Source organism: Sphaerodactylus townsendi, linkage group LG08 (genome assembly GCF_021028975.2).
Source record: "Sphaerodactylus townsendi isolate TG3544 linkage group LG08, MPM_Stown_v2.3, whole genome shotgun sequence".
Taxonomy (NCBI): Eukaryota; Metazoa; Chordata; class Lepidosauria; order Squamata; family Sphaerodactylidae; genus Sphaerodactylus; species Sphaerodactylus townsendi.
Window position 1 is genome coordinate 88,680,885 of NC_059432.1, and position 72,089 is coordinate 88,752,973.

At 42.2% G+C, this 72,089-nt stretch overlaps 1 protein-coding gene across 1 annotated transcript; it reads right to left on the bottom strand.

Moving 5' to 3' along the window:
- Positions 1-13,318: 13,318 nt before the first annotated feature.
- GPR149 (G protein-coupled receptor 149) lies at positions 13,319-57,303 on the bottom strand. Its single transcript, XM_048506848.1, has 4 exons — positions 55,874-57,303; positions 51,229-51,421; positions 44,048-44,502; positions 13,319-14,189 (listed from the first exon to the last, which is right to left on the bottom strand). The coding sequence occupies exons 1-4, from the start codon at positions 56,840-56,842 to the stop codon at positions 13,617-13,619; spliced, it is 2,190 nt and encodes a 729-aa protein (XP_048362805.1). The 5' UTR covers positions 56,843-57,303; the 3' UTR covers positions 13,319-13,616.
- Positions 57,304-72,089: the final 14,786 nt, after the last annotated feature.

Below are 72,089 nucleotides of genomic sequence, written 5' to 3' on the forward strand. Positions count from 1 at the left end.
ACACACGCCGGCTGGGTGACCTTGGGCTAGTCACAGCTTCTCGGAGCTCTCTCAGCCCCACCTATTTATTTATTTTATTTTATTTTATTAAACTTATAGGCCGCCTATCCCCGAAGGGCTCAAGCAAACACCTCACAGGGTGTTTGTTGTGAGGGGGGAAGGGCAAAGAGATTGTAAGCCCCTTTGAGTCTCCTGCAGGAGAGAAAGGGGGGATATAAATCCAAACTCTTCTTCTTCTTCTTCTTCTTCTTCTTCTTTAATACAGTTCCTCATGTTGTGGTGACCCCCAACCCTAACATTTATCCATTTTACAGATGGAGAACACTGATGTAGAGAGTCTTAGGCGACCCCTGTGAAAGGGTCATTTGACCCCCAAAGGAGTCCTGACCCACAGGTTGAGGACCACTGTTTTAAAGGTAAAATGAGTCAAAAAATGTTCCTTTGTTTTTAAATACACACCTGTAGAACTGAGTTTGAGGCGTGGCTGGGGAGCTCCCATCCCACACAGCATTTTGTTCCAGCTCTGCAATTTAGTAATTTATAGTTTTCTTGTGCGGAGATGCTCAAACACTTCGCCAGAAGTGATCAGGTAGTCAATAATGAATAGGTTGTCTGGCTAATTGCAACTTGTTAACATACAGTAACACATGAAGCTGTGTTATTCTGAATTGGACAGTCAGTCCATCACGGTCAGTATTGCAGTGCTCATACTGGCAGCAGCTCCCCAGGGTCTCAGGCTGAGGTCTCTCACATCATCAGCTGCCTGGTCTTTTTAACTGGAGATGTTGGGGGTTGAACCTGGAGCCTTCTGCATATCAAGCAGAGTCTCTTCCAATGAGCCACAGCACTTCTCATCTGTTCACAGGAACTGGCTATTTGCAGCCATCAGATACAGACTTCTTCTGAGCTTGCTCCATATCCAGCAAGGGTGGGTGGGGAACCAACTCCCAGCTGAGCTGATCAATTGGAAGTTGCTTTCTTCCAATTTCTCATCCTGGAATTGTGCTGGATGCCAGACTAGCTGAGATGTAGCAAATGTCGCTGGAGCGGGTTAGCAGAAACCCATCTGATTTCTCCCCACTGCAAGCTGTCAGCTTTGGCTGTCGAAAAAAGATTTTCCTGTTCTGTGCAGCACAAGCTCTCAATTTTGGGTGGAGAGAAACATGGCAAAGTGGCAAAGCTCCTTGGTGAACTTTGAAGCAATACTGAAAGAGTTAAATTGGGGGGGAGGGAAAGGTTTTCTGTGGTGGATTATAGAACAAGTTGGCCTGGACAATTCTGTAACAAGGAGCCACAAGAATAGTAAGCACGCAGCAATAATATGCAACTCTAAAAATGTCCCAAGTACTTGTACAAGTTATGCAACATATTCCACTCAAGAAGGAAGAAATAGAGAGTGAAAGAAGGGCAGTGGGAATCTAAAGCAGGGAATTTTAGTTATCTGTTCAATCCAGGTTCCGAGGTAAATTCCATACAGCTTAATAGCAAAATTATCCAGAAAGTAATTCAGGCAAAAAGAGAACTGGAGAAATCATGCATCCAGAGTGGCTACCTCCATACCTACATAAATGAAAGTCATGAAGGCAGGAAAGATGAGATCTCTGAATAAGGTGGACGTATATTGGCAAAGTGTCTTGCAGTGCAATCCGTCTGCAGAGTTATTCCAGTGTGAATCCATTGCTGTAACTTTGCAATAGGATTGCACTCTTAGTTACCCCATTAACCTGAGTTTTTGGCAGGAAATTCCAATAGCCTTAATTACATGGGTTGCCTGACCTATTGGTAAAGAACGCAAATGCCAGTAGGAATGTTAATATGGCTAAATATACCTTGATTAATTGCTTGAGAGGTCCTGATTAATGATCTGGTTGCCTGATACCAAAATTTTTGCACCCTTGGTCAAAGCAGAAGTCTTTGAGGGTTATCCATATGAACACCTTGTAGGAATGAATAGTTACTGTTTCATCACTAATTTTCTCTGCAATCATGTTGTGAAATCCAACAGCATAATTCTAAACAGAGTATCATCCTTCCACACCCACTGCATTTCATCTACCTGTAAAAGCTATGCTGAGGACGATTGTACATGGACAAAAACGATATAAGATAAGTACTGTAATAAGAACAGGAATTGCAGGAGATGGAGTGAAAAAGCTGGATAGATCCATCACATTGATCCAACCCTTCTCCTGCCTGGCAGAAGTGTTCTAACCATGTACTTCAGTCCTTACTATCGACCTCTTCTAGATGCTGAAGATTCAGAGAAGGAGAAAAGGATAAAGAGTCACATGCAGCTTGAGCTTCCAGTGTTAAATTTAAAGCCACCTTATGAATGGTGTATTGCTCTATCCCTGGGGCTCAGTGATAGAAGCCTTATAAGATTGGAATCACATGTGCTTTGTAAAGCAGTGAGACATAAAAATGTGATTGCAATCCAGTCTTCCTCATGGCCCTCTGTTAATTTAGAAATTTAATAAAAGTTTACTGAGACGGTATATATTTTATATTTTTCATAGCACTAGGAGAAGGCTAGAAAGGCTTTAAGGGCTATGCCTTGTCATGGGAACAAATGTAGTAACCAATTCAATTTAACATCCGAAGTCGATGAGTTCTGTGATTTTCCTCCTGCATTCTCTGGACACTTGTGGGTACCAGGATGTGATTGGAATGAGGCTACTAGGGCATTTAGGGAAAAATCTTAAGCAGGTCTGCTCAAAATCTTCCTCAGGTCTATTCAGTGGGCTTACTCCCAGGAAAATGCTGTTAGGATGGTACAGGTAGCCTGGCATCCCATGGGCTGGGATTTAGGGAGAAGTGCACAGAACTGGCTAGCATGGAGAATATATTTTGTCTCTTTCTTACACTGTTTCCTTCCAAGTCTGGTTCTCTGCACATTAAATTACTGTAAAACAAAGTGGTTCTCTTGCTGCCTAGGTAACCATAACATCTTATCTGCCTAGTTCAGAGTTATTTATGTCACCACTTCTGCTTATGTAAATTGAAGATACTCTCAGCAAATTATCACAAATAACGATCAAAATTACAGTGTCCTTTTCTCAAGATAATTCCCATAAATCCTCCCCCCTTTCCCTTTACTCTCAAAAAGCCATAAAAGCTTTGTTTGAACCTCAAACACTGAATTCAGTTCCTGATTGCATTATCCTTGTGGGAATGTAGTAACATCTCCATGGTAATCTCGCTCCTTCTTAATCTCTGAAATTGATCAATGGCAATGGGATTGCTGATTATGCAGAAGAGCCAGTTACGGAAAGCATTACACTTCATCTCTTTGTTTCTGAAAGCGCAAAAGCACACTGATGTAATTAAACACTAGATGGGCTCACTGTCAAGCACTGAAATGCCACAAACCATGAAATCATCAACTGAATTTGAAATGCAATTGAATGTTAACCACTTTCAAGTTATCTGTTCCAATTTGTGTAGATTTGCAACCAGCATCTGATTTGTATTTTGCATGAGTGAAATAAAACAAGAATGTAAGATGGCTGGCAAATATGGATGCACTATGCCAGTGGTGGCGAACCTATGGCACTCCAGCTGTTCATGGACTACAATTCCCATCAGCCCCTGCCAGCATGGCCAATTGGTCATGATGGGCTGATGGGAATTGCAGTCCATGAACAGCTGGAGTGCCATAGGTTCGCCACCACGGCACTATGCTATGTCAGGTCGCAAGTCTATCTTTGAACTTTGTCTGATTTGAAATTATATATGAAAATGGGTTAGCTACACTGTTGACTTTGGTCAATCTTAGGCTAGTGAATACCACTCTTATTGGTCTGCAAGTTTCGGTTTTGAGTAGAAGATTGTTTTGCAAAGTACCAGGACTAGTAGCCAGTGAAGTCTACCTTCTTTTCTGAATGTGTGATGGAACTTCACCATTAAGTTCAGACATCTGTGTGATTGACTTCCAGCTGATTCATGCCAATATATTTTACCCCTTTGCCTTCTTACTGCAGTATCTGAATTTGCCACCTAGTGTACACTCAATAGACAGTTGGATTCGTGAATAAGAGGAATAAAGCCCTTCTGTGAAGTTAACAAGCTTGTATTCCTGTTCTTGCTTATCCTGGTTTCCACCACTACTGACATTCTCACTTGCCCGTGAACACCGTTGCCTACTCACTCTGTAACATTCCCACCTAAAAGTGGAGAAGGAGCTGGTGTGGGACTGATGCTTTTACTGTGGGGATATAATGCTTTGCCTGCTCTAATGTATGGTTCTGACAAGAAAAGGTGATCAGCTCTTCTATGCTTGTGATAAATAAATAAGAATTTTGCTTTCAAAATACCGATTCATTTATTGGACATGTCTGGGGTTGTGACACCACCTTCCAAAGCAGCCATTTTCTCCAGGTGAATTGATCTTTCACCTGGAGATCAGGTATAATCCCAGGAGATCTCTAGCTACTACCTGGAGGTTGGCAATCCTACATGCAGGGCCCAAGCCTGCGGAGGGGAATAGCACACTTCACCAAAGCCAAGAACTCATGGGAGCCCATGCTGCATCCTCATTATCATGCAGACCTAAGGCTACATTGTACATTATTCTTGTGGTTCTTTATAGAAACTTTCCTCCTTGAATCTATGAGCTGTATGTATTATGGGATATCCATCTCTTGTGAGACTTGCTGGAGCTAATGAGAGGCCATGTCACAGCAGAAAAAGCAATGCATTCTGAACAGTGGGCTGCTGATCGAGGAGCTCATGTCCTTCTCTAGGTCAGAGAATATGCTTGGGCAGTTAAACCAGAAATTTAAAAAAACTAAACTATCCCCACGGACCCAATTAAATGACATTTACAAAATATAACTGCAACTCGTTTTTAGTAAAATGGGCTAAGCTATACTTTCACAAATGCAGACAAGTGGAATTTGAAGATTAAAATGGAGATTTTTTTGTTCATGGTACATGAAAGATTGTATATGTGTATGGAACAGGATCGTGATATATATGTGGTTATTAGTAGTGCCCACCCCCCAATAAAGAAAAATCCTGTTGGATCAGACCTGTGATCTATCCAGCCCATCATACTGTTTCTCATAGTGGCTAATTAGTTGCCCTGCAGCTCCAGGTTGAGAAATCACTGGAGATTTAGGGGTCTAGTCTGGGGAAGGTGGGATTTGGTGGATATAATACCATACAGTCCACCCTCCAAGTAAACACTTTTCTGCAGAGGAATTGATCTCTGTAGTCTGAAGATCTCTTGTAATTCCAGGAGATCTTTGGACCTTATCTTGAGGTTGGCAACTCTACTGCAGAGCCAAGTAACAGAACCTTGTGGTGAAGGCCCTCTCCAATACTGGTGATTGGGCTCTGAGTTGGCCGTGGCTTCATGAGAAGTTTTCTGATCACTTAGGTCCGCGGTGGTGAACCTTTGGCACTCCAGATGTTATGGACTACAATTCCCATCAGCCCCTGCCAATTGGCCATGCTGGCAGGGGCTGATGGGAATTGTAGTCCATAACATCTGGAGTGCCAAAGGTTCGCCACCACTGACCTAGGTTATACTCTTGGAGGCCATCACAGTACAATGGAGAGCAAATGCATTGTAGTAGTAGATGACTTAGGCTCAGAACTAGGCGGTGGGGAGACCACTACTTATCTTGCCTTGGTGTCTTGCATTATTGCACTATTGGGGAAGAGGAATCTCCCATTTGAAGCATTACCTACTTCTGTATCAACCTGCACAATTTAAAAGTAATTTTCATCATCACGCTGAAGCTTCGCTTATGTGTTCAAATTTTTTTTTAAAAAAACAAGGGTTGCCTATTTATTGCTTTACCCATACACACTGTGTATTATTATGATTCAAGGAAACAGGGAGCCTTCCCCTACTTATCACTACAGCAGTCTTGTATTCACTATTCTGCTGAATGTTGCAACCCTACAAGGTATTTATTGAAATATATAACTACCCTGTTTCCCTGAATATAAGACATCCCCTGAGAATAAGACGTAGTAGAGAGTTTGCTGAAGTGCTAAATATAAAACATCCCCCGAAAGTAAGACATAGCAAAGTTTTTGATTGGAAGTATGCCCGTCGAACAGAACACTAGAGGATGCAGCTGTGGAGCGGAAAAATAAGACATCCCCTGAAAATAAGACATAGCGCATTTTTGGGAGCAAAAATTAATATAAGACACTGTCTTATTTTCAGGGAAACACAGTAGCACAAAAAGAAAGCCTATTAGAGATAACACTATATTATTACAGAATGGAAGAAATTATCAATTTAGATGGGCTACTGAAAATAAGATTTGAAGCATTTTCCCCCTCCTAAATGGCGGGGAAAAAACCACCATACACATGTTTTATTCCACATTCCATAGTACTGGACTGGCAATTTGGCTCCCAGATGGAACAATTCATGTTTGGTCCTAAGTGGCATTACGTGGAAGAAAGTCCCACTGAGTTAAATAGGATTTGCCATAATCTATATTCTCTTGTTTGGGCTAAATTCTAGGGACCAGGGTTCAGCAGATCTGTTTCTCTCATTGCAGTATGTTACACTTTGTATATGTGTTGTTCTATCATTCATCAAGTTTTATTTCTCTCAGTTGTTGTTTTAGTATCATTGCCCTCTCCAGGAACTCAGGATTTATCAGGTAAGATGAAACAAATAATTAAAAAAAAGAAATAATAGAGGCTACAGCCGCTACTGGCAATGACTTTTAGGTTTATCAAGGAAAAGCAGGTTTCCAAATGCTCAGCACTTCTGAAGTTTGATATTCTTTTACGCTTTGTAGACTAAGGAGAGTTATTTATTTATTTTCAGATTTATATCCTGCCTTATTCTCACAAGGCTCAGGGCAGGTCACAACAATTTAATACAATTCATTAAAATGTTTTAAAAAAAGAACCATTCAAACATTAAAATGTTATTGTTATAAATGCCCAATAACAACTATACATAACCAAAAAAGATGGCATGATATAGTCCCTTCCAGATCCCCCTGATTACTCCCCCCACCCCACCCCACTATTCCATTTGGCTGGCTAGGTGGAAAATGTGATGATATATTTAAAAAAGAGTGAAAAGTTCACTAAAAGGTCATCTTCTGAGTTAGCAGGACTTTGCAAAACCCAGAGGACGGAGACATTCAGTCTAGGGGCAAAAGTAGCAAAGATTAACCTTTAGTGAATTCAACTGTAATTCTAGACCAATGAGAGGCTGATGCCTGGGCGGAGAAAAGTATCACTGATGTATGTATTGTATATGCTGTGCTGAATTGAGATAGAGTTGAGTTCTGTATGTATTCAACTCTGTTTTTGCTGAAGAGTTCTGTATAGCATAATAGTCTTGTATAGAATAGACTTGTGTAACCTTGCAACTGCTAAAGTAAAAGCCTTTCTAAGGAAAGAACATCTTGAGTGGAGAGTATTCTTTTCCAAGTGTGATAGGAGGTTGCAGTGAGTGCAAGAAGACTACTAAACCTTCTCATCTTACCAGAGTGACTCCGCTTTAAACTCTGCTGATAGAAAAGGCCTGGTGGAACAGCCAGGTCTTGCAGGCCCTGTGGAACTGCGAAAGCTCTCGCAAGGCTCTGACCTCCCCTGGCAGTTTGTTTCACCAGGCTGGAGCCAGGGCCAAAAAAGTCCTGGTTCTTGTTGAAGCCAGCCGGATGTCTCTCAGGCCAGGGATCGATAAAGGTTCCCCTCCGATGAATGGAGGGGCCTTTGAGAACAATATGGGGAGTTGCGGTCTCGGAGATATGTGGGTTCAAAACCGCTCAAGGCCTTGAAGGTCAACACCAATTGACCTTATCAATACCAATACTGAAAATGATGTGGAACTCGATCGGCAGTCTGAGCTTCTCAGTTTTCGGTATGATGTGAAGCTATTGCCATCCATTCAGCTCAGGAGCTCAGTCTGTTTCTCCCATGGGTGCACGTTGAAAAAAAAAGAGCTTTGATTTCGTCATGTATAAAACAACCTTAAAATATAGTGGGAGAAACCGACTGAGCTCCCATTTTCAATGTGCATCTGAAAAGTCAGCCTGTTTTCCTCATTTTCCCCCCAAGATTTTTCTTCCTGGGATTCATTTATGCATGGAGCTGGTCAGATTTCATCTCTCTGAAGTCACCTTCAAAAAGGTCACTTTGACAACCACTCCATTGCCCACAAATGTCAAGCCGGTATTGTGATGCACATTAAAGGTCACATGGAAGGGGGGAACCGAAATGGAAAAGGATGAAATAATTTCTCATTAGATATTTAAAAGGGCTTTAAACATTTAAATCCAACTGGGGCGTCTAAAAATGATAAGCAATTAACAGTTTCCAGCGTTCACTAATGAACGGGAGGGAAATGCGAGCAATGTGTCTTCCTGAGCATTGTGCGTTCCGCTCTTGACTGGCAGAGAAAAGAACCTGGCTATTCACACTCACAGAAAGGTTTAATTATTCCCAGGAGTTGAGAAATGAAATACAAATCAGTCCGATTTATAGAATCAATAGGAAGAAATTTATTCATCATACAATAGCAGCACAGTACTTTACAATGAGGTTTAGCTGAGGATGTTATATCTGAGTGCGTCTAAAGACTAAACCAAGTTAAACACAGCTAGCTAGCATTTAAAATGTCACCTGCAATTATGTTTCCTACATAAAAATATTGAAATATCTTAAAAGTAAACAACAGAACAGGACTTGAAAAGCTGAGATGACTTTTGATACCTTAGGCACCATATGTTCCTTCCACATCCCTATTGCTTATTTCATATTTCAGATGTAACTTTGCCCAAGAGGCTAAGGATCTATTTGTAGTTCATTGCCTTTAGTGGAAAACCATGAGCCATGTCAGTACGAGCAGAACTACCACACAACTTTGCCTGGCTAGAAATTTTGAGATTTGTTGGCAGTGCCTGCTGGGGAAAAAACATCGGAGCCATTCTGGAGGAACCAAAAATGAGATTCAACAAGACTAGTGACATTTGTCCGGATTTTTGGGGCACACCTTTGTGCCAACAATTAAAGCTTTAATTTGTCCAAACATCTGATAAAAATTTCAGAGGAATAAATGCAGAAGATTTGATTAAATTATTTTCTCCCGCACTTCTGAGTTGCAATTAAATTTATTTATTCCACTCACATAGACACCCCTTCTTGTGCCCTGCCAACCAGCATCCCAAAATAAATAAATTCTGGGTGGAAGTCCTTGTAGAAGAGGGGCAAAATTCAGGAGTTATCAGCTGCACCAAGCAATTAAATCTCAGCCAAAACCATCCTCTTTTCTCTGAATTCATGGATTTTAGTTTGCAACAAATATCTGTGGGTTTGTCTGTCTTTTACTGTCACCTACCTGGTTGAGCTGTGAAGAAGACAGAAATATAATATTTTAAAATACTAATAAAAATATAAGTGGAGGAGGGATCACCAAAGGACTTGATCATCAGTAGGGTTTAAAAATATCCTAACTGAAAACTTTATTTTGTGTTTCTGAAAATCGGTTCAGAATGAAAGATAAATTAATCACCATGATTGGCCTTTCCACCTAGGCCACCATCTAAAATGACTCACCGCTCTCCTCCCCCCTTCTTTCCTGGGGAGAATTTTTAAAGTGGGGTTGGTCGGACGCCTTTATTATAGCTATCATTATTGTTTGTATCGCTGTTTTAAACAGAAGGCTACTGTGAATCTATAAAATCTTTGACTGTTTAACTTAAATACTGAGAGTCTATAACATCTTGGACTGTCTAACTTGTTGCTGTCACCCAGCTTCCGTTGGCACCTAACTGCCAAAACCAGACGGGTTGCTGGGTAATAACTGCCATAGAACCCCAGCCCTAGGGCTTCTTAAAGGGACAGAACTAAATTCGGTTCCCTCCCACTGAATACTATACAAACATAGCTAAACCCATACTAACTGTGGGGAAACTAAAGGGGAAATAAACAAAGGCTCTGTGGGGGCATGACAGTTTTAAAGATTTTAGTAATTCATTTTATTTATGCTTTGTTGTACACTGCCCAGAGCCCCTCGGGGATGGGGCGGTATAAAAGTCGAAACAATAAACAAACAAACAAACAAACAAACAAATAAATAAATAAATGATTAAGTGACTGATGGCTTCAACAGAGATTAAAAATAGAGGACCAGTGAATCACAGCCAAACACCTGCACCTCTACTGCTTTCATAACAAGAACATGACCAGATTCAGGGTTTGTTGATTTTTGCAACTGGATGTTTCCCTGTGGGTGACCACTTTTGTAATCACGGTACTCTGAGCTCCCTAAGGAAATGGGCTGCCTGAAGTGGTCTAAAGCGTAACAACTCCTTTAGACTCAAAACTTTCAGCAAACACAACAGCATACATTTGGAGACCTTGAAAACTAACAATATTAGTGATTCCAAAATGATGAATTAAGATCCATTATGAAACTGAGGAGCCTCATGAATAGGTGCTTGGATCCCAGGAGCTGGAAGTAAAGGATTGCACAGTATCTCTTTGTACCAAGCACACCGGTACCAAGAAGGGGACGTAGAGCTGGCAAGGCCAGTTTTCTCTGTAGTCTTCTTCTAGTCTGTTCTCTTGCTGCCTCTTTGTTTACCCAAAATGCTATTCTCAGGGTCTTCCTTCTTTTTGACTGACTGAGGGTTTCCAGCAGTGGTGGGATCCAAAAATTTTAGTAACAGGTTCCCATGGTGGTGGGATTCAAACTGTGGTGTAGTGCCAATGGGGCTGGGCGGGGCACAACGGGGGTGTGGCTGGGCATTCTGGGGGGCGGGGCTTTGGCAAGGACGCAGATGCTGCACCGGTCCTTGGGCAGGAAACGAATGCATGCAGGCGCAGGCTGCCACGCACGACGGTGCACCTCCTGCTAGACTGCTTCAAGTTCTGCACGCTACTGCTGAGAGGAGGGGCGTAACTAAGGCCAAAATCACATGGCAAAATCATCAATTAGTAACCCCCTCAGCACACACAAATAATTAGTAACCTGCTCTCAGGAACCTGTGAGAACCTGCTGGATCCCACCTTTGGTTTCCAGGTAGTACCAGAGGGCTGTGGGGGTTAACCATTGACTTTTGGGTGAGTCTTAGAAGAACATTTGTCGCTACATTTTTTTAAACTGGAAGTATTGTGATACTGCAAATGGAGTTGTTGTTTTTAATTTTTTTTCCTTACTACTACTCTAAGTAGTGACGAAGAGTAGAACCCCATGGCAGGGGATCCCCCACCCCTATCAGGAGTTTTGCAGCCACAGACAGATTCGTCTTCTGCTTCTATAACTAACTTCCATGAGAACAAGATGTACTCTCAGCCTCTCTGTCCATCTTAGCTTAAATACTGGTAGCTAGAATGACTTCCCTTCCTAGTATGGATCTGCTTCATCATAAGGGATATACATTTCTTCTGTAGATAATAAGCCATGGATGAACTTTATTCCTTAAAGCAGCATCCCCATTCTGTTGTGTAAACCAGATCTAAAGCTAACACCAATCAGGATGGGAGAAAGTAATGTAGTACAAGCCTCAGGATAGTGTTTCTCCTTTAGACAAGAACTAAAACAAAAGTGGGTCCCTAGTTAAGGCAAAAATTTGTTATAGGGTTCCCAGTCCTAAATCTTCAGGAGCCATTGTGACTTTCATTTTTATAAATTTAGCCTAACTTAGGAATACAAGCAGCATCCAAGTGATTCTGTGGTAAGTGATCTCGTACAGGCCTGAGGCTGTGAATGAAAACCCCAAGTTTCCAACTGCAACAAAGACAATATGCACAATTGAGATATAAAAACGATGGTCCCTCGCTCTAGTCTACTCACAGTAGACATACTAAAGATTGGAGTACATATGAATATACTGAACAATGCATGTGATTAATAGGTCCATTTTTTTAAAAAAAAACTAGGCATGATTATAACTAACTTTTCAGCATCAAATTGTCTTGTTCTCATGTTTATTGAAATATTCCTCATGAAACCAGCTTTTCTTTCCTTGTGTTTGCATAGTGCTGAATTTGTGGTGTTTGATTCAGCTAAACTGCAGTTTCTGTATTGGACTGATCGTTTTTAAATGCTGTGGAACCTAAGAGTATCCAAAACTGTAGTATAGCTTATTCAATGCAATACAAAAAAATAATCTGTGCGACCATATTTACAAAATGTGCGTACTGAAATTTGGCTGCCTGGATTTAAGGACAGTAGGTTGGATCCAACAAATAATTTGGGCTGATGGAAAGGCTGGCTTTCACTAGTTCCCCAATCCTACAGCAGACCTCTGCCTTTTCCCTCATACTGTTTCTGCGGGTCCCCTACCCCTGAGAAGCAGCATTTGGAGGAGTCACATTGGGCTGGGCAGGAAGGAGAAACAGAGCTCTGTTGCTGGGTATCTTTCTGCCAGTGGAGATTTTTAATAAGATCCAAGCCATAGTGATGGCAAATTACATAAACGTTGTAAAATGAAGATATTTATTCTAATCTTTTAAGCACTGTCTCCCACACTCTGCTTGATGAGGGCTGTGTGTAAATGGCAGAGCTGCAACAGGTGATCTGGAACAGAATAATTAGGTTGCTGCAGTAGTCTGACAAGTTCTGTTTCCGATGTGGACTGTTATTTGGCTACTGAAGCAATTTTCCCAAACCCACCTTCTGTTTGATTCTATCCAATTTATTTCTGTTTGATTCTATCCAATTTATTTTTCTGATGGGGGAAGTATTGGTGACTGGATGTGTGAACTCAAAAATTCATGATTAGGGAGTCACATCCAAATTGCACATCCTACTAGCCACCAAAGACAGCATCTGAATTTGATGAATCTCCCGTTAAAAATAATGGGGGTGGGGGGCACCTGCCTTTTGGGTACCTTTTGATGTGTCTGCATGATGCCCATGATTCCTAAGTGAGCAAATCCAAGACATTTCATAGGGTTTCTGTCGATATTCAATATCATGGGGCACAAACTTTGTGGAAACTGAGACAAGTGTTGTATGACAGAATAATTAAAGGGTTAGGTCCTACCAGGTTTTCCACTTGATCTTACTCACTTCCCCTCTTCATTGTAACCCTTGGCCTGTATGACTTGTGTCTCACAATCTCCAGTATAGCCTTTCCTCCACATTCCTTAACAGAAAAGTCTGCGGGATTCAAGGCTGAACCTCTTAATCAGACAGAAAATTATTTGGCCCTCCTTCGCATGTTTTCATAAGTAGGTAGCTCAGTGCTGAAACCTAAAACACAGAGGTGTAGCAAGAGGGAAAGCGCCTGGTGCACTGGTGCATCCTCTGCCTCATCTCGCCCCCACCACGCCCCTGGAACGCCTTGCCACACCCCCACAAGGGCACGCGCCCAATGCGTCGTGCCCCACTGTCCCCTTGGAGCTACTCCTCTGCTGAAAAAAACCAAACATTTACTTGAAAAAGAAACCAACATCCCCCACTCCTTCAAAAGAGCTGCTTTAAAAACTTTGCCTCCAGTTTTGCAAGACAGACTGTTTAAACAGTACTGATTTCAATGGGTTTTGCCATTTGACTATGTGTTTACCACTTTTGCATCAGTATCATGAATATTATTTTATTGTCAAAGCGAAAATAAGAGAGTGAACCATCTTGACTCTGAAGACAACCAAAGTTACTCAGATGCGATGTGTAAACATTTCTAAGAGCTGCCCTCATCCTCTTCTCTTTTCCTGTAAGCTTTGTTGAGCACCTGTATCTCTTCTTGATAGCCATCTTTCTCCATGTGTTGCTTTTTACTATTCTGCCTGTGAGCTTCCACAGTGTCAGGGATTGATATGTTAATATCACTGTCGGGATTGTTTGATGGTATGAAGAGTGTGTAGGAAGCTGTCTCTCCTAAATCACAAGACACAAACCTGTTTTCTTTCCGGGAATAGCGCAAAGACGGAGACCGGACTTGGGTAGAGGATTGGCTGATATTACTGATGATTGACACTGTGTCCATGGCTTCTTCGTTGTCACAAATTTCAAGCACCTCTAAATGAATCTTCACATTTGTGTCAGCAAACGTAGTTGGGGAATCCTCAGCATTTGGCTCATGACCCACACTCTTGGAACGATACACTTCAATTTTTTTGGATGTAGGTGTTATTTTCTGCCCTTCTGTGCTTACCTCATATGTAGATAAAGAGAGAGTTTTTCCTGTGGGTGCATGTAGAGATACAGTCCCTTGAAATGCACACAAAGGAATAGCTAAGGAACCACCTGAACGCTGGAAAGGAAAAAAAATTGCCATTATTGAATGTTGCTTCAGCAAACAAGATACCATTGTCAACAAGTCGATTATGCCTGGCTTATTATTTCCATTTCTGTTCTCAGAGTACACTTGATACTGTATAACTATCTTAGATGCTTTGGATCTAACCAGCAGTATGAAAATAATTTCTTTAACCGAGGGAAGAAATATGGTTTAAAATTATACCTTTCAGTTACATTCAAACAAAATATCAAGAGTACTATTAATAAGCAAAATCTCACTCATTCAGATGCACAAGTACACAAATGCAACTGTTCAGTTAACCGCTGGAGCTTTGGTTGCTGAAAAGGACAAGATGCCTGTTTATTTTCATTCCAGGTATGCAGGACTGACGGCTGTTCAATGCAGGAAGAACTTGTATGTCACAGATTATGATCTTCCAGGTAGGCTTAAGGCCAGCCCCCTCTCCATTCAAAAAAGTGAGGAAACTAGAACACATCCCTCTCCCCAGCCCCCCACAGATACAATTCATGATTCTTTGACAAGTCAAGTAAGTAACCTATATGCCATTGAGTAACCTTTAATGACATATAGAAAAAGTAACCTACAATATAATAAAACTTCAAAATAAAATCACTTTTGCAACTTAACTATAAACTAAGAATTAAATAGGTGCATTTCAAATGTTCATTCCAAACAAGGAGGGTTAATGGAAATTTGGGTGATTTATTCATACTTGAGAACATTTTGTTTCATGACTTCAGCTGAGAGGTTTGATACTATTTCAGTTGTTCTCCGATTTCTGTCACTCAGCAAGAGTTTGGCCAGCTTGGCACTCTTTAAATGCATAGAATTTATTTTAGCAAGATGATGTGTTAGCGGAAAACGTTGGCCATGAAATTGATTACAATGATGCAGCTTCATATAATATAAAAATTGAGGTGCCTGCATTAGTCACCACGCAGCCCGCCTCCTCACAACAAACAAAAGGCCTGGTAAGAACTTTTCCCTCAACAAACCTGATAGAATTTTTTCTTCATGTAGCTTGATAGTTTTGGGGTAAATGGTTTCCTCATGTAGCTTGGTTGATCTAAGCCACAATGGTGGATTCTGCACAGCACAAATATAATGTCTTTAGAGTGTTATAAGAAGCATTTTGAGAAATACGTTCGCACAGGTCTCTTCCCCAAAATGGCTTAAGCCCGTTATATTCCTCTCAACCTGTTTTTTCCCCCAAAAATCACTAAACTAGCAATCTTTTCTCCCCAACCCGGGTTGAAGATGATTCCTGCCTGTTGAGTGAACAGAAGCAGGCAGAAAATGCTTTATTTCTCTTGCCCAAACCTCTTACTGTCATTTCCCCCGCCCGTGCCTGCCATTTTGTGTGTTGCAGCAGATTCTCCATGAAGATTCCTCATGGAGGATTTCTCTGCTTGCAGCTCATCCATCTGCTATTTCACTGTAAAAAGAAGATGAATAAAGTTTGTGTTGCTTAGAGACCCTGTGGACATGTCATTTTTCCTTTTTTGTCTGTTTTAAGGGGGATGTCTGGGAAGCTACAGTGATATAATTAGAGAAGCTAAAATATGTGCATATTTGTGTTGCCATAGCTTTGCAGACATCCCCCTCAAATCTTACAGTGTTCATTATTAAAACAGATCCTGCTTCGCAGATGTGCTCACCACCAACAGCTGTGTTTAGTATAATGGGCTTTACCGTTAGCACATTTCATAAAGCTCTCTGTCACTGAAAAGCAATAAGGGACAGGGGAATCTTATCCTTCCCACAGAGTGTAATCCTATACACACTTATTTGGCACTAAGTCCTGTTAAGCCTATTTGATACTTGGACAAAGAGTCTGGCTGTCTTAATAGGTTCTGCAGAGAAAAGTGAATATCAAGGACTTTCCCCTCAATGTATCTGAAGTGTCAGAATCAGCCCATATCTTGTTATCAGGGTCTACTTTCTTTTCTTCTTTCAGTATCTGTGGAAAAGCTAAGGTAGCAATTAATGCTGTAAAATGAATTGTCGGTAAAAGGCAGAAAAGAGTGTCTCATCTCACAAGGGTGAGTGGCAAGCCAGATGGTGAAGTAGCTCAGAAATTCATTTCCAAATAATCTGTATGAGACGAGTGTCCGTAGAACAGACAGTCACCTCCTGCTGCTGAGTGGCTGCTGTGTGCAGCTGTCAGGGCTTCTGCAGGAACCATCTGGGGAGTCTCAATGTACAAGACTCAATTACTGCATGCCCACGTTTTGGTTAATGAATAAAGCTCAGAGTGCAGTCTAAAATCAACTTAGTGGATCTGAAATGTACAGGGAAAAGAATGAATGAATAACAGTTGCTCTAGTGCTGGTAGATTCCAAGGTAAGATTATGGTTTAAAGTTTTTGAGATTAGAAAGACAGGAGTTTGATTATTTCTGCCTCTTTTTTACTTCCTCTCTTTACAAATGTCCATACTGCCCCCCAATTAGCAAGTAAAGTCCTTGTGGAAGGAGCATTATTTTATTTATTTAAAACCTGTACATTCCACTTCTCTACAACTTGCCATAAACCGGCTGTGTAACTATGTAAAGTCCTAGGTAAAATCCTATGAACATCAGTTGCATTGTATATAGTTACTAGTGTCAGACTCTTGAACGTGGAAATAACAGAGACCGTAGGAAAGTCCAAAAGCATCTTCCAGCTTTCTTCCAGATACGAAGAATAACAATGTATATCCTTTAATTCCCCCCTCCATTTCGCCCCACGCCAAATGTCCACTACAGTTTCTACTACAATTACACTACAGAGCTTCAAAGAACCTGGGAACCTTTCACACTTCTTTGAAGATGGGCTGGCGCCAGGAGATTGCCAGGAAGGGAAGCGGGAAACAGGGAAACATTTGCAAATCATACACAGCAAGACATCAAGGTACTGACAGGCATGGTCCTGGCAACTAGCACCCAACTATTTCTGTCTTAGTCATAACATAATATGCCTGAGAAATGCAATCTAGGACCAGCCTATGCAGATGGTGATGAAAATGTAGAACCAGCTTTGTTCTCATGGTTCCCATTAAATTTTATGGGACAAATGCAGTGAGTAAAATAAGAGATGAAACACACCATTGTTGTTCCAGGGTACTGAAGTTAACAAGTACCCAATTTATTCCAGCTACTCTGCAGGAGAAGAAACACAGATTTATACGATTAGTATATAAAATATTCCCATTAAATGAGTTACCAGTGCAAGAAAGGACTGTTGGGGAGAGAGGATGAACAACAGCATCTTCAGTAGACTGTGCTCAGATGAGCAAAGTAGTCAGAGCAGAGCATAAGAGAAGCAGCAATCTCCTTGCATAGATCTGTTAGACTATTTGGTATTCCCAGTTATTCTTTTCAGTAAGTCCTTGCAGGAATAAGATAGCTGCATTTACTTAATGCAGGGCAGGTGTACTACTAATAGGTTAATTGGGGTCACCTTTTTTGCATATAATGATGTAGTTTTGTATGCTTCCTACTTCTCCCTTTTTTTTGACCCTTTACCTTATTCTCTTGCTGCTCTTTTCTCCTTATTCTGTGTTGTTGATGCTGTTTTGCTGTTTGTTAGTATGTAAGCTTGTTTACTTGCTTATATATTTTTGCACATGATTTTTTGTCTTCCTCTTTTTGTCGTATATAAATATAAAAATATAGCCTATTTTTAATAACTAGAATCCTAATAAAGAATAATTCCTTTTTAAACTCTGTTGCATTTTTGCTCCACTAAGAACTGGGTAATTTCAGTTCTGTCAAAATCCACATGGTCATATCAATATCTTTTTTGAGATGTGGTGACCAGAACTGAACACAGTACTCCAAGTGTGGTCGCACCACGGCTTTATATAAGGGCATGACAATCTTTGCAGTTTTATTATCAATTCCTTTCCTGATTATCCCCAGCATAGAGTTTGCCTTTTTCACAGCTGCCATACATTGAGTTGACATTCCCATGGAACTATCAATTAAGACGCCCAAATCCCTTTCCTGGTCTGTGACTGATAGCACTGACCCCTGTAGCGTGTATGTGAAGTTTGGATTTTTTGCCCCTATGTGCATCACTTTGCATTTTGCTACATTGAACTGCATTTGCCATTTCTTAGCCCACTCACCTAATTTATCAAGGTCCGCTTGGAGCTCCTCGCAATCCTTTGTGGTTCTCACCACCCTACATAATTTGGTATCATCTGCAAACTTGGCCACCACGCTACCCACCCCTACTTCCAGGTCATTTATGAATAGGTTAAAGAGCACTGGTCCCAATACGGATCCTTGGGGGACACCACTCCCCACATCTCTCCATTGTGAGAATTTTCCATTTACACCCACTCTTTGCTTCCTGTTTCTCAACCAGTTTTTAATCCATAGGAGGACTTCCCCTCTTATTCCTTCATTGCTGAGTTTTTTCAATAGTCTCTGGTGAGGAACTTTGTCAAAAGCCTTTTGGAAATCCAAGTAGACAATGTCCACTGGTTCCCCCTTATCCACATGCCTATTTACATCCTCAAAGAACTCTAGTAAGTTTGTAAGACAGGATTTGCCTCTGCAAAAGCCATGCTGACTCTTTCTCAGCAGGTTTTGCTTTTGTACATGTTTTATAATTTTATCTTTAATGACAGATTCTACTAATTTACCAGGAACAGATGTCAAACTGACTGGCCTGTAATTTCCCGGGTCCCCCCTAGATCCTTTCTTAAAGATTGGTGTGACATTGGCCATCTTCCAGTCTTCAGGGATGGAGCCTGATTTCAAGGATAAGTTGCATATTAAAGTGAGAACATCAGCAATTTCATGCTTGAGCTCTTTAAGAACTCTTGGGTGAATGCAATCTTGGGCAGGGGATTTGGTAGCATTTAGTTTATCAATGGCTGCCATCACTTCTTCCTTGTCTACCACTATCTTCGTTAGTTCCTCGGATTCGCCTCCTAAGAAGCTTGGTTCTAGGTGGCAGGAATTTTTCCTCACCTCCTCTTGGGTGAAGACAGATGCAAAGAATTCATTCAGCTTTTCTGCAATCTCCCTGTCATCTTTAGCACACCCTTTGTTCGTTTGTCATCTAACGGGCCTCCCGCCTCCCTTGCTGGCTTCCTGCTTTTGATGTACTTGAAGAACTGTTTGTTGCTGGTTTTGATGTTCACAGCCATGCGTTCCTCATAATCCTTTTTTGCCTCCCCTTACAGCTAACTTGCTTCTCTTTTGCCACCATTTGTGTTCTCTCTCGTATTCTTTATCAGTTAAGTTGGCCTTCCACTTTCTAAAAGACATCTCTCTTTCCCTAATAATTTCCCCAACGCCCCTTGTTAACCATGGTGGCTTTCTTTGGGACTGGGCCTTTCCTAACCTGTGGAACACATTCCAGTTGAGCTTTTAAGACTGTGTTTTAAATAACCTCCAAGCATCTTGGACATTTTTGACTCTCTTGATTTTCCCTTTCAGCTTCCTGCTACTATCCTCATCTTTGAGAAATTTCCCTTTCTGAAGGCTAATGTAACTACATTAGTAGTTGTCACTTGTTCTGCATGCAGAGATACTGAATCTGACAGCATTGTGGTCGCTGTTCCCTATCGGCTCAACAACACTGACTTCTCGCATTCAGGTCCTGGGTCCCACATAGAATTAGATCTAGGATCACATCTCCTGGTTGGTTCTACAACCATCTGCTCTAAGCCACAGTCATTTAGCATATCCAGGAATGTTCTCTCCTTACTATGACCTGAACATGCATTTTCCAGTTTATATGGGGATAGTTAAAATCGCCCATTACCACGACATTTTTGCTTTTGTTGGCCTCTCTAATTTCTTTTTCCATCTCAGAATCCTCTTGTGCACTTTGGTCAGGGGGACGATAATATATTCCTAATGTTAAACTATGCTTCACCCCTGGTATTGATATCCACAGTGCTTCTGTAGAGGAATCAGCTCCCCCTGCATTGTCTATTTTATGTGACACTATGCTCTCTTTGATGTAGAGGGCCACCCCACCCCCAATACGCCCTGTCCTATCCTTCCTGTAGAGCCTGTAACCTGGGATAACAGCATCCCACTGGTTCTCCTCATTCCCCATGTCTCTGTGATGCCCACTATATCAATGTCCTCCTTCAAAACTCTGTACTCCAGCTCTCCATTTTAGATCGAACGCTTCTACTATTAGCATAGAGACACTTGTATACTCTGTTTCTGTCCCTAACCTGGGATTTATGTGTTTTGCCCTCTAGCCTTTTGTAGACACTATCACATATCACATTGCTATGTTCCTCACTTGTATGTGGTTGATTTAAAAAAACCTCCTTCTCTGTCTGCATCCCCATGGACTCTGTATTCCGAACCGAAGTCACCTCAGCTCCTGTCGGCTTTCCCCCAGGAATCAGTTTAAAAGCTGTTCTGCCACCTTTTTTAATGTTGAGCGCCAGCAGCCTGGTTCCTCTTTGTTTAAGATGAATCCCGTCCCATTTGTACAGTCCTGCCTTTTCGCAAAAGGTTCCCCAGTTCCTGACATCTGAAACCCTCTGCCTTGCACCACCTTTCTCATCCACGCATTGAGACCCTGTATCTCCTGGGCTGCCTAGCTCGCCTCTGCTAAGCTGTGGAACAGGTAGCATTTCAGAGAATGCCACCTTGGGGGTCCTGGATTTTAACCTTTTTCCTAGCAGCCTAAATTTAGCTTCCAGAACCTCCCGGCTACATTTCCCAATGTCATTGGTACCAATGTGGGACCACAACTGCTGACTCCAATTCCCCAGCACTGTCTAAAAGCCTATCTAGCAGAAGCGTGACATCCGCAACCTTCGCACCAGGCAGGCAAGTCACCATGCGGTCATCACGCCTGTCACAAACCTAACTCTCTATATTCCTGATGATCGAATCACCCACTACAAGGAGCCCCCCACCTCCCCGAGGGGTATCCTCAGTGCGAGAGGATAGCTGATCACCAGTTAAGGAAGGGATCCCATCTAAGGGAGCATCTTCCCCCACCTCAGACTGGCACCCTCTGTCACCCAGACTCTCATTCTCCATGACATCTGAAGAGATGTCACCTTGGGAGTGGGACCCGGCTGCTAGGTCCCTGAAAGCCTTGTTTGTTGCCCTCTCTGCCTCTCTCAGCTTCTCCAGGTCTGCCACCTTGGCTTCAAGAGAACGGACACGTTCCTTGAGTGCCAGGAGCTCATTGCAGCGAGGGCACACCCACGACTTCTGGCCTAGTGGCAGATAGTCATACATGTGACACTCAGTGCAAAACACTGGCAAGCCCCCACCCCCCTGCTGGCTTCCTGCCTTCATATCTGCTTTTGTTTAGATATTTAGATATTAAACTTTTAGTCAGTGCCCCTTGGAGCTATCTGTACCTACTATCCTTCAAGAAATGTCCTTATTAATTAATTAATTTATTTATTTTAAAAAAGAAAAAAGAAAGAAATTGTGCGCGCCGCTAGAGTAACCTCTGTTAACCCCTGTTAAGCCCCACCTCCAGCAGTCTCAGCTCCTAGTAGCCTTAAGGAGAAAAAGAGATAACCCCTGCAAACCCCTGTTAAAAATACACTGTTTTAAAAGATGTGACTTTGAGAAAAGCCCTCCAAAATGAACACCAGAGTCACTCTGTTCTTCCTGGCCCAGATGCCTTGTCCACTCTGGGACCTTCCCTTTACAGTACTAGTCATACCTCGCAGCTGCTGTCGCCAACGTCAAGGTAGGGAGTGGAGTTCTTCTGAAATTATAACTGATTTCTGGACAACAGTGATCAGCTCCCCTGGAGAAAATAGTAGCTTCAGAGAGTGGACTGTATAGCATCACATCTCCATTGAGGTGTTTTCCCTTCCTAAATTCCACTTCCCTCAGGTACCACCCACATCTCTAGTCATTTCCCAAAATGGAGTTAGCAACCTTACATCCAAGTTCTATGGAAGGATGGTATTCTGCTTGAGAAGAGATACAAACTCAGTACAACCACCTTTCCTTTAAACATGCAAAAGGGCATCAGTAATGAAAGTGGTGTTGCCAACTTGCAGGTGGGACCTGGAGATTTCCCAGAATTACTGCTGTTAATCTCCAGACAACAGAAATCAGATAAAATGGCTGCTTTGGGGAGGTGAAATGTATGGCATTATACCCTGCATATGTGCCATCCTTCCCAAACCCTATAATCACCAGGCTCCACTCCCAAAATTTCTGGGAATTTCTCAACCCAGAGTTGATAGCCCTAAATAAACTAAATAGACCATTTCAGGTTCCAGCCTAAATTGGGTTCACACTTAAGTCCAGTCCTCTGTGCATGTGGGCTCTTGTAGTAGCAAATCAAGGACCAAAGGAGATATATGCGAATTTGTTCCCACTGCTTCTTTGGTTGAACCAATTGTAGGGGCTTGTCTTAGTCTTCAGGACTGAACACATCAAGGTGCATTCATAAATCATGCTTTTAGATGTTCAATTGTCTATAATGGCATAAGGACTGAAGAGAGTGGAGCCATTTCTCCGAGTCTTATTTGGCCACCCCCCATGGAGCTCCCTTGCCTGGAGCAGGGTGATTGGATTATCTGATGCCAGAGTCTCTATAATGGACTGTTCCTTTGCAGCTTGGGATCAGGAGATTATGAAGAACATAACTTAAAGGCCAAATCCTCTTTTCCTTTGAACCCTTTAAGCTATGAGGGAAATCTGCCTCACAAAGCTTAAGCCTTAAAGGATACAAGTGTGGAACTGGGTATGCATACCCCAAGACTAGTGACTCCCCACTAAGGCTGTTTCCACATGGCCAAATAACAGCGCCCTAGGGACAGAAAAAAACACCATCCCTAGGGTGCTGTTCGCACAGGAGGTGCCTCCACTGACCTTCCTGTCCAGCGTCACTCTGGAGGGCTGCAGAGACCCGCCCACGCTGCCCTCCGACCCCTGGAGGAAGGTCAGTGGAGGGGGCCGACCAGTGATGGGATCCAAAAATTTTAGTAACAGGTTCCCATGGTGGTGGGATTCAAACTGTGGTGTAGCACCAATGGGAACAGAGGTATGCTAAGCTGGGGATGATGATGATGATAGGGCGCGTGGGCAATGAGCATCTCCCAGGGCAGGGCATTCCTGGGGCTTTGGAAAACTTTGGCAACCATTACAAATTCAAGTTCATTACAAACTGCTGTGCCGGTCCTTGGGCGGGAAACCAATGCACGCAGACTTGGCGAGAGGGCTGCCATGCATGCCGCAGTGCACCTCACTAAGCTAGAGCACTGTTTGCTTCAAGTCTGCATGGCAATACTGCTTGGAGGAGGAGGGGCATAACTAAGGCAAAAATCACGTGGCAAAATCACCAATTAGTAACCCCCTCTCGGCACACACAAATAATTAGTAACCTACTCTCGGGAACCTGTGAGAACCTGCTGGATCCCACCTCTGGGGCCGACTCAGAGCTGCCAGACAATCTGAGTCCTCACATTCAAAGTGGAGAGAATTCATATGTATAAGTGAGACGGTAGCAGGATTGTGGTGGCAAGTTTCACCTCCGACCTGTATGCATTCATTGAAATGTATGCAAAGATGCTGTGATGCATACCCATGCGCATGCAAGCATTTAGCTCTCCTCATTCAATCATGAAGAAAGTCCCCATTGTCATCAATCATGAAGAAAGTCCCCCTTACATTCATACACTTATGGGCATGCACACTCCAATGAACATGCACTGGTTAGGGACATTGCTTGCCACCAAAACAGAAATTCCCTGCTTCATTCCTCCCACTGTGAATAGCAGAAAAGGGCTAAGGAGATTAGACAAGACTTAAACTACATTATGTTATTTTTTTCCACGAGTCAAATTAAGGTTGCTCTGACCCAACTCACTTTCATTAGAGTCACGAGACAGCTGAGGAGAACTTACTTCCTCATGCACCCCTGGCCCAATTCAGCTCAAGTGGTAGGGGACGGGGGGTTAAATTTTCCTGAGGTGAAATGGTTCAGAACTGGGGTGTTATTATTGTTCCCTTTGCTCTAAATTCTGCACATATAGCCCCAGTACATTTGAATATGCATTTTGTAAACATTTGATATAGTTATTTTTCATTTTTACGTGCCTGTTTTGAATGTAAGGAAACTAATGGTTCTGAACTAAATGTTTAACACATCACAATTGTTTTAATAGATATGCTATTTTGATGAAATGAATATTGAATAAAATCTGTCAGTTTTCTGCTTTTGTATTTTGTACTTTTCAGCACCATGTTCTGCACATTATACTTTTCAATATTAATTTTAAAAAAAGAAAACCCACTCACAAAAATACTAATACTGGCATTATGTAGACAAAAAACATATTGAATTGTAAAGCCTTAACTTCCCAGTCATTCCGATGGAATGTAAACTGTAACTTTATGTTTAGAAAGGAAGAAGAAAATAATTTCCTGTTCCATTTCTTAGAACAAAGGGTTAGTATTCCAGATTACTGAACACACAGAGTTTGCTAAAGATGCTACCATAAATTTGGAGTGACATGAGAAATGATAGGAATATATTAGACCACCTTCAATGGTTTTGGGAAGCTAGTGAGCATGCAGAACAATGACAATTTGTCCATATTTAGATCTGGAAATAGACCCATACCCCTTTTCTCTAAAAGCAAAGCCATAAAAATTAAAATTGCCCCTGGTGACATTTGTATGGGTTATTTCTGTAGAAAAAACAGCTCTTTTTCCATCATAGTGGCTGAGGGCTGGTAGAACTACTACATGCAGGCTGACAATTGGGAGATATGTATGTAATTCTGGGTGGGTGGGGATTCTAATCTTGGAATATTGTGTGTACTTCTACTAAAAATACTGAAAAATGACCTTGAATGAAAAATCTCTAGAAAATTCAGCGCTAGAAAGCCTATGTTGTAGGGCTTTGTAGGGTATAAATGGGTGGTTTGTTATCCTGCCAGTAGCAGAATATTGCTTCCTGTTTACTTCTTAGGTATGGAGCTAGTAATAGGCTATACCAAGATTGCAATGTAAAGCAGCTGAAGCTACAACACAGAATAAAATGAGGCTGGTTGAAGCCCTTCACTATTCACACATGTATTTATGAGTGCATTTGATGGGAAGAAACAGTGAACACTCACGTTAAAAATAAAACTAGGGGCCAGTCGCTGGATAAATGTGGGGATAAATTTTACATTTAGCTATACTTGAACTAAATCTGTCTTAAGAATTGTTTTATATATGGACAAAGTAAAATCATAAACACATGAACACCAATTGTGAACACATTTGCTGCAATGTGTGTAGGGAACTGGGTATTTAACTCAGTTTGCAAGTGTTTACGCTGGTAAACTACATGTGTATGTACACTGATTCCTTCTCACAAGCATTCATAGGTTTAGTCAATGTACATGCATCATTGTGTGCTAGATAGATTTTTTGTACCCTAGATTTTTCAGGGAACAAAATCAGAGTGAATGGGAATTTAAATATTCATAAGCAACAACTGAACATGTGTACAACTTGAATGCATTTACATATAATGTAACATATAATAACCTTCCCTTCAGGGAACAATGGCCACATTAGCAGAAAAGAACAGACATCAGCAATGTCGATGGAGTGGAGGAATCCTTGAAAGATAGCTACAGGCAGCAGCGACAGTGGAAAGTGACACAAGCAGAGGAACTTTCTAAGGCAACAGTAGTGCCACTACAGCTACCCATGGTTAGTATACATAGTGCAAACTAATAGTAAACCACTTCTGGACATCTCTTACCTCAAAACCTTACGATGAGAGACTCCAAAATAAAAAAATGTATTAGAGATCATTAATTCATAGGGTGGCTAAACGCTGGGAGTGACTTGCTGAGCCTTAACACAAACTCACATAATGAGAACTTAGAGTGATTCAGGAGGGACAGGAATTCAGTACTTTCTGCATTCTTAAAGATACATTCACATATATGACATATATGACAGGGGTCTTCTAAGGTCTGGTCTGGCATTCTTCCTTCTGTGAACTAGTAAGAGACCCAGTCACAAACATAGGAACCTATATACAGGAGGCATTCAGCACATTGGAAGTATATTAGCAACTGATGCCAGGAGAATTTGAACCAGTAAGTATAGCATACAGCTATAAGTATTAGGAGTAAGTGACTTCCAGCCTTTACATCAGTGTCATTTCCTGACATTTTTCTTGGCACCCCGGTGAGCTATTCTGCCACTTACTTATCTCACCCTGCATTTAATGCCATATCGTGAGATAACAACAATTCTGCCTCATATTGGAGAAATAAACTAGACAACATCCTTTGTTTCCTGTCGTGTGGCTAAATGGGTTCCAAGTAAGTAACTGCAACTCTTGACAAAGGTTGCTTGTGGCATTTGGCTGATGAGGTTGTAAATCAAACGGTGTGTGGATTTCTCAACAGGGACTTCGTCAGGGAGTGCAGTCATACTTGAGTCTATTAGCACCCACTCTGTTAATCAAAAACACTCAGCTGAGAAGCAGCCCTTCCCTCTTTCTCCCCACACAGTAACGTTTTGTCAGATTCTGGACACATTTCCCTGACACGAAAAAGATAGTCAATGACTAATAAATTCCTTAATAACACAGTGCATGCTTTTCCTATATATATGTAGGAAGCTAAGAAGGGTCAGTACTTGGGTGGAAGACAGCCAAGGAAGACTGCAAAGAAAGACAATGGCAGCCTGCCCTTTGCTTCTGAGTTGCCTTGAAAGCCCCTTGCTAAGGTGGCCATCAGTCAGTTATGACTAGACAGCAGTTATGTACATAACTCTATATGTTTTGCACCCCAGAGAGCATTCATGATGCAATCTGTACTTAATGGATGTGAAACGGGAGGGGCCAGAGGTTTAGTTAACATCTAGCCATGAATTGTGGTTTGATTTTCCCTCGATTCTATCAAGGGAACATTGTGAAGAGAAAAAAGTCTTTTAAAAATCCCACCCCAGTATCAGAGCCCTGATCCAAGTAGGACATTCCTGTCACTGTTGTTTAATATCATTTTGTGCTCCACCAGTCCATTTTTAGTGAATTTAATTCACTTAATTGGTAATGCTGAATGCTGGTTTTTTAAAGCTATTTAAACGGGTTCTGTTCTGAAATTATGATGAAAAGTAGTGGCTTTTTCTACAAAATGAAAAGCAGAACTTATTCCTCCCCACCCTACAACTTATAATTAAGAAATTATTGTGAACAGAAGATAACTTAGCATTTAATAGCATTTTTAATTGCTGAAAATTGGGTAAAAGGAAAGACAAAACCACCACAGGAAAAACACATGAATAGACTAAATTATGAACGATATAATCTATATTCTCTGTTAAAACTGAATGAACAAGTGATGTCGATTCTGGATGAAACAGTGTGAAGCATCCTTAAATTAGAATGGAGTCATTTTAACTAGTTTATGCAAAATATGCTTTCCAACTGTGCATTTGAACTTTTGTGGGTCTGTTCATTTAATCTGCAGCGATGACCTTCAAAACTACTCAACTCCTCCTCATTCCAAACTGCTGAAGCTCGTTTTGCCTTCACATTTTTATTTCCCAACACTATGTCCTTTTTGTTCAAATTTGCTTTTAGAATGTTTGTATATTCTGCATTGTGGGGAAGGTCAGACCATAACACTCAGCCTTCAAAATCATGGGGAAAAAGCAATTAAAATGGTTGACAATGATAAGTGTTTTGTTGTGGGTTGTATCATCAAAGAAAACGTTCAGCGGACATTGCAAAACTGCCTACCATACCTGCATAACTGACAGATAGCATTGGAAACTAGAAATTTTGTATCTTCTATAATTGGATTAGGGAAGAAAGAAGAAGGGGAGGGGGGGGGTTATGCCTTGCTTTTCTCAACCTTTAAACAGACTTAAAATGGCTTAAATCGCCTTTCCTTCCTCTCCTGCACAACAGATAGGTGGGCTGAGAGAGTTCTCAGAGAGGCTTCACGTAAAGGAGTGAGAAAGCAAACCCTGTTCACTAGAGTCTGTGGCTCATACAGAGGAGTAGGGAATCAAACCGGGTTCACCTGATTAGAGTCTACCACTCTTAACCACTACACCACGCTAGCTCTCAATTGCATTTAGTGGGGAAAATAGTAGAGGGATAGGATATTCTTGACTAAAGGAGAGGAAGCTAGTTAAGAACATAAGAACATAAGAACTAGCCTGCTGGATCAGACCAGAGCCCATCTAGTCCAGCACTCTGCTACTTGCAGTGGCCCACCAGGTGCCTTTGGGAGCTTGTGCAGGATGTGAAAGCAGTGGCCTTCTGCTGCTGCTGCTCCTGAGCACCTGGTCTGCTAAGGCATTTGCAATCTGAGATCAAGGAGGATCAAGATTGGTAGCCATAGATCGACTTCTCCTCCATAAATCTGTCCAAGCCCTTTTTAAAGCTATCCAGGTTAGTGGCCATCACCACCTCCTGTGGTGTGTTGAGATATAGCAGTCACTTTTGGTAGTGCCAAAATCTCATTACTTGTCTTGGAGTATTGATTCCTAGAAATATTGGTAGCCCAGGTCACCAGACGGCCAAGACGGCTTTTTATCATCCGCAGCAGGCTCAGCAACTGGCCCCTTATCTCTCCCACTCTGATCTGGCTACTGTGATCCATGCCACGGTCACCTCTAGGTTGGACTACTGTAACTCGCTCTACGGGGGCTTACCTTTAGCCATGACCCGGAAACTGAAACTTGTGCAAAATGCGGCAGCCAGGCTCCTTTCAGGAACATCTATCAGGGACCGGATCACACCGGTCCTGTATCAACTACACTGGCTGCCGACTGAGTACTGGGTCATGTTTAAAGTTTTGGTTTTGACCATTAAAGCCATTTGCGGCCTTGGACCAGCATATCTACGGGACCGTCTCTCCCTATATTGCCCTGTTAGGCCCCTCCACTCCTTGGAGGCGGACCTCCTGGTGATCCCTGGCCCCAAAGCGATCCGGCTGGCCTCTACAAGGGCCAGGGCTTTTACAGCCCTGGGCCCTACCTGGTGGAACAGGCTTCCAGGTGAGATCAGGGCCCTGTGAGACATACAGAGTTTCTGCAGGGCCTGTAAAATGGACCTATTCCGCCAGGCATTTGGCCAGCAGGGATAACATCGAAAATTAATAAACATCTGGCCTCCCGTGGGCGCAAGGGAGGTGGTGAGGGAGTATTTCAATGCCGTCTGAAAGTATGGAAATTATATATGTATGGTTCCTTTTAGTGGGGATTGACTGTTTTAATTTAAATGTCATATATGATTGTTTGAAATGTTGTATACGATTGTTGGACACCACCCTGAGCCCTCCAGGGGAGGGCGGTTTACAAATTCAATTAAATAAATAAATAATAAAATATCATGCCTATACTTCATCAACATGATATATCTTTAGATTCTTGACTGAAGGACAGGCAGCCAGTTGTAAAACTGGATATGGGAATTTCAGTCCCCATTTCAAGCTAGGTGCCTGCTTTCCTGGCTTTTTCAGTCAGGAAACTTTCAGTATGCTAGACATGTTACTTCATCACATGCTTGAGGAAACTGCATCACTCAGAACAGGGGGTGGGAGTAGGGCAGTGGTGGCGAACCTATGGCACACGTGCCAGAGGTGGCACTCAGAGCCCTCTTTTTGGGCACGCGTGCCGTGGCCCCAGCTTGGGCAATCGACAGTGGCATAACGCCAAGGGGGTGAGGGGTGCACGATGTACTGGGCATGCGCTCTTGTGGGGATGTGGCAAGGGCATTCGGGGGTGTGGCGGCAGAGTTTTGGGGCATTCCAGGGCAGGACAGGGGCAGGACAGGGGCACGGGGCGCACACATGCCCCAGGTGCAGTTTCCCCTTGCTCCACCCAGGCACTCGGTATCTAAAAGGTTCACCATCACTGGAGTAGGGTTATAAGCGCCAAACTGGGTAATATTTGGTGAGGGAAAGGTCTAGGGAGGGGAGGGGAGGGGAGGGGAGGGACTTCAATGGGGTTTAATGCCACAGAGTCTACCTTCCAAAGCAGTCATTTTCTCCAGCTGAACTGATCTCTGTTGCATGGAGATCAGGTGTAATCCCAGGAGATCTCCAACCACCCCCTGGAAGTTGGTAATCAATGGTGCCTGTGTGCAGTGGTGGGATTCAGCAGGTTCGCACCACTTTGGTAGAACCAGTTGTTAAAATGTTGTTTGCAAACAACCAGTTGTTAAATTATTTTAATCCCACCACTGCCTGTGTGTCTGTATCTGTGTCTGTGTGTACCAGGCCTACCTGACTGGAATAACCATGTTCTACATCTGGAGATGATACACTGAAAGCCTAAAAACTGATTTAAAGAAGGTGATTTTTTTTTATTTTAAGAAAACCTATTGAAATGGTAATACCTAGCTGTTTTCTGTTATTTTTCAGCCATGACATGAGGTTCCAGGTTTGGGAATAAGGAAGAGGAGTGACCTCATGTCCCTTCATGCACTACAGATCTAATTCTCAGGACTTTCCTGTGTTAGAAGCAGTCAGTGCTTGTGGCAAATCAAGTGCTTGTGGGAATTGGCTTCAAAGAACTGCTGATTCCTATGCATCTGCTATTCCCGTTGCCTGGCAAAAGCCCATCTCATAGCCCCTGAGCTGTACTTGTACTTGAGGAAAGATTCTCTTCCCCCTTTGCACTAGAATCTGTTCTTGCAACCGTCTGCTCAGATAGCTGCTTAAGTTTTGGTTTTGGTAAATCATAGTGTTCTGTGGCTTACACTTGCACCTGTAGCTATGTACACCTCAAGTTTTACACTCTGTTTTCTCTAGCATTCAAATGTACACTTCAAGTCTCACGCTCTGTTTTATCTTGCCTTGCTTCCTTATAGGTTTTGCAGAGAAATAATATCTGATACCCTTCAGCCATCAGGACTTTCAAAATTAAGACAGAGAGTGTCAATAATCCTGAGAATTCAAAGAGAAAACTCTACCCTTTCCCACCGAAAGCTCTAAGTGGAATTGTGAATTCATCTGTCACCATCTTCTCCCTCCAATCCTCCCCCTGCCTCAAACACAAAGCTAGGCCCAGCACTAGCATTTCCAAGTCCCCTCTAACTCTCCCCCGCCCCAAACACCAAGGGACTATTTTTTATGCTGGAAGAACACTACTCTCTCTCTTCCACCAAAGCACTACTGGCTACAGTTAGAACTTTCAGAAGGAAAGGGTATAACTTTGTAAAAAGACATTGACAAGGAAGACCTTATTTTTGGGATTAGAATCTCCTCCATGAGCATTGGAATTACAACTGATCTGCAGACTACAGTGACCAGTTCCCTTGAAGGAAATGGAGGCAGAATGTACAATATTACATCCCTATTGTTGTTGCTCCACATTTCAGACCCCTTCCTCTTCAGGCATTCCCTACAAATCTCCAGGAGGCTCCTAAGTCAGAGCTGGCAATCTCAACATGTACCTTGGCATCAGAGGAAACTTTCTGCTGGAGCCAACACTATCTGAACTACTTCTCGTGGGTTGTTAAGGACTACAGGATAACGTATGTGAAATGTTTTGGCTATTTCAGAAGTGCTATTGAACATTAAGTATTTGTGGTGTTTCCCTTAGTTGCCCTGGCCCCCCAGGTGGCTGTACCGACCCACCTTCCCTGACCTGGGGGTTGGACTCCTCAGATGATGTTACATTAGCTTGGCCAGGGACAGTCTTGCCCACAGGGCGCCTTGTGTTAGGACACGCCTTACACCCTCCTCCCGTACCCTGGCCTGGGGTCCCGGTGCTGTTTGTCAGAGCTACTGGCTTGCCTGACCCCTCTCTCTCTCACTCGTTCTGTTGCCTCACAGAAGAGAGCCCACTGATTGTTTCTTCCCTTCTCCGGCTTCCTTGCCCCACCCTGTTATGCTTCACAGGGGTGGGGTGGGTGTGCAGCCGGTGCAAAGCCCGGGGTTCCCCAGCCTGTTCCCCCACAGCGCTGGGCAGCAGCCCCTTCTGAGCTCCTGGCCTCTCTATCCTTCTCTCCCTGTTCCTTCTTCACCACTCCCTTCCCCTGCCAACGCACTCCCCAGTCCCTGCTGCTGTGGCAGCTCCAGAGGCCTATTTCCCTTTTATCTTGTTCTCTTCAGTCTCACCTCCTTGGCCCAGCTGCAGCTCATCACTCTCTCTCTCACAGCCAGTTCAGCTGTGAGAGGCCCCTCCCTGCCAACTCTCACTCTGCTGGCTGTTATCCTGCTGTCTCTCCCTTTGCCAGCTCTTGCCCTGCCTGCTGTGCTGAGTCCGGGTGCTGGGGCTGCTGTTCTGAGTCCGGGCGCTGGGGACATGGCCGAGCCCCGACAGTATTATTATTAATTCAGTTATGGACTGCCATATGCAGATTAGACAAGCAAAGGTTGCTTAGCAGGTAATCCTGTATTGTGTGTGTGTGTGTGTGTGTGTGTGTGTGTGTGTGTGTGTGTGTGTGTGTTGCATTGAAAATTGCTACATGAAGAATTACCCCATCAGTTTTCTTCTAGTATCTGTGGATTTCAGCATTTAAAACAGAATTTCTGTGCATTTCTTAAAGGTTAAGCCACTTGCTGCCCTGAGGAATGTATATTACTAATAAATGTTTACCCGAAAGTGAAAACAGAAAACTGTTAAGAATTGTCAATAAGAGAAATGGTCCAGACTCCGGAATATACAAGAGTAATGAAACGAGGACTAGCAATATTCTGCCCAAGGGTCCAGCAGCGTGTTCTGCTATTGAGACACATCAGATTTTTCGCTTCTTCACCCAGTTTGCTCAAAAAAAACTTACCAGTGTTAGAATCTTGACAGTCGGGAAGCGAAAGGACCTCTCAGACATAAGCTTTGAACTTCACAACTGGCAGAGCATGGGGGCATGGCAGCAGTGCCCAGAGGAACCATTTGGAAATGACAGAGTAAAAGCTAAAGCAAAGATGGCAAGGAAGTGGAAAGCAGGAAGAAATCTGGCTAGGAAGTGATAAATTACATCTCCATGGTAAAAAAAAAAGGCTGACCATACATACACATTGGTTTGATGTAGGAGTGTGAGGCTGGACACAGACAGGGTCTGTCTGGCTTCATTCGTTTTGCTTGGATGCCTTAATAGCATCATGAGGAGCCACTGCTGTATTTAACTGACTTTGGTGTTAATGGCTGAGGGAGGGAAAAAACCCCACCACACAATTACCCAAGGAATTCCCCTACACAACTTCAAGCAGATAGGAAAACATTTTCCCTTTGCAGAAGTTCTCACCTGCAGTGAAACTGGACGGACAAAACGCTTTAAAAATGTGGGAGGGACAGACAATAAATGTGTTAACTCCGGGTTGTCAACTTCCTGAAGATTTTGGGGATGGAGCCTGTGGAGGGCGGGGTTTGTGGAGAGGGCAGACTGGATGTAATGCTACAGAGTCCAACTTCCAAAGTTGCCATTTCCTCCAGGGAAGCTGATCTCTGTAGTCTGGAGGTGAACTGTAATTCTGGGAGATCTCCAAGGAGTTGGCATTCCTGGAGAAAGTTTGCTTCCCCTTGCCTGAATTCTTCACTTTGAAAAGTATACATGTGAACAGGCACGCAAAGTCAGGTTCCCCCAGATGAACAAGATAGGTCCTTTCAGTGAACGAGATAGGTCCTTTCTCATAGATCTAGCTTTCTCTCACCTACATTCCTAAACAGAGTTACACCCTTCTATGCCTGTTAGCATTGTCAGTGCTGTCTGGCAAGCCATTAGGAGAGTTTGGGGGTATGGATAATCTCCTTGTGTCAATGCAGCATCATTCCGTACAGCTTTGGGATAAATCCTAGAGTGTCATTCCGACAAAATGAAGGAACTTTTTTGCTGTAAGTGACATTGTGTGTCATCATGACTCCTAGAAACCCCCTTTAATCCACCTGCCTGTTAAATGGCAGTGGGGAACTAAGGGCCTGGTTAGGAAGTCTCCCACTATAGCAGGAGACCTGGCCTCCCAAATCCCATTGATTTCAATTGACTTCAAAGGGTATAAATCTATGTATGATTGCACTGCTGGCCTGGTGTCTATCTTTCTCTAAAGTAAACACTTTAGCCTCCACTCTGTCAAGCAGGCAGGACAACCTCTTGCTCTTTGGCTGTCTGCTCCAAATGCCATGGTAGCCCTTCCCACTTTACAGAAGATGAAGGCAAATCATTTGTCTTTGAAGATGCCAAGCACAGAGGACAAGCCAAACCCCCTGCCTTCTGCTAGTAGTTAAAGCAAGCAGTTCTAGCGTGTCCCTCCAATGGTGCTAAATCCTAATAATTGGACTATGTCAAGCAGCGTTACTGTTTCTATTAAGAGCCCCCCATAAGCTGTTACTTTGATGGAGGAAATGCTGTGTGCAGATGCACCAAAAGCAGGAATTATGCTGTGCATCGTGTGCTCTGGTTGGAAGCTGAATATGCCTGGCTGTAAAAGAGATTAATTGAAAAAGATAACAGTATTAGTGAAAATCAGCTCAGAATCAGCCTTTTTACGCAGGAAGTTCTTACACTGTCTATGATATGCCATGTTTCCCCTCCCCCTTTTCTTGAATATGTTTGGCACCCATTTGCTGAATCACTCGGCCCAATCCACGCTAAAACTGGAAACAGATTAAAAATGGTGCGGGGAAATGGAAAAGGAGCGCAGCCACAGAGTGCAGCTCAGCCAGAAAAAAATGTTTTGGGTCTGAAAACCAGAGCAAATGTCATTGGATTAGTTGGGCAGTTATAGCCCTTTGTTATTTGGGCAGTTATAGCCCTGAGCCCTTTGGGCAGTTATAGCCCTGAGCCCTTTGGGGGAGGGTGGTATAAAAGAGTAATAAACAAACAAACAAACAAACAAAGGAGCTACAGCAGATTCTGAAATGTGAGGATGCTCTGCTAGCAACTAAGATCAAGTTGATTCATTCCACAGTATTCCCCATTATTTATTTGATTTCTACCCCATACCTTTCCTGGAAAAGCCAGACTCAGAGCAGCTATGCATGGATGTGAAAGTTGGACATTAAAGAAAGCTGGTGGTGGAAAAAAGAGTGTTATGGATACTATGGACTGTCAAAAACAAAACAAATAAGTGGAAATCGAAATCAAATCAAGCCTGAACTGTCTCTGAAAGCTAAAATGACTGTGGCTGCCATACTTTGTTCACATAATGACAAGAATCACTGGAAAAGGCAATGATGGGAGGATGAGTTGAAAGCAACAAGAAAGGGGGAAACTCAGCACAAGATGGATTTACTCTATAAACAAAGCCACGTCTCACAGTCTGCAGGACCTGAGCAAGCCAGTGAATGACAGGGTATTTTAGAGTACATTAATTCATAGGGTCGTCATATGGTGGAGGTGACTTGACACTATTTTACACACACACTTATATCTATATATCTCAGAGTGGCCAATATTGATCTTGATAGACCAATGGTTTGTCTATTTACCCGGGAAAGCATTTGTGCTTGCCAGATTAAACTCTATCACTTCTCAAGTAATGCAAGGTCGAATGCAAAGGACCTCAAAGTCTGATAGACTTTATGACTGCGCTTCTGGAGAGATGGAAATCTTAAAATATTTCTTAGTGGACCTTTAACATTAATAGGGATTTGTGGATTGCTCCTCTTTCTGCAATACTGAGAGGTTGTCAACATCAGATAAGCTTAAGAAACTCTCGGCAGGAGTAGATTCAGGAGTCACTTTCACTGTAGCCAATTTTTTTGCTCTCTCAATTAAATTCAAAAGACCTCTAAACATCATAGCTGGCTGTTATGTAAATTATATTTTGTTGCATCGGCTGTGACATTGCTCAAAGCCTGTAGGCTAAATGTGCAATATCATTAAAGTAAATCAGGGGTGTGGTGAACAGTGCTGTTTTATATAAGTATTTCACTCTCTCTTGCCTGTTGGTCTGTGCCTGCTGGCATAGGCAACCATGTTGCTTGCAAACCCTGACACATAACAGGCAGTGCTGTCAGTGAGGGGTTGAGGGGAATGAAGTCAAATGCTCCATTTGTGCCCCCACCATCAGCTATACAATGAGGCAAGGCAAAATAAGAGATGGTCACTCACAGGCTGCATATTTTCCCACTGGGATGGGAATGGCAGTTTTCTCCAATACCTTTTCTCATTTCCTAAGTGTCTTTCAAGATGCCAGTAACTGGGCATGTGTAGGTTGTTGAACTGCCTTTAGGGGCACCTGAGTGAACAAGAAAAGGAGGCACACTCGCTGGTTTTGCTCCTGGGCAGTGAGAGGAAGAGGTAATAGGAGCAGAGGAAGTGGGAGGTGTGGGATAGTGAGTGGACATACTCCAGAGGAGGTAGACCAGGAGGCACTGTTTGTTGAGGCTATTGTGCCTACTTCTCTGGAGCCGGCCACATCTATTATGTCATTTTAATGTATGGGAAGTGGAGAGACAGAGCAAACGTGAGTGATCAGGGATAAGAATAGATTTGAGAGCTTGAGGATATTTTATTGCTTCTTAAAAACAGCTTTTTGGCCAAGCCATTTGAAGAGAGTTGACCCTTTGTCTTGGACTGTTTTTCCAAAAAAAAATAATGCAGTGTTTTCCCCACCAGGGCTGAAGGACAGGCACCTGGTGAAAACTGCTAGCTAACTGGGGTGATCTCAATGTGTTTTAGTTGGAATGAATGTTGTTACATTCTGTCATGGTGGATTTTTAATGCGATTAGAGATGATTGGTTCATTTAATATTTCCTGCCTGAGCCTTCACAAGATCTTCTTTTCAGCAAGGTCATTGCTCAAAAAAAATTTGACACCACATGGAGGATAGATGAAAAATCTGAAGTTCTAAATTTATTCTGTGCATGTAGGACCACAACATTTCCCTAATAGCTGAAGATGTGTATAAATGTTTCAGATGATAAAGAGTCTCATCCCATGATACTGTTGTTGAAATATGCTTGCACTAAAATTATGGGGCCTATTGCATATATTTGCTATTTTACTTCAAGAAATGACACACTGGAAAGCTATTGCCAGTCCCCTTGGTGCTATGCCACTGCCACCAGTATATTTTTTGGTGCCCACTTGCTTCTTCCCCAAAACACCTGTTCTCCAAAGCAAATAATCAGTTCTGACTTTCAACCTCACTGAAGCAGGTAGTGCTTCAGAAGAATCCATTTGAAAATAGTTATTGTTGCTCCCCACCTGCCATAAAGGCTTCTCCTCTTGGTCTGTAGGAAACACCAAAAAACAGTGCCCTAGGGATGGAAAAAATGGCCAAAAAACATGTGCCCTAGGGATGGAAAAAATACCGTCCCTGGGGCACTGTTCACACAGCTGCATGGCCAAAAAACAGTGCCCTAGGGATGGAAAAAATACCGTCCCTGGGGCACTGTTCACACAGCTGGCACTGCTGCATTGCAGCAGTGCCGTGTGCTGGCCCCCAAAACGGTGAGAAAATGGTGCTTTTGAAACTTGCGAAGGGAGTGAGTTTTTCCAAAAGTGCCATCTTCCAGCTGGCGCAGTGCGAACCGCACTGGCGTGAGGGCGCTGCTTTTGCCCCCTCTGGTGTGACCCCCCAGGGGGTGGGAGGGCAGTGTGGGCGTGTCTTTCCAGCCATCTGGAGCTGCACAGGAAGCAAAGGTAAGTGTCTGCCCCTGTGGGCAGCGTCGATATCTGGACTGCCCCTGTGCAAACGGTCTCGATGCTCCATCGGCTTCATTTAAGCCGGTGGGAAGCCTCTGCCTCTGGCTGTGCAGAAAAGGACCAAGTAACAAATATATACAAAATACTGCTTCTAGATCCTATGACAATGAGTAAACACATCAATGGCAGCTGATGTATACATCTTAATAGTCAAAAATCATGAAGAAAAGTATATATATATTATCCAAGGTAAGTGAACAAAGCATCATCCACAGTTCCACACACTGCCAAATTTGAATGCTTCCAGTAAAGCCCCAGAGCACACAACCAAACGCAAGAACGCTCCATGTGCGTATAGTCACCTACAGTATGGATTTCTGTGGCAACTCTCCAGATGGCTGTAACTGAAGAGAAGTAGTATTGCGAAAAACATCCAAGGTAGATGAATAAAGCATAATCCACAGTTCCACACACTACCAAACTTGAATACATCCTGTAAAACCCCAGAGAACACAATCAAATGCAAGAACGCTTCATGTTCTTATAGTCCCCAACAGTGTGCGACTCTCTGGATCACTTTCACTCAAGAGAAGCAGTATTGCGAAAAAGCAGCCCAAAATGCTCTCCATGGTAAATACCCAAATACCCACAGTTTTCAACTGTATCTTCCTTAGTGGAATGTTATATGCAAATTAATAACATTCCACTGAGGCAGACCAGGGAATTGTGGCTAATGCTTTGTCCGCATACCTTGGATAACACATATACAATATTTCTCAGTGATTTTGACTATTAGCACCGCCTCGGATATGTTTACTCATTGGCATAGGATCTAGAAGCAGTATTTTGTATATATCTGTTACTTGGTGTTTCTTTATTGCACTTTCTATGCTCAACTGTGAAGCCATTTTTTTCATGGAATAACAGGAGACATTTTATACACAAACAAACAAATGCTGACTCAGCGTAAAGCAGCCTCATGTGCCTGGAAGCAAGAAGTCTCTGGCTCAAAACATCTCTCAGCCACAAACAGAAACCTACTTTACTTTAGCCCTTTTAAAAATAAAAATGGATCTAAGTAGATTTGTGAATTAGATACTTGGCCATTGTATGGATTACACTTGAGATTATGAATACTTGGAACGAGCTACATAAATATTAATTATCGTTATCTTCCTTAACTGCCACAAACTTGTTGAGGTGTAGGAAGCTGACTCACTGGTTAAAAGTCATTTTTACATGGAGTGTAACTGAACTAATTAGTCATTCAATTCTGTCCTGAGTGATTAAGATAAAGGTCAGGAGCCTTTCTTATTAACACCGCAACTGATCTTTATCTTGAGGTTCAGGATGAATAAAATGAAGAACCAGAACATCCGTTAATTAAATAATGTGGAAAACAGCATATACAATATCTTTCTAATTTTTTTTGCTTTTTCCAGTGCAGTCCTAAACAGAGGTATAAACTTCCTAATCCCATTAAAGATAATAGACTTTGAAGGACATAATTCTGCTTTAGATTCCACTGTTAGTTTTCCAAAATCTATGGGTTTAAAAAATTGTGAAGGCATCAGTGAGGTTGGACAATGCAAAATGAAGGGGTAGTGGGGTCTCAGCAGTACTTTAGAGAAGCAGTTATATGCTGAAAGTTGTAAAAAAAATAGAACTCATCTACTGGCCTGAGCTTAAGAATAGGTTTTCAATATTACTGTAATTTTTAAGTGATAGTCCTTAGAGCAGCATAAGGGTTAACACTGCCCATTAAAGAAAATTATAAAAGCTTTTCAGCACAGACCATGTTACACAATCATAATACTGCATAATATTCCTTATTTAGTTCTCAGGCATCGTCAAGACAACATTCAGTATAAGAATTAGTCTTGAGGTAAAAAAAGAACCAATTTTTTTCACTAATAAGGACTCTCCATCAGGAGCTATTTGTACATAATCAAACTACCATGGCCTTTCCATATGTCAGAGGGCCAAGGATGTGACAGATACATGAGGGGGGAAATGCAATAGAAGTAATGATGCCAATTTCCAGGTGGGGCCTGGAGTGCTTCTGGTATTGTAAATGATCTCCAGATTACAGAGATCAGTTTCCCATTGGATAAGAGGGCAGCTTTGAGGATAGACTCAATGATATACTACAGATTCCAGGTGAAATTTCTGCCCAGATTTTCCTTCTACAGGCACTCCCCCCAAACCTCCAGTTTGCTAATGCCTGAGCTGGCTGCCCCCTAGAACTCATACTAAATTTCTGGAAGAGTCAGGCTCTATGAGGTTGGTAACAGCAACTGCACAGAAGCAGAGCGAGGGGAAACTCCGCCCAGGGCACATACACGTGCTGTGCCCCTGCTGAGACACCGCCCGCCCCGGAACGCCCCTACCATGCCCCCTCTACGGCCTGGCCATACATCCACTGCCGCTCCACCCAGGGCATCGTGCCCCACCCTGCCCCATTGGCACTATGCCTCTGCAACTGCAGCAACCATCCTTGAGATTTTAGGGAAGATGGCCATAGAAGGACAGGAAAAATCATTCTCTTGTAAGACTGTCAACTGCCCCAGAAAAAAAATGTCTTCTCCTTTTAATACTGGTTGAACATGAAGAAATGAGCAGTTGAAGCTTTTCATGGCAGGAAGGCAAATAACATCACCTGATGACAGCTGCCGATGAAATTACTACTAAAGGGATAGTTAGAGGGACCGGTTCAAAAGTTGGTAATTCTAGCATCTTCAGATGGTGCACCAAATGTTACCTTCCTGCATCTTTCCTCTCTCTAATCCGACACTATTTAAAATATACTGGACATTCCTAAATTAAACCAGTTAACAGCATGCATTGACTAATAAGGTATTTTACCCATCCTCATTTCCAGTTTCCTACCCTCAAGGGTGGGGGGGAATATGGATTCCATATAGTGATGATCCAAGAATTTCCCTGAGTTTCTATGGTAAACTATGGAGACACAGCCTAGAACATCGCCTGGAAGTAACATCATATCCTCCCCAAACTCAGCCAACCCAGGCACTGCACACACACCCCTGGCACCCCAATCTCCTAGCATTTGCTGAAGTGGTGTTGGCAACCTTAGAACTGGTGTGGGCAGTTTGTTCAAGCTCCAGGCCAATACCTACACAGAAATGGGGGGAGGGGTTCAGCCCAGGTTTGCTCCTCAGAACACTGCAGGATAACTGAAGAGGTGTACAAGCTCATCTGATTAATGGAGGAGCAGGGATAGGTAGTGAAGGAACCTATTCCCCAGGTGGGAGGCATTTTGGATAAGGGCACAAGAGACATAGCTGGTGGTAACATAAACTAAGGCCACATTCAGATTACCATTCTAAACTAGATATTGTCCATTGTTGGCCCATTTCTAAATAGAGTGATGCAAAGAGAGGCATTTCATTCAGGTCATCATTTCAATCCATCCACGAGCTATCTCTAAAGCACTCTGGCCATTTTAAACAGCACCACTTACCCACTTTTTTCTGTGGTGCATTCTTTTTCAGCTTAAAAAAAATTCTGAGATTTGCGCTATATCCTAAACCTCAGACTGTTAAAAAGTCCCCTATCCCCCACCCCCCCCCCAAAAAAATCTGTGGAAAATGGTGTGTGTGGGGGGAGAGAGAAGCTGTCCTTTCGGAAGTGTTGCAGCCATTTTAAACAACACACTGCAGCTACTCAGAAGCCAAAGGAAAAACTGGGAACAGTAGAGAGCAGTTTTCATAAAAAAAACAGCTGAGCCCTAGGATGCCAACGGGACAGACACAGCTTTGTCTGAAAAGGTTTTTTAAAAATCCAGCCTGGAGCGAAAACAGTTGTGTCTGAAGTGGCACAAAAAAATCTGTTAGCAACCTGCTGTTCAAACAGATTGTAAGGGCAATTTAAAATGGAGAAAAAAATGGAATCCATCTTTCTTTGGAGGGAGAAAAGGGAAAATTAACTTGAGACGTCTGCTGGGAAATGAATGTTTGGAAGGAATGTATTACTGAGGCCGTAGGGTTGCCAGCTTAGGGTCCAGAAATACCTGAATATTTTAGGGGTGGTGCCTGAAAAGGGTGGGGTTTGTGAAGAGGGGGAGGGACACAGTGCAGAATAATGCTATCCGGTCAGCTTTCAAAAGCAGCCATTTTCTCCAGCTGACCTGATCTCGGTTGCCTGGAGGTCAGTTTGAAAGCTAGGAGGTTGTCAACTCTACAAAGCCATGGGGTAAGTAGATGACCAGTGAATGGAGGTGTGTGAAATTTCAGATTGTAGCAAGAAGACAGAATAGGCTCTGTTATCAGAGGTGAAAACAGCATGCATAAAAAGCTTTCCTGCTTTTTTAATGCCTCCCCTGGCATGTCCTTTCATAAATTAACATTTGGACAGGGGAACACAAATAATATTTGTCGACAGATTTGTCGACAGGTGTTTGCTTTGGCATTTTCCTTTTTTGTGGGGGAAGCTGTTGAGTCCAGTGTCAATTTTTAGAATGCATTTGGTCAATTTTTAATCATTAATTTTTCACAGCAGAGTATCAATGAAATCACTGAGTTTATCACACCGGAAAGTTTATGAGAACAGAATGAGGAGGTTATTACAAACTGGAAGGATAGGGAATTCTTGCCCTTGCCAATTCCTTTCTCCTGCTGCAGACCACCAACTCCCCAAACTCTCACAGTTTCTGGGGGAAGGATGGTTCCTTGTCATCTCTAACATTTTGGGCTACAGCTGTGTGTGTATGAGGGGCAGAATGAAGTATCAGTCCACTGAAAGAAATTGCTTCTGTTAGCAGAGATTTCACACAGGATCCAAGCTAACAGATCTGGTTTCATCAGTGTATCATAGCAGGAGTGGTGAAGCAGGAAATTCCCATTCCATTGACAGAAATGTCTTCCATTAGTTGAAAATTACTGCTAGATCAGTAAGAGTACTTCCCCTTCAGACAGCAAACAGAAAGATTATCTCCTTTCTACCTTAAATGTAGTACCAGGAGGTATTAAGCTCGAACAAAATGAGCCAAATGCCTCAGAGCCAGCCAAAACATGATTGCACATAGTGTCATCTTGCAAAACAAATAAAAGAGCACTGTAAACAAAAACATTATTAGGTAATTAAGCAAACTGAGCTTACCTAGGGTAGTATTAGACCATTTCAACATTTTCAACTGAGACACAAATGTTGGAAACTGGTTTTTGCAGCTTTTTTAAAGCAGCACAGGATATAAATAGATTCCATAATACTATTAAATAGTAATAAGTCCTTGAACCCGTTAGAAGGATGAGCACACTCACAAAGAAATATCACAAGTAGAAAATGGGAAAGTAAGCTGTTGCTATTTGAAACCAGATAAGGTATTGATAATGATGACCCTCAGCTGCAAGGAAAGAGACTCCAGTGGTACTATGTATGTCCAAATACAATGCTTCCCGGAGTGAATCGAGCAATTTTCAAGTAAATTGTGCTGCATTACAAAGAAGAAGGAGAACTCCACTATCTCTTTAGGAGACCCAACCAACTTCCCTATCAAGTGGACTCTGAAACTATAGATGAAAGTGTCTTCTTCTCTACAGATCCCATAGGAAAAAAGAATTAGAGTTCAGGAAGCTCAAGTTCAGGAAATAGGGGAAAATGCTGAATTATGATTTATGTTATTAATAGCAATTCCCCAAGTCATGTGGTCACTTTCCCCATTTCTCTAAGGTTCTGGAGCTAATTGCAGCCATTTTAAGAATACTGTCAGTGGATAGAGTGGAGGCTCTCTGAACTAACTTACTCTCAATTGCTAGGACAGGCTACTAGGGAAACTCTGTAGAGCTACCATACAGGTTGACCGAATAAGTGGACATTACTGATTGTCAGTAAAATAAATAGGAATACATTTCCTTAAGCTGAAATGCCAGTTTAGCCAACACACTTCAAATTAAGGAGGTGTATTCCTATTTCCTTTAACCCAGTGGTTCTCAACCTTCCTAATGCTACGACCCTTTAATACAGTTCCTCATATTGTGGTGACCTCCAACCCTAACATTTATCCATTTTACAGATGGAGAACACTGGTGCACAGAGTCTTAGGTGACCCCTGTGAAAGGGTCATTTGACCCCAAAGGGGTCACGACCCCCAGGTTGAGAACCGCTGCTTTAACTGAGATAGGCTACATATAAGAGGATTGCTGCATTTCATATCAATCTAAGCATCAGGAAAAAAATTGGACTGTTTCAAGATTTTACATGGATGATTTATAAATCAGGTGCAAACAAAGCAGCAGGACTTTAAGATATTCACTAGTACTGTAGCTATAAGCTGATTTTAAAATATTCCAAAATGAAACAATGACAAAACGCTACCTGTCGAGGAGTCCTTTCAGATTTACTCCTGCACCATTCCCAGTCTGAGAGCTCAGGTTTTCGACATTCCTCATGAGAAAGCCTTCTTTCCGGACCTTCAAAGAAAGGACCCTTTTCCATATTCCTGATGTCTTCTCTTTTATGTGTTCCTGTTTTGACAGCAAGCAGGTGATCTGTAACTTTATCCTTGCCAAGGTCTTGTTTTGTGTCAGTACCAACTGTTCTGTTGCGCTTTGCAGAGTCTTTAAGAATGGAGCTGTCCTCCAGAGAAATGGTGCTGAACTCAATAGTGTTGTTCTCCTTTTGAGTTTCTTTCGCATTCTCACAATCATAGTTCAGCAAGCTGTGATACGATACAGAGTTGCCATCATCACTATGGTAGATGTCATGTGATATCTTATAGATTCCATAACCTTGCTGAAATGACAGATTGAATTCAAAACCTCTTCTTTTGGCTAAAGAAGTAAAAGACACAATTGCGTTGGACAAAGCCAGAATCTTAAAAGAATGCAAATTACAAACATTGGTATAAAAACAGATGCCCTAAAATATGGACAAATGGAGCAAGCCCAATGCACTTTGTCATAGCACATAGAGCAACAAGGTTCCAAAAGATTAAACAAAATCTGGATGAAATATGTGCCCTAAGGGTGAAGACAAACAGACATTTTAAGATGGGGTTGGGATGGTTTGAACATGTATTTTTTGTTCTAAAAGCAAGTGCTCTACAATGCAATCAACATGCATTCAAATCAGTTCCATCACGTTTCAGGATAGCTGTCTTAAGCCCTTTCAAACTTCATAAAGGAGAATAATTAATGAAAGAAGAGAGTGATCACAGCAGCAGATTCCAACCCTGACATAGGCACATTCACTGAAATAACAATATAGATGCCCTACATATAGATGTGTTCATGTAGAGCTTCTTCTATGGTCAGGAATCCTAAAGAAAGAGGGCTACCAATTATTCATTAATGTCTACCTATTTAGGCTCTATAAGGTATTTCAATGAATGCTCATCATTTCACGACACAGCTTGCTGCCCTAACCCCATTTCCATTCCTTGAACATTCATTGTTTTTCCTCTGAACAACTGAAAAGGGTGTCTGTGTTCACCAAGCATATGTGTCCTTATTTACCAAGGAAGGCTAGGATTTAAATGGCAGTTTGCACAAACACCACTGAGATTTTCCAGATGTCACATTTTTAACTTCTATTTTCTAGAGAACACAGCACATGAAACGCTGTGGTGTTCACAATGCAAACAATGTTCTTTGACCTTTTAATAAGAGACAGAAGAATTGGGTTAGAACTTATCCTTGGGGGGAAAAAGAAATTGTGAAATGGAAAATATTAAGTGCTAACCCTTATCAGTCAAGGTGGATGCAAAAATAGGTAGCTACTGCTGTTCAAATAGTTTGAGTTTGTGAAGTGTTTATAATTGCTGGCTATTTTCAGGAGTTGGGTTTCGCTTGTGAAGTTAGTAAGTGTATGAAGAAGCTCACTTATACAGGTAGAAGCTCAGCTGCTATACTTCTGGACTGACACAGAAAAATGGTAAATGTCAAGGCAGCCAAATTATGCTGACTTTTCAAAGCAATACATGTATTCTTGCTAAGTATTTCTATTCCTAGGTTTCACTCTGCAAAGCTGAAACCTCAGTCTTCAAACTGATTTGTGTGTGATCTAAAACATTCTAAAACATTCAGTGTTTCATGCTTGTTTTAAATGTTTTTCAGTTGATGACAACTTTTTGATTCTGTTGGGATATTTCATTTTATACTGTGCCAGGCCTCGCTCACTCAATTCCTTTAGAAGAAGAAGAGTAGTTTGGATTTATATCTCACCTTTCTCTCCTGTAAAAAGACTCAAGGTCGTTTACAAGCTCCTTTCCCTTCCTCTCCCACAACAGACACCTTGTGAGATAGGTGGGGCTGAGAGAGTTCCAAAGGTCACCCAGCAACAACATAGGAGTGTGGAAACACATCTGGTTCTCCAGATTAGAATCCACCTGCTCTTAACCACTACACCACAGTGGCTTTAGAGTCTTAAAGCACCTTGACTTAGGGGGCTACTTCCTGTTGGCTTCAGCTCCAAAGAGAGGTGCCTTTTCTTCTTTACCTTGCGAAACCTTTCTCTGAAAGCCTTTGGGAAAACACAAGGCTGCAACTTGCTAGAGGTTTTCTTTGTGCAGCCTCTGTGAAATCCATCCACCCCTACAGCCCCCCAAGAGACAGAAGGATTTGCTCTGTTGGCTGGTTGGCTGCTCTAATAATTAGATTGTCACATCAAACAATTCTGTGTGTGCAGGGAGGAAGGGAATTTTCAACAAGCCATCTCATATTGTTCCCCAGAGTTCTCTGTCCCCCAGAAGCATTATTTAAGGGGCACTTCAGGCTGCAGCTGAAAGACTGCAGTGGAGAAGTCTTGCTCCACTCATGGAAATATTTTCGTCAGTGGAGATTTTTGACTAGATCAGTAGTTCTCAACCTTTCTAATCCCACAACCCTTTAATACAGTTCCTCATGTGGTGACCCCCAACCCTAATATTTATCCATTTTACATATGGAGAACACTCATGCAGAGAGCCTTAGGCGACCCCTATGAAAGGGCCGTTCAACCTCCAAAGGGGTCCCGACCCCCAGGTTGAGAACCACCTGACTAGATCTAAGAGTATTGGGGCTGTTTGCATAGCTTGTGTGCTGCAGGATGTATTCCACCTGCCTGCTTGAGGTCCAGAGCTATGCATTGTGGTATAACAAATACCAATATTGTATCAGGGTTTTTTTTAATTGAACATAATGATGTATATTAGCTCTTGTGGTACATACAAGACTGTTCCTACAATCACAGGCGCTCACGGATTGTCAGTAAGAAGGCAAAACATCATGGATACAGTTTGTCACCTTTGAAACTAACCAAAAGTCTATCCAAGGAACTGAAAAACAAGAGTCTTGTTTACCTTCTTCACAATCTGAAATTTCAGACACAGGAAGAAAGGAAATGCAGTCAAGGGTAGTGAAAGATGAATGTGGACAAATGCAATTGCACAGAGCTGGGCAGCTTCTGGGAGGTCAATAGCACATGGCATGTTTGTGAATAATTTTAAAGAAAAGAGAAGGAAAACCATTTAAACATCATCAGAGGGAATTCAAGGCTTAAGGGGAAACAAGGGAAGTGGTTTAAGTGCACAAGAAGTCTCTTGATAGTTGAAAGTGGTAGACTTGAAGGAGCAAAGTCACAAACTCAGAGCTATTTGAGGAAAAACAGAAAAAGCAGATGGGGTGAGATTGGGACAACTTTAAAGTAAGGACAAGGAGTTTGCACTGAATGCAACATGGGGTGATCTCATATTGTAGTTGGAATGGAAGCTGAGACAATGGGCACCACCCAAGGCCACCCACTGGGTACACAGTAACATTGAGATTCAAAAAGGGTGTTTCCCAGATCACCATCTTAACTAGCTCTGCATCCCAGACTAAGGACCAGCTTTTTAACTCAGTCATGCCTAATTTTCCTCCTTATTACTGTCCCCTGTCCCAAGTGGCTTTTGTCCATGTGTCCAGTGATTGTCATCAAAGTTTGTTGTTGTTGTTGTTGTTTATCACTAGTAGCAAAACTGGTTGTATCCAACCCTATGCATGCAAATTGTGATCATTGTGTTGACTGGGTTTTTCAGCTAGTAGTAGCTAACTTTAGTAGCTAACAGTAGTAGCTAACTTCAAGTGAAACAGGTGTTAAGGTCTGTTGAGTTTTGATTCGGTCTCATTTTTCTTTTGCCTTGATCCTGGAAATGGCCATGCAGAAGAACGTTTTGGCACAAGAATTAAGTAGGCCCCGAAAGAAGTAGCTTACATGGCGATATACATGAAGCTGCCTTATACGGAATCACACCATCTTTTCCTTAAAGTCTGTATAATCTACTGTGGCTGGCCATGGTCCTCCAGGGGTTTAGGTAGAGGACTTTAAGCCTAAACCCCTGGAGGACCATGGCCAGCCACAGTAGATTATACAGACTTTAAACCTGCTACCTACTACTTTTAAGTGGAGATGACGGGTATTGAACCTGGGACATTCTCTATGCCAAGCAGATGCTGAGCCACTGAGCCACAAGAAGTTGCAGGGTTTGATCCCAGGCTACACATTTCATTTCCATCTTAGGACTGGAAACCACAAACATTACTGAACAGATGATTAGCCATGTAAGCTTTGGGTTTGTCCACCATGTAGTCCCCTCCTCCTTCATCAAAGGGAAGATGAAATGGCATCCTAGATTCCAGCTCCTTGTCCAATCCGATCAAGTGACTGACACCCTGACAACTGATAACACTAGCCACCAGTTCAACCATTAAGTGTAAACAGCACATTGTAGCACATGAACACTCCATGCATGTGCAGATCTCTGAACCAAACTGTTAACCATTCTTTGGAATACAGTGGACTAAAATGATAAAAATACTAGCCTGTCATTTCCAACAAATCTGCAGAAGAAAAACCAGTGTTTTTACAAAAGGGCCATGCTGCTTTTCCAAAGCATTAGTGTGGGATGCATGACTCTGTTTAAGTTAGCTATTAAATTCTGCATGGAACTGTGAACTCAGTAAACATTCTGTTGGTAAAGAAAGTAGAACAGTCTTTAGCATCAACATAACAAAGGAGCTGAGTTCAGGTTTAAATGATTGTATAATTGTTGCCTCACCATCTGCTACATATTTCACTGGGTAAATATTGAATCAAAGCCGGAGCCATGCAGTATCTGAAACAACTTGGTTCTTGACACACAAAATATGCTGTCTTGGAGAACGGGGTCTGAAAGATCCAGGAAAAAAAAACTTTCCCTGATGATTCTGGAAAGGTGCTCTGGTAGGAGTAACAATCATTGATCCTAGCTGATGCTTGTTAAGAATGAAAAAGTGATTCTAAACAAACAGAAAAAGTTCTGACCTCCTAGCATTTTCTATCAGAGCCTCAGGCTATATGCTATTCATGAAGGAATAAGCCTCACTGAACTTAGTGGGGTCATTCACAAGGATCTCGCTTGTTCAGAAGCAGGGAAATGAAAACCTACGCAGGTCATAAATACTTAGACGCAGAGCCCACGGTCTAGTAGTACTTCCCTTTGACACGCTTTAGTTGTGAAACATTCTGCCAGTTATTTGCTGCACATGTTTTAATGCTTTTATGTTTGCCAACTCATGAACCCTTATTGGGTAGAGAAGAAGAAGAGTTTGGATTTATACCCTGACTTTCTCTCCTTTAAGGAGTCTCAAAGCAGCTTATAACCTCCTTTCCTTGCTCTCCTCCGCAACAGACATCTTGTGAGGTAGGTGGGGATGAAAGAATTATGAGAAGAAGAGTTGGATTTATATCCCCCCTTTCTCTCCTTACAAATTCCTTTCCCTTCCCCCCTCACAACAAACACCCTGTGAGGCAGGTGGGGCTGAGAGAGCTCAGAGTGCACAGGCTAATCTGAATTTCCCAGACAAGCCTCCACTGCTCAAGCAGCAGAGCGGGGAATCAAACCCTGTTCCTCCAGATTAGAGTACACCTGCTCTTAACCACTATGCCGCTGTTGCTCCTGTGACTAGCCCAAGGTCACCCAGCTGGCTTCATGTGAAGGAGCAAGGAAACAAATTCAGTTCACCAGATTAGAGTCTGCTGCTCATGTGAAGGAGTAGGTAATCAAACCCAGTTCTCCAGATTAGAGTCCACTGCTTTTAACCAGTATGCCATGAAAAGCAGCATAAAACATTTTAAACAAACAAATAAATGTACCTGTCTTGAGACAGTGGTAGTAGAGTGTCAGACTGGAACTGAGGAAGACCAGCTTCAGATACCTGACTGGCCATGAAGCTCTTTGTGGTCGTGGGCCATTCACTGGCTTGGATCCTATAACTTTACTCTGAGCATGCTTCCCTATGGGCTTTGAAGAGGCTGTCCCTCACCAGAATCCTGTAGCATTGGCCACTTCCACTTCCACTAGTCCAATGCTTTTCAATGACACCTAGTGGAAGAAGAAGACACCCCACAGCAGAGCACTGCCTCCTGAGTACCCAGAGAGATGCATTCCTGGAACAAATGTATAGGATTTAAGCCACTGTCCCCCAGTATAACCTATTTCTACGCAGGTGGCATATCTAAGAGATGTGATTGTGTTTTTTCCAGTTGCAGCAAAAACAAACTTGTCACATGGGTGCTGTGTAGTTTCCGGGCTGTATGGCCGTGTTCTAGCAGCATTCTCTCCTGACGTTTCGCCTGCATCTGTGGCTGGCATCTTCAGAGGATCATACAGAACACGGCCATACAGCCCGGAAACCACACAGCACCCAAGTGATTCCGGCCGTGAAAGCCTTCGACAAACTTGTCACACCTTAAAGATTAACACATTTATTGTGGTATAGTATGCTACCATTGACTTCTTAGTGTAGGGGTCACAAGTGTTCTTTTTTGAAGATAAAATGCAGGAGAAATGTATCTCCCTTCAAACCTCTTGGGAAAGAGCAGGATATAAAAAGACAATATAAATAAATGCCTGTTCCTTCACAAAGACATACCCGAGCACCAAATTTGCATTACTTTCTAATTTTTTCTGTTCCTCCTCCATGAGTTCTCTCATGGTTATCAGAGGGGATCTGTCTCACTTGGCCTCTGAATGGAACCTTACATGGTATGTGACTATCTGAGATAGTCTAACTAACACAACTACCAACTAGTTATCAAACACAACTACTAACTAGGCATTGTGGCTTGCCAAGGATTTGACTTCCACCCTTACAGGTCCAGTCAGGCAAGAACACAGGAGGTCCATCATATCTCCAGTGAGCCACCATACATGGCTACGGAGGATGATGCCTTTGGCTTGATGGATCACGAGCTGGGTTGGACTAGTGAACTTCCAGATTTCAGCATCTGATATCACCACAGCTCCCAATTGTGTCTGAGAGGCCAAGAAATTTGGTGTGCATGAAAATCGCTCATTTCTGGACTTTCACATTGTACAGCTTGTATAAGAGGAGAAAGTAGGACAAAAATATCATGCCAACCAGCTCTGACTGAAATAAACTGTAAAATAGATATGTTTAGCTTGGCAGTATGCTAAACAAGCTGCTTAGGAAGAGTGTGTGGTTTCATGGGCAGGCAGAATAACAATAACACGGTTCCTACTGTTCTTCTGTACTTACGCTTGCCTTCTTGTGAGGAGATGGTGTAGACATTCCTCCTGCAGTTAATGATACAGCCGCAAGGCAGGTGGCTCCAATATTCTGACAAAACAAACACTGGGGTGACAGTGACAGCAAGCAAAGTTAGCAAGAAACTGAATATCTCAAAGGAAAAGCTTTGAAATGCCACTGTGTGTTGAACAACCATTTGTATCTGAAAGACAAAGAAATGTAAAGGCATTAAATGCACTCTGGTAGGAATACATCTTGCTGAAAATGGGCAAACCTGCAGCTACAACAGTTTGTTTGCCTAATTTTCACCCGTTCTGAATTTTGTCATTGTAAAAACTAAGGCTAGCAAAAACTTTAAGTCTCATTGATTTCACTGGGAAAGAAGGACACTTATACTTGAAATCGGGTTGAAATACATTAGTCCTTTGGCGGGACAGTGCCCTACCTAGCTTATAGTGCAATCTTATGTAGACTTACTCTAGTCTAGTCTAAGCCAACTGTATTAAATGGAATACTGGAATAGCTATGCATGGGTTTTGGCTGTTTCTACAACAGTGGGTTGGGGAAGGGGCAGCCAATTTTGGCATGTGTGGATGATTAAATTTGTATTATGATTTTCTTCAGAAATCACCATGAATATTATATTAATTGAGCGCAAACAACATGCAAGAGACACCAATTACTAGGTCTCATAACTCAATGGGGGATTTTTTGTATTTGGTAGTGAGGAAGACTCAGATTCTTCTCACTGGTTCTGTAGAGCTTCATGAAGCTGCCTTTTACAAAATCAGGACATTGGTCTATCAAGGTTAATATTATTTACTCCAAATGGCAGCATCTTTCCAAGTAAAGATCTTTCTCCCTATAAAGTGTGCTTCACTCTGCAGGAAACTACCCACTGGTGGTCCTTGACCCAAAGAGTGTCTGGCTGTCCTTGACCAGAGTCTTTTTGGCTGTGGCCCCTGCCAATGGAATCCCTGTCAAGTGAGATCCAAGCCCTGAGGGATATGATGCAATTTTTCAGGTCCTGTAAGATGTTCCATCTGGTCGGTGGTTGAGGACATTAGTGGTTTTCATCTAGCTTGTTTCCCATCCCCTTTCCCCTTTCCCCTTTTCCTTTTTCCTTCTTGGTTAACCAGAGGTTCAGCTATTTCTTGCCTTTCCCCTTTATTGGCCTCCCCATTTTTGCATATTTGGGTGCCTCTGGGTTTTAGATAATAGAATGTTTAACTGTGTTCTCTTTTTAACAGTTCATATTCTGTTGCAAGCTGCCCCAATTTGTTGGAAGAGGGTGAGATAGAATTATTATTATTATTATTATTATTATTATTATTATTATTATTATTATTATTATTATTATTATTATTATTATTATTATCGTCATCGTCATCATCATCGTCATTATTTATTACGCTTATATACCACCCTCCCCCGAAGGGCTCAGGGCGGTGAACATAGAATATACATGCACAGGACAAATAAAATCAGACAAATAAATTATGACTCTGCACATTTTAAAACTAAGCCCCTTAAAACGCAGCGTACTAATTATACAGCACAGTAGTACAATACTCAACAGATGGCGTCTCGTGACTGAACCCCCTAAGAGGGGGGGACGGTAGGGTCCACTGATGTTATGGGGGGGCAATCAGTGGCCGGTCTCCCCAAAAGGTGAATAAAGTCACTTGATCTGCTTAGCTGGAGATGTCCAGGACTGAACCCAGAACCTTCTACCTGCAAAGCAGTTGCTCTACCACTGTGCCACAGCCCCTCCTTTATCAAAATATAGTACTACCTATATGCGCAGAAGGAAACCAATGAAAAATTACAGCTCTCAGTTGAGCATTCCTGGATGATATAAGTATTTGTAAACACCGTTATTACATACACTGCATTTTTAGTATGTCCAAGATGTACAACTAAAATATGAAGTGCAAAATGTCCTTATATTCACATGTTTTTAAACTTCCAAGGTAAAGAGTGTAATTTATTAATGAACATGTTCAGTAGTGTAGTGCCAAGGGGGCTGGGGGGTGCGCGACGCACCGAGTGAGCACCGATGTGGGGGTATTGTGAGGGCATGGAGGGGGCATGGCAGGGGCATTCTGGAGCGGGGAGACATGCGTGTCCTGGGCACAGTTCCCTCTTGCTCTGGCCCTGAATGTGTTTCTGTATTTCCAGTCCTAAATAATGACCAGAGGAAAATGCTTCTGATTGGCAGGTATGACAGCAGTCAGCAGGAGAGGGCTGTTTTCTAAGAAATCTTCTTTTGGGCTTCCTGGCGGCATACTGGAATTGACAGACCATTGGTTTGATCTGACATGGCATGGCATGGGATCACTTTTGTGCCTACATTATGTTATTATGGGATGCTTCCTACAGTATTCAGCAAGTTCCATATCCTCATTATCATTTGTTAGACCAGTCACACACTGTCAGCCTAACCTAGCTCACAGAGTTGTTGTGAGGGTAAAACAGAGAAGAGAAGAATGGTGTAAGCTACTTCAGGTCCCCATTGGGGAGCCAGATGGAATATAAATAAACTAAAGGAGTAAATGAAATGAATATTTCTTCCCTCCCCCCTCTCCTGCGATTCAAAACAGCTTTGTTAGGCTTCCCATTCAGGTGCTGACCAGCTCAAAACCCACTTAACTTTAGCAAAGTTGCTTCTGCATTATGGATGGTCATAATCTCTTGACTTCACACTTTTGTTTTTACATATCTTACTAAGAAGAGCAGAAGACTGGTTTTCATATCCCCCTTTTTCTCTACCTGTAAGGAGTCTCAAAGGGGCTTGAAAATCCCTTTTCCTTCCTCTCCCTCCAACAGCCACCTTGTGAGGCACGTGAGGCTTAGAGAGTTCTGAGAGAACTGTGACCAGCCTAAAGTCACCCAGCAGGCTTATTGTGGAGCAGCGGGGAAAGCAAGCCCAGCTCACCAAATTAGAGTCCACTGATTTTAACCATTACGCCATGCTGGGTCTCCCAGATCTCAGTTCTTAATGAAATCTTCATTCTCAATTTTTAAAAATCTGCAACATTCTCTGCCTTCCCTGGTCGGGTTGGTCCAAATATCACCTTGGGTTTATTTTATTGTCATTAACGCTATACCCCATCAACATGCAACAGTTTCAATAGGAAATACAGTTGTATTCAAATCAAAAAGAAGCAGTGGCTTAGGACCACACAAATGCGCACGCATGCATGCTCACAAACACACACGCATGCAGTAGACAGTCATGTACAAAGAGACACAGCATGGAAATCCATATGAAGTTACTAACATTCCTGCTACTCAGGAGCTTTGACACTGAGAATCTTGACAGATGCTGGAAAGCAAATGTTCTAATACAACTCCCATCTGTGTTTCTAAGAATGCCAGCCGCTTCAAGTGAAATGATAAATATTGATACCACAGCCCTAGCAGCAAAGTCTCTTTCACCCTGAGCTATTAATAAAAAGTCCAGTTGAGGTAAACTTGGGAGGTGGAGACACAGTCCAAGGGCAACAGCAAGGTTTGATGCAGTGCTACCAGTCTGTGTTGTCCTCTATAGAAGCAAAAAAGCAAGAAGAGGAAAGTATTCACTCCCCAAGGATTGTAGCCTACAGGTCAACAATAGGAAGATAACCGAAGGAGGAAAGGGGAAAGGCAGGCTGGAGGGACAGGACTTTGGGAGTGAAGTCCTTACTTAAGACTAAGATCTATTTACAACTGGGAAGGGACTAAACCAAAGCCTTTATTTTTAAAGGGGGTGAATGACTTTGGAAAGGGTCTTGAAGGAAAAAGAAAGAGGCTAAGACATGATTGGGATTCTCCTTTGCTATGGGCTATTGAGCAAAATTCAGGAAATGTCTATATCCACACATCTCACACAACACTGATTTTTAACTGCACAGATGTATGCATCAAGGGTAGTTCCCAATAAAGCTTTGTACTTGCAAAATCATAAAAAAGCATGCTCCTTTCCTTCAATGAAATGCTTCAGTTTTATAGCCCCAGGCATCTCACTGCCACTGGGCGTGCCTGACAGCTGGGAGAAGAAACGCAATCTTGGGCAGTCCCTTTTAATAATCTCACCCTCGTGCCCTTCAAATAGCTCAGAACAGACTCCTTAGATCCAGCTTTCCATCTAGTTCCCTTCATTGACTACATCAGTAATAGGTACTTCAAAAAAATTCATGGCAACACAAAAACCAGAGCTACAAAGTATCCAGAGACCTCGTTTTGTGTGGCTGTTTCAGTTCCCATGAAACACATGCAGTGCATATCTGATCATTCACAGTCTGGCTGCTGAGAATGTGCAATTAAAAGTCTAAATAATTCCACATGAATACAGGGTCTTGAAAACACTCAGATAATTAGGAGGTCTTGATTAGTGGCTTTGCTTGTATACTGAACACACACATTTGACTGAAATTGGAACAATACATGCAATCAGTCATTGGTGGACTGTCCATTTAACAAGACTGTCCATTTGATGATCTCACAAAGTACAGAAGCCGTGGACCAAAGAGTACATCATTCCCCCCAACGACCAATGTTTAAAAAGCAAGTGCAAGTTTTCAAGTTACGCTCATTTGCTTTAATGGCCCATATCAATCACGTTAACCAAATCATTACAGATATAGGGGGAAAAAATCTGGTTTGGTATTACCATCATTGGAAGCCAAAGAATGACTTTTATCAGAGCCAGGATCAGTGAGAAGCGCTTCTGAGCAAATTCCACAGTGAATCCTCGGCTGGTGTACGGCACACAGTGTGCACCGTAGTGGTCCGCTCCACTGATGTCGGTGGGACTTTGCCTAACCAATGGGTCAGAGTTCTGACAAGGAACTTGGCAGTGCTTTGAGAGTCTGTTCACTGGATCTTCCGGAGAAAGGGATAGTGCATGACTCCCAGCTGGAGGTGACCCAGGTGAGAAGTACCCTCGGACGATTTGATGATAATCATCGTAAAGCTGCTGTTGATCATCTGAACACAACAGCTTATAAATTAGTGGAATGGAGAGCACAACAAGGAGACAGAGACACAGCACGTAAATGCCAAAAAGTAACAAGACGTAAGAACTGGCGCAGTCCATAAGGCATCCCCAGGAGGTGGGTGAATAGCTACCCCAGCCAAACAGAGGCAAAATACAGATCAGCAAACTGACAATCCAGATAGTGAGAATGGCCCATATCATGCTCACTGGCCTTTTGGTAGCCCTGTGGCTAGTCCCTGTTTTGTGAAGGCTGTAGAAGTTATACGAAACTACAAGAGATCCCATGAGATTGCTCGAAAAACCTTGGAACAAGTACAGCAGTGCTGAAGTTGTGCACAAGGTGTGGGGAAGCATTTCGTCCAACCACTGTTTGAGCATGAAGATTGTCACCGGCACCACGCTGATCAGATCATCCACAGTCAATGAAGTGACAATCATCGAGATGGTACTTTTATTTTGCAGTCTCAGCAAAGACACTAGTGAATAGATGCTGCCCAGCAGGGCGGTGAATGTTATAATAAAAGTTAAACAGAAAAGAAAGACATTCAAAGGTTTTTGTCCTTTGGGCATATCCATAATTCCATGATTTTGAATCGATTGGTTTGTTCCATTTAATGATACATTGCCAACAGTCACCGACATTGTTGTTAGAATGAGTAGAGTAGGGAGATAGATCTTCCTTTGCCTTTTCACCGACTCTGTAGATTCCTGTATGATGATGCAAAATTGTTAGGTCCACACTGGATTTTTTAAATCTTCTTGACCAAGTGTATCCTTGGGCTATATAGACATTTCCCCCTTTCTGGACACTTGAGCAAGATGCATTCAAGAACAGACAACAAAACTCACACTTGAAAAAGAACACATTGTTATAAGAAACATGTACCAGGGGGTGAAGGATGCTGATGATAAAAAAAAATAAGCAAAGTAGTTTCTCCTTTTGTTTTGTTCTGTTGGGTTGTCCTGGTCCTTTAAATCCTTCCAAGATGATCAAGTTTGGCTCTTAGAGTACAAATGCTTCCAGCCAGAAATCATGCCGTAGTGGAAAGAAAGCAGAATATCTGTCTTGTGCTGCTGGCTCAGAAGGCACTATAGCAGGAAAAAAAATCAGAAGCTCTTTGGTTCGGTCTGCACTATTCAGAGCTGCAGGAGGGAGGAGTCAGATGCAAGCAGGATAGCAGAAGAGAAGGGAGTAAGCGTCTTTCTGAACAGAGCCGTTCTGAGATCTGTAGAGAGCAAGGGTGCCCCCACTAAGCCACACCTCCAATGCTGATATTTAAATCCAGTGCAAACAATGAGACCTGATACGAGCCATGAATGTCATCCCTTCTGAGCCCTGGGCTTCTCCACAGCTGCTTGTGGCAAGAAGATTAAGCGTGGCTATTCATTCACATTTCCTGCACTTCGACAGCACAAAGGGGAAAAGGCATGTGAGTCCTTTAAGCAAAAGAGTTTCTTCTCTGTGTCAGGGCAAATGTGCCCTGACCACACCAAACGGACTGGACCGAACCCACCTTTGAAGCTCCTGCTTTTGGCGTGATTCACAAAGCAGCATGTCACTTTAAGCCTACTTGGGGACATGTCCCATTCAACACAGAAGCAAAATTCATCTACAAAGAAGCCCCACTTCAATTAATTAGCCCAGCTTTCAGCTATTTCATTCCATTTAGTTTTAGTCTTTACACTTTATCCCTGTGCACACTTGCTAGGAAGCAAATCTGCCTACATTCTGTCAGTCTGACTCCTGAGAAAGCATGCAAAGGATTTGATATTACAAATACCCTCTTTCTTCTAACTTTAATTTTTTAAATTTAAAAAATTAAATTTTTTAAAATGAAAACAGAATTATATAAAATTAGAAAAAAACACAATTTTAAAACATTTTTTTAAAAAATCAGAGATACTCCAAAAAGGGAATGAGACTAATTTCATTGCTCTTGTAGATACACACTGATTGACATTTTTGTTAGAGATGCTGTGAATTTCCCAGTGAATGTGTTCCATAGGCAAACGTATGGTGTTCACTTGATGGGGGCAGAGCACTGGGTCTTCTGGCTCAACACTGAACAACCTGCAGAACAAGTTAGCATCAGGTTTTTAATGAAACTGTACATGTACGAAAATACTACTGATCCCAACAGTCCCAGCCATTAACACTGCTAAGGACTATTTGGACAAACGTTGCAGGGTAAGTGTTGTTTAAACCACAGTGTTTATGACTGTCATATAAGATTTGTGGTCTATGTAACTGTCTAGCTGAACAACTGACTGTGAAATGGAACAGTGATGCGTAGAGGGAAGGGGAGTGGAACTCCATCAATCTACGTGAGAATGTGCATGCAGGAAAAGCCCGTTGTGTAGCACTATACAGTTAGGAAGGAATACGTAGAAGCAACTTGCCAAACAGACATGAACAGGTCTGACCCCTGATCCTGGGCAGTTTCTTGTGAGTGGGGACAGTCTTTCGGAAATTTTGGGTTCAAGGTGTTTATGACTTTAGCATGTTTGCAAAAAGTCTAAGATTTCTTTTTTTAATGTTACCAGATCCTTACATTAGGATGGATACCAGAGAACCATGAGTATGCCATTACCTGCCAAGACTCTGCATAGATGAATTTTGCTTCATTTAGTACACACAGGCATGGAAACAGTAGTCAGTCACTGCTTCCCAGCAGATGGACACACTGCAAAATCGCCCATATGATATGACACAAAGTATACACATGGATTTTGTGTTCATTCTTTGAATATAGTGGTAAAAAGGCCACACTAGTCACAGAACGTAAAAAAGTAAGACCAAGGCTAAAATACAAAAACCCTTATACAAGAAGAAGAAAAAGAAGAGTTGGATTTATATCCCACCTTTCTCTCCTGCAAGGAAACTCAAGGTGGCTTACAAACTCCTTTCCCTTCCTCTCTCCACAACAGACATCTAATGAGTAGGTGGGGCTGAGAGATATCTGAGAGAACTGTGACTAGCCCAAGGTCACCCAGCAAGAATGTAGGAGTGCAGAAACACATCTGGTTCTCCAGATAAGCCTCTGCCACTCAGGTGGAGGAGTAGGGAATCACACCTGGTTCTCCAAATTAGAATCCACCTGCTCTTAACCACTACACCACGCTGACTTTCTATAAAACCTCAATAAAAGAATTTAAGAGAGGAATATTCCATCAACTTTTAAAATACTCAGATGGGGAGTCAGTATCGTAGTACAAAATAGCACGAAAGGTCCTCTATCCTCTTACCCCCGATTTTCTAAATTTGTTGATCAAAAGGCAAAATTGTGCTACGGATCTAGAGACCAGTTGGTCCTTTCCCAAAAGTAAACGGTGCATTTCCATTTGTTATCTTTCCCCATCTAGCTGGCTAGTATAAATCCTAATATTTCATTTCTGAATTTGTTATATATAGGACATTTTAAGAATTTATGTCCTAAAGTATCCACTTCATTAGTGTGAGGGAGAAACTGGTCTTCTAGGACATGTGGGCCCAGAGAAAGGGGTGAACAGGGGGACTCTGTGGCTGTTTCTGTGAGGCAATCAGAGGCCCTCATCTCCCCTCACAGCAGCAGAAGGCCATTGCTTTCACCTCCTGCATGTGAGCTCCCAAAGGCACCTGGTGGGCCACTGCGAGTAGCAGAGTGCTGGACTAGATGGACTCTGGTCTGATCCAGCAGGCTCTTTCTTATGTTCTTATGTTCTGGAGCTGAATGGAGCAACAGAACATCTTCAAGGTAAGTCCAGCAATTTATTTCCTGTACTGTATATGTTTTTTAATCAATTTTTTACTATTATTGTACTGTTGTCTATGCCAATAAAGTCTTGCTGAAATGAAAATTTATATGTGCATCAACTGGCTGAGTTGGGCACTTGTGCCCTGACTTGTATCACACATGACCAAAGGCATAGCAAGGGGGAAAAGTGGCCAGTGCACTGGTCTATCCTCCACCCCCAGAATGCCCCTGTCCCACCCAGGAATGCCCCAGAACGCCATTGCCACACCCCCACAGGGGCGCACACCCAGTGCATCGCACACCCCTAGTCCCCTTGGAGCTACGCCTCTGCACATGACATCTAGGCTGGCTCACAGTTCCCATGCATTCATTTAAACTCAGACAAGGGCCTTTGTGCCTTCTGTGCCGTTTGGCATCTTACTCTGCTACCCTTTTAATGGTACTCCAGAGTCTCCACCTGGGGTGGTTACCACGTGCCAGAACCCTCTCTGCCTTGTGATCACAAGTACTGTGTTAAGTAATTGAACAACCAACCCCCTAGTTTTTTCCTGTTGTGCATGTCAGCACTGCACACTGTTTCTCTTCTCCCCATCGCTTGATAAAATGCAGACACCTCAGCACAGAGAGTGTCTTTTGATAAGAATAAATGCTGTATATTTAAAGGATGTCTTGGTGATCAAAGGGATAAGCTGACAGCAGAGGCTAGAGGCAAGCATCGTTGCAGGCAGGTGCATAATGCTATCTTTCTGCCAAGCTCTCTGCCTCTCCACACCACCAGAAATTCAATTATAGGCTTTGGGTATATCTTGAGCATGACAGGCTGTTTGTGATCTCAAATTTCTATAGCTCTGCATGACAAAGTGGATCAATATCTCAAACTGAATTCTGGGCTATTTTTTGTTTCACATTTGGCCGAACATACAGAAAAATCCAAGATTCAAAAGTGTTCCTGGTGCCTCAACACAAGATCCTGCCTGCCCCGAGCCTCCTGCAAATTAACCCTTCACAATCCAGATGATGACATACTGCAAGCAGAGAGCAAAATGAACCAGCCCGAACAACTTCTCCTCCTCAGTTTCCCCATTATCTTCAGAAATTTGCCCATTCCTTCTCTTGTGCCATTTGCCCAAAGGCTCAATCTAAGCAAGAAAAGCTGGCAGTCTCAACAGAACCCACCCAGCTTAGCAGAAGAATGGAAATGCTGATGATACCAGAACCACTCAGACATCTTCGGCTTCTTCTCAGTCACTGAGCTGGGAGATGTACAGGATTTGTGTCAAATGTGTATCAGATATCATCTGGCCATAGTTTTGAACCATGGAAGGACTACCATGGGAAACAGAAATAGGTCTCCTAGTTCCAGAGCAGAAGTGGGGTACCATCTGGGATAAAAGAACCCAAAGAACAATTTCAGCAAGAGGAAAGGATAAGGTAAAGATTCACAAACTATTTGGCACAGTCCAAACTCTAGAGAGGCAAAAAGGATAGGAATATAGAGGGGCATACCGCCCAGGGGACTTATGGATCACATGACCCCAGGCTGCGGCCATTTAGTTATGTGGGGGGTGGGAAATTGCCCCCCCTCCTCCTTCTCCCAGGTCCAATCACTGACTTCAAGACAGAGAGATTTCTCTCTCTGGCATGGTTGTGGTGGGGGAGGGCGGCTGCCCATACTGGGGGGGGGGGGGGGGGTTAAAATCTCAGATTTTGCACCTGACTACATTTTCCCTAGATATGCCTCTGGGGACACCTCACTTGGGGGATTATGGTGAAGTAACTATGAAGGGAAATTCAAAATATTGGGAGAGATTATTGATCAAGCCATTGTTACAGAACTAAAGTAGCTAAATTTAAGTATTTTTGAAGATGTATATTTACATTAGGCTGTTGGGGTTTCTGGGCTGTGTGGCCATGACCTGGTAGTTTTTGCTCCTAACATGTCACACGGATCTATGGCAGGCATCTTCTGGGTGGAGTTCATTTACACATGCTAATGCAATGCTAATGTGATTGCACACGCAATTGCAACTGTGATTGCAAATGCAAGTGCAAGTGCAATTACAAATGCAGCAGCAATGCAACTGTAAATGCAACAGGACCAGACACATGCAAATGTGCCTCACCCCCCTGTGAAGGGGATAAAATATATACTCCACCACACAATCACTCCACATTGTGTCCCTAAGTGATTTAGAGACTCCTTCCCTTCCTTTCCCCACAACATACACCTTGTGGGGTAGGTGGGGCTGAGAGAATTCTGCAGAACTGTGACTAGCCCAAAGTCACCCAGCTGGCTTCATGTGGATGAATGTGGAAACAAAACTGATTCCCCAGATTAAAGTCTGCTGCTCTTAACCACTACAACCTGCTGGCAACAGATGTTGGCATCTGTTTATTGCTCCTTGTCTTTAGGCATCTGGTTAGCCAACGAATGAAACGCGATGCTGGTCTGATCTAGATGGCTGCTGTTTGTTTTGTGGCACTGAGTGACCTGAATGAGCAGGAGAATTTCAGGTTGTCTAAATTATGTGACAAATTATTTATCTTTTTTAAAGAGAAGAGAAACTGAACCAGTTGAACTGAAACTCCGTGATGAAACAGAGACAGGAAAAACCTACATAGATCAGGGTGTAGGTGGGGATTGGCACAGAATTAGGTACCCTAATAGTTTTTCTTTTTTTAGTAATCAGAGACAGCGGCTGTGTTGCTTTGAAAGTTCCCAGGTTTATGAAGCCTGGTCAGCAAATATGCGTTAGCATAGCACTTAAACAGCAGCGTACCCTGATGGAGAGATATTAGTGACATACATTGTGGAGAGCTAACTTGCAAATGGTTAGCTACGCTAAGAAGTATAATGAATACAACAAATCAAGTTATTAAAAACAACACAGGCATTTGGGCATTAAGAACAAACCATTAAGAACAAACCATCTAAATGATCATGTAGCTTAAGCATTTTTTGGAAACCAGTTGATAAGCTGGTTTGGTGGCTGAATCAGTGGTGCACAATTGGCATCTCCTAAAGATGGCATCTACTGCAAGCAATACCCAGCATTGAAATGTAATGTGGAGTTTTTTTTGGGGGGGGGGGGAGTTCAAGGCCGGTCTTGCCTGGTTCCAGGTTTAAATTGCAAGCTCCACCTTTGAAGCCGCCAGTTTAAAGCTGGGCCCAGCCAAGCCAAGGTAAGCCTGCAGTTTTCTACAGCTTTCTGCTGCTGGCTGTGCCTCCAACTGGGCCTGCAGTTCTCTTATAAGCCACTCTGAGGCCGCTGGCGTGGGTTAGGGGCAGTTTAGAGTCATTTGCAGGGCCGGAACTGTGCAAAGTTCCCGCCAAAAACGGTGTTTATACCACCCCCAACCTGGCTTTATTGGCCTGAGGCAATAACTAGCAGTAACTAGCAGTAACTAGCAGTAAAGAGGGATGCTAAAGATGATTTATTAATTTATTGTCGAAGGCTTTCACGGCCGGAATCACTTGGGTGCTGTGTGGTTTCCGGGCTGTATGGCCGTGTTCTAGCAGCATTCTCTCCTGACGTTTCGCCTGCATCTGTGGCTGGCATCTTCAGAGGACCATCCTCTGAAGATGCCAGCCACAGATGCAGGCAAAACGTCAGGAGAGAATGCTGATAGAACACGGCCATACAGCCCGGAAACCACACAGCACCCAAGATTTATTAATTGTTGTAAAGGAATTATTCTAGTGGGAAGTATGTTTTTTTAAAGGATGCTTTTCCTTGGTGGTTTTATTGGGTAAAACATCAGGGAATTCAATTTGTACAAGTTATTTTTTGTTTTGTAAGAATGAATTAGAACATTTATTTGTGAAAACTAATACAGATTTTTTTTTAAAGAGATATACTTTGCCGATGACTCCTAGAGCTATAGACTTGGAATGCCCATTCACTAGTGAGTTTCATTCACTTTCTCTGCACGGTCACAACATCAGTTCCATCAGAGTATACGGCATTTGTCTCCTGATCTCACAATCCCATCTCTGAATTGAAAGGGAAGATTGATAGTAGAATCAGGAAGGCACTGTAAATGTGTCATAATTCTAATGGAACATACATTAAACATCCATCTGCAGACTGTCCTTTTAAGGGGATCTCGAGACTGTTTCCAAATTAAGCTTTGCAAAATGGCCAATAATCATAAAAGCCTTCTTAATTAAAACAAAAACCCAGCAGTTTAAAATGTCAAATATGACAATCAATAACAATAAAGCCAGCATAAAGGCAATATACACAAACAATGCTGACAGAGTCATTTAAACATTACTTAAAACCAATCTATGGAGGAATAGAAGGGAAGAAAAAATAAAAAGGAGGCTAGAAAAATTCAGCTATCTGGTGCGTCTCCAGCAGGAACTGGAAAACTATGGGTGGTCATGTTTCATTTTGGCTCTTTCCTGAGGATCCTACACTGCCTTCCATAGCCCCTGTTATGAAGTGCCTTTCACCCCAGGATTACTGCCTTTAACAGGCTTTAGGGATGAGGATCAAGAGACCCACCTCTGGGGTAGACATAATGACCACACTCCCAATTGCCTGGTCTGTGATGGGTTGTGCTACTTTTTACCTTATAACTGGTTCTCTTTACCTGGCCAAGCTGCCAGTGTCACCTGATGCTCCCCATCCATGCTGTATCGAGACCTGAGGAGTCTGTGATCAATTATGTTGTTGCCTAATTTTCTTCATCCCAATGTATCTATGTTGTCCTTCTGTTCTATTGACTCACCTAACTCAAATGAAAAGAAGCAGAGAGGGATATCAGCAGCGTAAAGACAATCAATTTCTCCCAAACTCTGACAACCTAATATAGAAGATCCCTCTACAGGTAGTGATCCGTCAGATAAGACTAGAGAAGGGTGAGGGTCAATCCCTGGAATATCTAGTTAGAAAAGATCAGGTAGTAAGAGCTGTGAAAGAGACCCTGGTAGGGTTTCCAGTTCTGTTTGGGAACTACCTGGAGATTTGGGGAATGGAGTTTGGGGAGGGCAGGGTTTGGGGAGGGGAGGGAATTCCATAGGGTATAATGCTGTACAGGCTACCTTCCAAAGTGGCCATTTTCTCCAGGGAAACTGATCTTTGTTGCCTGAAATCAGTTGCAATCCCACAAGATCTGCATGTGGTTGGCAACCCCAGACCCTGGAGACTTGCTACTAGTCAGAGTTGACAGTACTGACCCTGATAGACCAAAGATCTGACTCAGTAGAAGCCAACTCATGTATTTACTGAAGCACAGGCAGTGCCCCTTATCCCTTATCTCACCACTCAAACCAGACAGTTCCAAGGCAGATGGTACTGAAAGCTGCCAAGCAATTGAGGAATATCGACAGGATCATAGTCCCAAATTTCTGTCCCAGCAGAGATCACCCAAGCCTGCCTCAAGGCAATGTCCTTTTCAGTACTATACCAGAGAGAACATGAAAATGGTCTAAGCAACTGTACAATAAGACTTTCCACTTGCTGATGGTTATTTAAATTGTTTGGGTCGAAGGGAAACTAGGGACAGTGTGTGCTACCTCCTTCAATGTCTGTCTGAGCTTTATTTATTTATTTATTGTATTTATATTTACCTTCCTAAGACCCAACTGGTAATCCACCTTTAGTTCAACACTGAACACCAAGAGGACCAAGAAGTGGTAGGCCACATTCTTTTCTGCAAATATTGTGTCCTTGAGCTGCAATCATTGAAATGCATCGAGGTAACTGTGACTCCACTGGGCACTCATTATACTGTGCACCTGACGCGCTGACACAGTATTTTACAAGCCATGATTGAAATGACATTATCAGTGAAATGCCTAGCAAACAAACCAGGGCAAGTAATTGCCTGATCTGCATTTAAGGATGCTCATGATACACCCCTGGGTTCCCTGTTACCTTTCTAATTAAACAGAGACACACCTAATGAGACAAAGGGTCTCTCAGTCTCTGTTTCCTATCTGTAATCATTATTATTTTCAATGTATAATTATATTTAATTATATAACTATGTTTAACATACTTAGTATTATTTTACAAGAACGTTATAAGAATTAATAACAGTAAAATGTGGGGAGCAGTGTAGGGCTACGAGCAAAGAGATTTTTACTGAACTGAGCTTGCCTTTGTACCACTGGCTTTACTGTACCACTGCGTTTCATGAACAAGAGGGATTTATATATGGCAGCAGAAATCTCTTTGAATGCTTTTAGCTTTATTAGCTCCTGGTTTTTAAAAAAAACAAATCCAGTGAGACACATGTTACAACATACTTTTAAAAATCTTCGCTCACCTTGGATAAATAAGGCTGAGAGCGCTGATTCACTGGCTACAAGATAGTTGACGCCCTAGGTCTTCATTGCATGTTTCTAACGCATGTGCTTTGAAGAGGCATTCAAACTGTTGTCATTAACACAGGATCTGTGCCAAGGAGTGAGCTGCACATGAACGTCTAATTTATGGCTTGATTTCCATCTGCACTGCAGAAAGCTGCCACTTTAAGAGCGCCAGCTGCGTTCTTCTCCTTTGTGGTCCATTTTGCAGAAAGGGGCCTGTCAGGTAGAGAGACTGCCTCAATTTAAAAGTGCAGGTGAAAGATCCGAAAGTTCAGCAGTCATTTATCGCTTTGCAATTAACAAACATTATTCAAATTTTTGCACGTGATGACTTGGAAGTCAGACCCGCTAAATTCACTAAGGTTTAAATAAGCAAAAGTGTGTATGAGACTTCATGTCATATGTCTTAAGTTAATTATCTCAGTTGGAATAGCAATAAGAGCCTGGCACCTGGCAGGAGATGGGGTGATGGTGCAGGAATAAGGTGAATGCCAGAACATTTCGTGTGAGTCTTGGGGCATTGTGTCAACATGATGACTCTATTTCTGGGATGAACTCAGAAGTGACATCATGCTTGCTCAGTGACACACACACACACACACACACACACACACACACCCTCGCTTCCCTACTGAATAGTAGTGGTGTGTCAGATCTGACAGCCCTGCACTAAAACGAAAATGAAACATGACACACCTTAAAATAGCAGTATCAACCAACTATATAATCAACCTCATCCCATTAGCAACCTTTACCAACTACAGCCTTAAAACTACAATCACAGCAGTCCACTGAATACATATTTCAAATTATGATATTAGAAGTAAACTCATAATCAGTATTGGCACAACAAACTATGCCAATTCCATATTATCGAGTTATAAACATGCCAATTCATGGTCTGCTGTGTTAGTTTGGAAGAATTGCAAGCAGAGCTTCACTGGAGGGAAGTATCTTACATTGTCACAGGACCAAGGGGGTTTCAAGTACATGAAAACATTTTTTTTAAAAAAAATAATATTTTATTGCAAGAAACATGGACACCAAGCCCAATTTCAATTTCCAGTTATAGGACATTTTGTTTACCTGATTTTAAAGAGAATCCCATGGGAAGATATCAAGTTGGTCTAGCTATTTCAGTTAAAACTGAGTTGAAAATTCAGCTAATGGAGTTGCCTGTCCTAAATTGGCTCAGGCCATTTTGATTAAGGGGACTCCTTTAAAATTCATAATAATTAATGTATATCTTTCACCCAGTAAGGATACGGAGACAATTCAAATTAGATTAATTAATTATTATCGATTAATTAATTATTATGAGAAATTGGGATCCCTGTACCTGGGAAGAGATTTTAATTGCTGGTGATTTTAATGCTAGAATTGGAAAGAATGAACAGGATATTCTTAATTCTATAGGAGCAGTTGGGGATTGAGTGGGAACATTGTTGATCAAGTTAAATGGTTTAAATATCTTGGCCTTTGTTTCCATTATCAGGTCTTTTGGGCTACCCATAGATCATGGGTTATTGAAGCGGGTAATTTAAGTGCTAAGGCTTTTATGGTTTTATTATAACAAAGGACACAGTTTGGTTTCCATGGCTATTAGAGTATTCAATGCCAAGGTTTGTCAGCAAATATTGTATGGGATTCCTATTTGGATTGGTGCTTGGAACAGGGATCTGGAATGTGTAGAATCTAAATTTTTATATTAAATACCTGGTCTTCCCTGTTCTGTCCCTTATGTGGGAAAACAGGTCAATACCTATTAGTTACCAAGGTATGGTCCCAAGTATTTAAATTTTGGGTTCGAATATATTTTCAACCAAGATGTGAAAAGCCTCTTATATTGGGCACTACCTGAAATACAGTCTGTAGATGAGTTGTCCCTGTTGTCAGAAAGGGAAATATTTCAGATTATTAAAAAAAAAACCTCTTAAAGGAAGAATTTTCGATTTTGCTGAAGGAGGCCAATAAATTTTGTCCCCCTCTCTATGTGAATATTCCATTTATGAAATTAACCATTGTTGTGTATCTGTACAGACTGACCGAGAGTAAATGGCAGAGGGCCCTGACCTTGGCTAGATGTAATGTTTTACCCTCCGCCCTTAGACAAGGGAGACACTTAGGAATTCCACATAAGGGAAGGATATGTAGTTGTGTTACGGGCTGTGAAGAATTGGTTTTGCATGTCCTGTTATATTGCCCTCTATATAATTTGTCCAGAAATATATATCTCTGCCCATTCTTGGAAGGGATTGAGAATTTATTGGATTAACAAAAAGTTGTATTTCTCTTAAATGGTGAGTCCAAGGACAAGTTGGAACCCATGGCTAAATTTTTATTTGATGCTATTGCCTCATGAGCTTAACTGATTCTAGTACTGTCAGTGTATTAAGTTTACTTATGCCATTAAAGGTTACTTTGAACTTTTTTTAAAATGGCCGAAAAGTCCTTAACTGCAGGAGGAAAATCAATTGGATTGTCAGGGCTTTTATCTGTAAGTATCATTTCATGCAATATTTCTTATAATCTTCTTTCCTTTCTTTTGTATGTTCAGATGTTTTGCAAAGTTAAAAGGGGGCACAAGCCAAAGACACAGGATTCCATTATTTTGGTTGAAATGTTATTTTAATTTTATTTTACATACTCCTTCTCACTGCGTGAGTTTTAATGTAAGGAATATCCCAGTTTTGAGAATGATGTGAAGAGACTATATTTTGAGTTTGGTCCTCAATGTATTTCTTAAGGAGAGGGAGGGGGTGGATGTATTTCTTAAAGAGAGAGAGAGAGAGAGAGAGAGAGAGAGAGAGAGAGAGAGAGATCATTGGTATAACTGCAGGATGTGGAACCTTCCTGAAACAATACAAAACAAAAATCCTTTTAGTGCGTTTATGAAGTATTTGACCGTAGAAGCACTTCTGCAAGAGAAACCCAGCTAATTAATTTTGATTGGCAGGAAAATGGTATATTAAGTCTACTGATGAAAAGGATGGCTGGGCTTCAGAGGGTGTAAATGGCAACAATGAATAACTGAAGAATAAATTGATTTTTTTCCCTTTAAGAAAAAAAAACTGATGCAGAAAAAAAGACCTATTAAGGTAATAGTTTAATTAAGGTTTTATATAAAATCTATGTGCTATTGATGGCAGTGAAGGCTTAATGGATGATGCTACATAAAGCCTTATCTGAAGAAACTGCGCTTTTAAAGCTGAGGATCCGGGGGTTGGGGCAGAGTATGAGAACCAGTGTGGTGTAGTGATTAAGAATGGTGAATTCTAATCTAGAGAATGTGATTTGTTTCCCCACTTCTCCACATGAAGCCTGCTGGGTTACCTTGGGCTAGTGACAGTTCTCTCAGAACTCTCTCAGCCCCACCTACCTCACAAGGTGTTTGTTGCAGGGATGGGAAGGAAGGTAGATTGTAAGTGACATTTAGACTCCTTAATGGTTGAGAAAGCAGACTATAAAAACTTCTTCTTGTTGTTCTTGTTGTTCTTGTTGTTCTTGTTCTTCTTCTTCTTCTTCTTCTTTTTCTTCTTCTGTTTTCCATGCAGAACTGTCCATGTACAAACCTTGGAATCTACAGTTTTAGGATCATAGATAGCAGGTCAGTGACCCAAGACAACTGCTGCCAGTCAAAAACAGACAATAGAAAGCTAACAGCCAAGGACACTGCACTGGAGACTGGTGGTATTTTTGTACTATTTATTTACAAATGTACAGCTGCAGCACAGGCGGAGGTGCAGAGGCACTGCTACAGGGTGGCAGATTCATCACCCCATAGTTGAGAGAGAGAGAGAGAGAGAGAGAAAGAGAGAGAGAAAGAGAGAGAGAGTTGTTTCAGCCTGTTTTGGCATTCTTTTCCTGTATCTTTTCTGGTATCCACACTTGACCCAAACCCTTTTCCAGTAATTAAAGCACAATGAGGAAACCACAGGCATGGAGACATATTCCTTTTGTCATCAAGGAAATTTTGAATCACAGACTTTTATCAGAAACCAAGCTGCAAATGGAAGAAAATAACAGTGAGTTTACACTGCCATTTCTTGCAGTAAAGTTGCCAGATCTTTTGGCAGGTTCCACCTAAACATTAGACAGAACTTCCAGATTGTAAGGGCTGTTCGACAATGGAATACACTGCCTCAGTGTGTGGTGGGGTGTTCTTCTTTGGAGGTTTTTAAAGATGCTGGATGACCATCTGTCAAGAGTGCTTTGATTGTATTCCTGCAAACCAGGTGGTTGGACTTGATGGTCCTGGTGGTCTCTTCCACCTCTATGATTCTAATCTCTTTTAGCAGTTTTATGGAGTAGTGTTAGGTTGTTCTATGTTTCCACTAATGAAGAGTTTATGCCATGGTTTGTTTTTAATAGGTTGTTTAAATGGTTTTGCTGTTAATGGTTGTGCTTTAATTGACTTGTAATATTGTTTTAGTTGTAGCTAGGGTCACCAATCCCCTGGTGAAGGCAGAAAATCCCCTACTCCTAACTCCCCCCGCCCAATTAAAAAATGGCTGTCAGGTCTATGGCATGATGTCAGTTCTGGGGAAACCCCAAAAGTGGTCATGCCTCTCAGGACTGACAGAAACTCTATGGTAAAATGAATGTTCCCATGGCTTTCCTGCTGGTTGGTGGGCCATGGTTGTAATCCCCCTTCAGCAGTTTTTTGGGAGAGGAATAATTGAAAATATTCTAAAGAAATAATTGAAAAGTGGAATATTTACCAAAAGGTATCGTTTAAAAACACATACACACGACTGCGAGAAGACGAGAAAGCCTTGCGCCTTGATTTTCTTATAACTAGACACCTCCAACACATACACACAAATTTCCACTCAGCAGGTGGCTTTTCCATGATAGAAAACAAAATCCTGGTTTAGAACATTGCCTTCTAACTATAGCAGAATTAGGGAATATGGGTTCTTTTCAGTCCCAAGTGTTTTTATTTCTAAGAAGCAACTCTAAGATGCCATATTTAGCAACAATATGTTCCGAAAGCTAAAGGGTTAAATATGTGTGGTGCTCATGAAGGAGCTAGCTAGAAACACTTTGGGGCAGAGAATTCCAACGGCTGGGTGCCACTGCAGAAAAAAAAATGCCTGATGGCCAAAATGAATAGTAGCTTTGATCTCTTACAATTTATGTACAAGTTGTGGAGAGTCAGCATGGTGTAGTGGTTAAGAGTGGTGGACTCTAATCTGGTGAACCAGGTTTATTTTCCTTACTCCTCCACAAGAAGCCTGTTGGATGACCTTGGGCTAGTCACAGTTCCCTTGGAACCCTCTTAGCCCCATTTCAAGGTTTTTTTTGTGGGGAAGGGAAGGTGATTGTAAGCCACTGAGACTTGTTAAAGATAGAGAAAAGTGGGGTATAAAAGCCAATTCTTCTATTTAGTCTGAACTGGGTACACATACTCTTCCATATACTCATGACATAAGCATCCACCTTTATATGCATAACCATCCATGATCATCTTATTTAGATTAATATGATTGCTGTCATCGTTTTTTCCTGGTCAAAGATGGTTCACATAACCACATGACCGAACCTGCAGTTCTACTGCTACTCTGCAACTTTAAGTTTGATTGCCATGGTTTGTCCCGGGTTACCTGGAGATTTGTAGAACTGAGAGCATGTTGAAAATTCTATGTTAAATGATCCCTATCTCATCTCCTTACTGATCTACAACTGTCAGTGGACTTGTGCAAGGTGACATGAAAGACTGGCTTAAAATTATTAGCATAGGCAGTCTGACCTATGTGAACTGTTCATGTTGGAGGAGCCAGTTTGCAATATCACCATTTGATGATTAATAATCTATCGAAGTGAACCTATC

What these genes read in the sequence shown, in the direction of transcription:
- GPR149 (XM_048506848.1), bottom strand. Translation starts at nt 56,842, where the DNA reads ATGTCGGTGACTGTTGGCAATGTATCATTAAATGGAACAAACCAATCG. An exon ending in TTCTTTGGCTTCCAATGATG is followed by an intron (nt 51,422 to 55,873) that starts GTAATACCAAAC and finishes TTTGTCTTTCAG; the next exon opens with ATACAAATGGTTGTTCAACA. An exon ending in CTCCTCACAAGAAGGCAAGC is followed by an intron (nt 44,503 to 51,228) that starts GTAAGTACAGAA and finishes TTACTTCTTTAG; the next exon opens with CCAAAAGAAGAGGTTTTGAA.